Source organism: Hevea brasiliensis, chromosome 18 (genome assembly GCF_030052815.1).
Source record: "Hevea brasiliensis isolate MT/VB/25A 57/8 chromosome 18, ASM3005281v1, whole genome shotgun sequence".
Taxonomy (NCBI): Eukaryota; Viridiplantae; Streptophyta; class Magnoliopsida; order Malpighiales; family Euphorbiaceae; genus Hevea; species Hevea brasiliensis.
In genome coordinates, this window is record NC_079510.1 from 17,821,368 (window position 1) to 17,893,456 (window position 72,089).

At 32.5% G+C, this 72,089-nt stretch overlaps 1 protein-coding gene across 6 annotated transcripts; it reads right to left on the reverse strand.

The window, feature by feature from the left end:
- Window positions 1-38,085: 38,085 nt before the first annotated feature.
- Window positions 38,086-48,190, reverse strand: LOC110673105 (two-component response regulator-like APRR2). Of its 6 annotated transcripts, none has more exons than XM_021836126.2 (12): window positions 47,946-48,190; window positions 46,999-47,201; window positions 46,110-46,189; window positions 45,767-45,833; window positions 45,440-45,486; window positions 41,241-41,318; window positions 40,609-41,148; window positions 40,076-40,216; window positions 39,574-39,843; window positions 39,367-39,435; window positions 39,201-39,278; window positions 38,086-38,831 (listed from the first exon to the last, which is right to left on the reverse strand). In XM_021836126.2, exons 2-12 carry the CDS (start codon window positions 47,126-47,128, stop codon window positions 38,667-38,669), a joined length of 1,665 nt encoding a protein of 554 aa, XP_021691818.2. In that variant the 5' UTR covers window positions 47,129-47,201; window positions 47,946-48,190; the 3' UTR covers window positions 38,086-38,666. The 6 variants fall into 6 exon arrangements, with proteins under 6 accessions (XP_021691818.2, XP_021691820.2, XP_021691821.2 ...); XM_021836128.2 differs by having other exon boundaries at window positions 46,999-47,269; window positions 47,946-48,171; XM_021836129.2 differs by lacking the exon at window positions 47,946-48,190 and adding an exon at window positions 47,546-47,926.
- Window positions 48,191-72,089: the final 23,899 nt, after the last annotated feature.

Consider the following 72,089-nt stretch of genomic DNA (forward strand, 5'->3'; position numbering starts at 1 on the left):
GGCCTTAATTGCACTAATATGGATTTGGTCATTTTTCAAGCTACCTTGCAAGCAGAATTTTGGCAAGCTTCCTTCATGAAAGTTGGCACATTTTGTGCCTAGTTTCACCTCCAATTGGTCTCATGCCAATTGGAGCCACACTCTTAAGGTTCTAAGCCCAAAACACAAACTGCCTTATTATATTTTGTTCATACTCATCAAAGATCACCTTTAACACTTACCAAACTTCACCTTCATGCCAATTCTGGTTTGTACCATAACCTAAACATATTTCACAACATATTATTGCTCATTTTGGCAACTTACAATCACATTCAACATGCACCATAAAGTGCAAAATTTGTCAAACTCAATTACAACAATTTAATCACCTATTCATGCTCATTTACATGTCCAATCTCACACCATCACACATATACCCAAGCTGCCATAACAACTATCACAATTCAACATTAATATTCCATAATGCAAACATGAAATAACATCCTTATGGTTCACTAAACCAGGCTACCAATTCATGCATTACATTCCATTAATTCCCAAGCTTCAAATTTCAAATACACATTCACATATACTAAGTATACATCACCCAAATAATCTCCTATACACATAAACATTTAATCAACCCTTTAATCTACCATTTACAAGCAAAAATAAACTGTCTTCAAGGAGTTTCCATGGCTGCCAAAAGTACACATCCCCCTTTAAACATCAAACCTCAAAAATCTCTCCATAAATCAAACACCCATAACAACCTTGCAAACTTTAACAAAACAATAATCAAAAACACAAACTTACCTATTGATGAGGCTTGTTAAATCTTCACCAAACTCCCTTAAATTTAGTATCTACTTCTTCCTTGTGAGGTGGGGATCAAGATTAGTGAAGTGACTTTGGTGTTTGGAGGTAAAAATGGAGGAGGTTAGAAAGCTTCACTCAATTCAGCAATGGTGGATTTCTAAGGGTTCCATTTTGGCTTGGAAGAGAGGAATGAAGAAGATGAAGTTTTAGTGGAAGTATGATGTTTATTTAATCCCCAAAGTGCTCCACTCACCCATACTTAATTATATTATAAGTTAAATGTGTTAATTACTCAATTTGAATCCCATTTTTGCTATTTACATTATGTACCACTAATTTAACTTTTCATGACATTTTCCAAATATAATATCATGTATTTTCAATGGATATTTAGGTCAAAAGACAACTCGAGATGTCAAATGACCACAATGCCCCTGTTCGCGTTGCATTCCCGATTTTTCGATAACACCGGGTTTTGTCCGTTTTTCGATTTCTCACTTTTCTTTGTACTAATTATTTAATTTTTATTTAATATTTATAATGGTATTTATACTTCAATAGGGGTCTATTTAGGTCCTAAAAATAATTTTCAGGGTTCCCCGAGGTCCAGGGCTAGTCAACAGTCAACGCCGTGACTTCCCGGTGCGGTCACCCATCACTAGGGTTTTCGGCTCGCTTAACTTGGTTACATTTCTTTGCTATTATTTTTCCTTTGTTTTCCTTGCATTTTCTTTTCTTGTATTTCATTATTTTATGTCTCCTCACTCATATCGAAGTGTAGTTCTAGGCATCCTAGCTGTCCGGACAACACTGGTCACCGGAACAGTAGAACACACTACCGAACATAGGGGTGTTACAGTGACAATATAAAATAAAATAAAATAAAATAAAATAATTATGCAGAATGTATGATTTCATTTTTTTGGGTAGACTTAATTTCTGGTATTATTTATAATATTATTCACTTAAAATTTGATAAGGTTTATTATCATTGCCCGAGTAACCCATACTAGTTGACTGGACTGGATAAACGGGTAAACTGGCACTGGGTACTAAGTACCTCAGACCATCACACCATCGGTCACACTGTGTCTCCCGGTGTGCAACAGAACAACTAATAAGCTGTAATAATTATCAGGGTTAAAACCCAAGTATATCAACTCAAATAACTTAGCGAAAGGCTATTATGTCACAGAATGGCATGGAAGCCATGAAACACAGAATGGCATGAAGCCATATGCAGTACAGCTAACAGAACCCTATTGGCATGCCAAGCTATCCAAGCCAATCTTGTTAGGTATACTAGGGCATTTTACACTTTTGAGTTTTTTAATTTTTAAATTTCAAGTTTTGGTGTTACTATTCACCTCATTAGTCAATCAAAATGTTGACTTTTGCATAGACAATAGGTACATTGGTTTTAATACTCCCAACATACCACATTTTGCATTCAAAATTTGTTGGTATTGGTTGCCCATACCATTTCTAAGTTTAAAGTTAATTGAGCAGAATTTTCAGTTTTTATACCTTATCTTTACTGTTCCATTAGTCATTTTTGCAGTGGGAATTTGGCAAAATGATCAACATGAAAGTTGTTCCTATTTTGTCTAGTTGAATTTCCTTTTTTGAATCACTCCACTTGGAGTTTTGTAGCTCAAGTTATGGTTCAAAAACCACAACTGGCCAGATTGAAATTTTTCTGGGCTGACCATATCTATAGTGCAGTGAACAGTAACTGTAACTCACTTGTTGGATAGGTTCTGGTCATAATTTGGGGTAGGTTTCTTCATGAAAGTTGTTGGTCTATATCTCAGCTTGTTGCTGGTAAAATTTCAGGTCAATTGGACCATTCTACACTGAGTTATGGCTAAATGAACAAACACTGTTCATTTGGTCATTCTGCAGAAACAGACTGCAGGTCACCCGGATTAGAGCACGCTTTTGGTCCACTTGGTTTGGTTTTATGGGCATGGTTTCTTCACCAAAGTTGTGCCATTATGTGTCTAGTTTCATGTCCAATTGGCCTTGCACCAATTGAACCTCTGCAATTCATGTTATGGCTGCCCAAACCTACTGGACTCAAGTCCAATTCTGCAGGTCACTCCATTCTGCAGGTCACTTTCATGGCAGCCACACCAAACCCAATCCCATCACTCAACACACTTCATTTTTTATTTAAACAGAACTAAATGGTCACTAATTGACCATTAAAACCTATTTTCATCATTACATGGTCAAAATCTCATTTTTTTCCACCCCAAAGCCTAACTCACACATTACCCTTCATGCATTTTCATTGCATTTTTTCAATCCACTTAGTAAATACATATTATGGGCAGCCATGATAGTCTTTTAATTTCATTAAACTCAACACAATCAAACCCTAACCATGGCTACCAAAAATCTAGGGTTTACATACAAATGATATTCAACAATTTTTTTTCTTTGTAATTTACACATATTCAAAGTTCTTAACATGAATTTAAAGAAAAATTCATGGTTAGGTCACTAACCTCAAAGGAGTGAGATTTTCCCACTAGCTAAAACTCTTGTTTTCCTCTTCTTTTTGCTCCCAAAAGGATCACCAAGGTGTAGGAGCAAGTTTTTGTGTTGAGAAATTTAAGTTTTAATGGATGAAAACCCAAGAAATCAAGCTTGGGTAAAGCTTGGCTATGGAAGGCTATGGTGGGAGAGGTTTTACGTCAAGGAGAAGAAGAGAAGAAGGGAGTTCTAATTTTTTTTCTTTCTTTTTCCAGCCCATTTACGTCTTTTATATACCTTGGTGACATGTGTCAACACTTGATTGGGTTGGAGACTTTTAATGACATCCTTATGATGTCATAATTTCAATTTCTTTCATTTTTCCATCCTTTTCTTGTCCAATTAATTTCAATTAAATTTTTAACAACATTTAATCATTTTTTTATGTTATATAAATTATTTATTTAACTGGACAAGTTGGTCCAAAAATCATCTCTGAAGACGAAATGACCAAAATGCCCTCCGTTTGGCTTAATAGGCCAAAATTGTCTGTACCGATTGAAAAAATTTTCTAAATATTTTCTTGGCATTCTAATGCCATAAGAACCTCAATGACCCTTCTCTGGGGTCCCAAGAATTATTTTATAATTTTTCCTAAAATTTTTTCTTATTAATTATTTGAGTTAATTTTTGGTTCCTCACTTTAGTTTAAATATTTCTCCGAACGTTCTAGCTGTCCGGACTGACACTGGTCACCGGAACAGTAGACTGTACGGACTAACTAAAATGAGAATGTTACACCATAAAAGCAATAAGGCATAAAGCCAAGTATAACATCATAATCAGTATAGCCATAGGCTATCATATCACAGAATGGCATGAAGCCATATGCAGTACTGCTATCAGAAACCTATTGGCATGCCAACCTATCCAAACCAATCACACTAGGCCTACTAGGGCATTTAACACTTTTAATTATGCAATTTTTTTGAAATTGAAATTTAATTGTTACAGTTCATTCCATTAGTCAACTAGAATGTTGACTTTTTCATAGATAATAGGTATATTGGTTCTAATATCCTCAACATACCACATTTTTCATTCTAAAATTGTTGGCATTGGTTGCCAATACCATTATAAAGCTTAGTGTTGGTTATTTTAAAATTTTCAGATTTCAAGCACTAAGTTTATTGTTCCATTGGTCATTTGTGCAGTACGAATTTGATAAAATTCTCTTCATGAAAGTTGTTTCTTTATGTGTCTTCTTTAATTTTCTTCTTGAATCACTCCATTTGGAGTTTTCTAGCTCAAGTTATGGCCATTTTACCATAACTGGTCAGATGGACTTTTGCCCAGAATTTCTGGGCAATTCTGGTTCTGCCAGATATGGTAGCTCAACTTTGGTTAGCAATTTCATTTGGTTAAGTTCAGAATTGGAGTTTGTGTTCTACATGAAAGTTGTTCTAAATTGTCTAAGCTTTTCATTGATATAAATTTCAGGTCAATTGGACCTTTTTACACTGAGTTATGACCAAATGAATGAACACTATTCATTTGGTCATTTTGCCCAGGCAGAACGTGTGTTGCCCAGATTTTGTTAATTTTTAGGTCAGTCTATTGTGATTTTCTGGGGAGGATTCCTTCATCAAAGTTGTGTTATTATGTATCTAATTTCATGTCCAATTGACCTTGCACTAATTGAACCTACACAACTTCAGTTATAGCTGCCCAAACTTGCTAGACTCACATCCAGCCCTGCAGGTCACTCAAGGCGGCACATCTAACCTCAATTCCCATGTCACAATTCACTTCATTTCCTAATCAAACATAACCAAATGGTCACTAATTGACCATTAGAACTTCCTTTCACCAATACATGAGCAATATCCCAAATTTGGTGTCCCAAACCCTAACTCCAATAACTTTAATTACCCATATACATGCAATCAATGAATTTAAGATATTCATGTTCAATGGCAGCCATGTACAACTATATTTCAATCTAATCAATGAAACCCTAATGTACCCTAAGGCTGCCGAAATTTCATGGGATATAATCATGCATTTTTTGTTCAATAACTATCAATTTTTCAACTTAACTTAGCTTAAATTCAAGTTTAGAAGGAATTAAGAACAAGGACTATGGCACTAACCTCTTGGCTGATTTTCTAGCTTGTTCACCCCTCACTTTCTTTCACTTTCTCTTCTTGTAATTGCTGCCCAAGTCTTGCTCTAATGGTAAGGGAGATTTTTTGTGAAGAGAGGGTGAGGTTTTGAGGTGAATTGAAGTGGGATTCAAAGCTTATGGGAGCTTTAATGGTGGAGAGGGGTTTGGGGACTTGGTTCAACGGGATAGAGGTAAGGGAAGACAGAAAATTTTGGTTCATTTTCTACCCATTTGACTTCTTGAATTGGGTTTAGAATGAGGTGTCACAATGTGATTGGGTGGAGGCATACTAATGACATCATGTGATGTCATAATTTCCAATTTTCTTTCTTTTTCTTTTCTTTTCTTTTCTACTCATTTTCAATTAAATTTTTAGTAATATTTATTCAAATTTTATTTTACATAAATTATTTATTTAACTGGACAAGTTGGCCAAAAATCATCTCTGAAGACGAAATGACGAAAATGCCCTCCGTTTGGCTTTTTGAGCCAAAATCATCTGTACCGATCTAAAAATTTTTCTAAGCATTTTCATGGCATTATAATGCCATCGAAACCTCAATGACTCTTCTCTGGAGTCCCAAAAATTATTTCATGAATTTTCTCCCGAATTTAGGGCTTCTAGCTACGAAGACCGCAACTTCCCACTAGGTTACCCATCGCTAGGGCACTGGCTCATTTAACTTGGTTGTGTTTTATTTCTAAAATTTTTCCTAAATTTTTCTTATTAGTATTTGAGTTATTTATGACTCCTCTCTCTAGTCTAAATATTTTTTTCCAGACGTTCTAGCTGTCCGAACCGACACCGGTCACCGGAACAGTAGAATGTACAAAATTGCTACAGTGAGGGTGTTACATTCAATATGTAATTCAAAACCCTAATTCAATTGTCAATTACAATATACACATGAAATCAATGTGCTAGTACATATAACTTCAACTATCAACATATAATTCACTTTCACTTATCCATCAACACTATTAATCAAAATTTAAATATATAAAATTATCAATCTCCTAAGTTCCTCAAGGCTGGTGAATTGAACAATTACACAAATCTCCAATATGTAGTTCAAAACCCTAATTCACATGGTCAATCTTAAATATTCACATGCAATTATATTCTAGTACATGTAATTACCTTAATCAACATCACTAATCATCACTTACATGTAAGAATTAATCAAACTCTCATGGTTTCAAGGCTACTGAAATTCAACACTTCTCCTAACTTACCATTTCCTGAACACTTCTCCTAATTTACCATTTCCTTTGATTTCAAGCATAATTCACTTCACAGCAACCTCAATTTAAGACCTAACAAAGAAAGGAAGAAAGATTATGCACTAACCTTTAGATGACCACTTCTTGAATTTGCCAAACTTTAATTCTATCTCTTCTAATTACTATCAATAGCTTCCTTATGATGTGAGGATTAATTTTTGTGAAGGGACTTGTGAGGATCATGGTGAGAATGGAAGAGAATGAAGCTTGCATGTAAAACATCCATGGAGGAAAATATGAAGAGGAATTCGGCCATGGATGAAAAGATTGAAGAAGATGAGTTAGTGGATGAGTGTTTGTCTTCTTATGGCTTTATATAGTCCACTAACATTAAATTATTAATTATAATAATTAAACTTTTAATATTTCTAATAACGTCCCCTTATGTTTCTTTAATTACATTACACATATAGATTCATATTTTTATGAAATTTTTAAAATTTAATACCACTCATTTTTAGTGGACATTTAGGTCAAAAATCAACGCTAGGCGTCAAATGACCAAAATGCCCCTCTTCGGGTTATAGTCCAACTTTTTTTGGTAATACAGATTAAATCCCTGATCCGATGGTTCCTTTAATTTTCATTTCCATCTGTACCGATTAACTAATTTTTTTTTGACATTTTTAATGTCATTTGTATCTCAGTAAACCTTTAATTAAGTCCCGAAATTATTTCCTAGGGTTCCTCGCAGGTCTGAAATCGTCAACTGTCTACATAGTGACTTCTCGATACGGTCACCCATCGCTGGAACCACGGCTCATTTAACCTAGTTACATTTCATTTCTTTTATTTTTTCTTAAATTTTATTGTATTTTCTTATCATTTATTCCATCATTTTATATCTCCTCACTATCATTTAAGTGTAGTTCCAGATATTCTGACTATCCAGACAAACATTATTCATCGAAACAGTAAAACGTACGGACTACCTACGGTGAGGGTGTTACAATTCTTCCCCTCTAAAAAAAATTTTGTCCTCGAAATTTACCTAGTGTAAATAATTGAGGAACCGCTATCTCCTTGTCTTTCCATTTTTTCGTGTTATAATGCTTCATTTTCTCTTTAGTTTGTCTTATTAGACCGAGCTCTACAATCTTATCCTCATCTCGATTTACCATCGGAAATACGTAGCTCTACACAATAGTCCTAAGTCGGTACTGTAATCTGCAACTTATAGTACAAACATCGAGAATATTGCATAGTTACCACGGTATATTCCAATAGATCAGATTTTTTTCTATACTTATCCTTTTCGAATCTATGACTTTCTGTGGACCGAGATCCATACTTTAACTTAAAATAATCAGAGAAATTAGATGTGTATTAGTGTCACCTCGACTCCTATATAAAGGCCCATGCATGTGATGCAAACTATTTCTTTCTATCTATCTAGGTCAAGAATCGCCTAAACCATTGCTCTGATACCAATAAATGTAACACCCCTCACTCGTCTACAGTGTAACGGAGCAAGGTATGCCACATTCGGTGCCGGAGCACCCTATCTTATCTTGTCATGTACATTATTAATTTAATGTCCATTTATTTTTATTATCCCACGTATAATTTTTTTTTTTTATCTGAATTCATTCTTATGTAGACTTAGACAGAGTCTCCTCTATTTTATTAGTGCATGGCAGGTTCCACTATTTACTTGTTAAAATTTTCATATCATAAGCTCAATCCATATCAATTTACCTTTTGTCATATCCATCTCATTAGTTTCCATGTATCACATCATATCATCAATTCATATCATATGTCATATAATCAATTCATGTGAAACACATTTACTTTTACTAATAGAATTCATATACAATAATTTACAATTTATATTACAGTCTCAAAATGAATTACATCTTTGACTTATGTACAGAAATCAAAAATACAAAATCTAAATACACATGGACCCTACCAAAAATACTCTGCTGAGGTGACTCCCACACTAGTGCAGATCTGCTCAGAATCTCTGTTTGGACTCTACTGGTCAATCTCTCCAATACCTACGCAAGAAAATAATCCATCACGCTAAGCATATTGCTTAGTGGTGCATAATTTAAAATAAAAATAACCGAATAATCAAGGATAATTATTTCATGTATAATTTCATATAAAAATTCATATTTCATGGACTTTGAATCAATTACATATTTACTGAACTTTAGAAGCAATTAAACTTGTCGGGATCCTTTCTAATAATTTATTCCATTTTCAGTCTTCTTAATTTTATATCAGTGGTCTCTTCATATAATTATTTAATTTTTAAAGCTTATTACTTATGAGTCATTTCATAACTTTAGCTGCTCCATGTTTCGCTGGTTTTACAACCTCGCAAGTGCACGGATCGCTAACAAGTAATAAAGTGATGAGTAGAGTATCATTCCTATGAGGAATTTGATTAGTAAGTACCAATCTACACAGTAATTTTGACTGTCTAGGCTATCGAATACTTAGGGAATGAAGTTTGTTGACCTTAAACACTAGAATAGTAAACTTAAAATGAAATAATTTATTTGAAACAATTCTGGAATTAAAATTTCACACCTGAATCTTACTAGGGATGTTATCTCATTTATTTACTGGATTGAGGATCATTTTCCTTGATGGAAATCAGTCCTAAGTTATCCTAAATCCTCTCACAAGGCACCCAGGGTGTATTCTAATTAACTCAAACCCGACTTTCATGGTGATCAAATTAATTAAAATCCTTTAAGATCTTTGACCAATTTTGAAGTTCCACAAAGGTATCAGCCTATTTCTAGGTTAGAATTCCAAGGTTCAAGATCTTGATTTTCTAATATTAATCTTCACCTTTCAGTCCTTCAATTAATATCTACAATCAATACTAAGTGGGTACCAGCACATAGCATGCATTATGATCACAAGAAATTAAATCAAGGAACAAATCTCAAATCCAATAAACAAAACTTAGTGTTCATCCATAATAATAATTACAAGCATTACTCTCCCAATTCCAGAATAAGAAAACTACTCACTCATGGTGAGTTCAGCAAACATCATGATAAAAGGTAAAAACAGTAAAAAGAAAATCATGTAGAAGAAATAAAACAATAAAAATCTGTCAAAGGAGATGAAATTAAGGAACTGAAGAGAGTTTGCAGCTTTGATCTTGTGGAGCTTCAGCTGGAAAACTCCTTTTGGTACTGATGTTCCTCTTCTCGAGACGGCTGGAGAGAGTGCAGAGTGTGGGTTTCTCTCCTTCAAAACTCCTCAAAAGTGCTATCAAAAGATAAAAGAGAGCCCTCCCCTTTCTGATGTTTTCTCTTCTATTTATAATGGTTGCTCTAGGGTTAGGTCATTTTGAGTCCAAAAGGCTTTAGAAGTCTCATTTGAATTAGAAAACAAGAGCAGGAATTCGAGTTATAAAACTGGCTGCCGCATAGTACACGGCCAGTGTATCACTACATGGCCCAGGGCCATGTAACTTGCTGGAGCGGAACTGCAGAATCTTGCATTAGCATAGAGACTTACACTGGTCTATGCCAACTACACTGTAACGCCCTCACTTTACGTAGTCCGTACATTCTGCTGCTCCGATGACATAATATCTGCTCGGACAAGTCAGGATGTCTAGGACTACACTTCAGTGACAGTGAGAAGGCATAAAATGATGAAATAAATAATAAGAAAATACAAGAAAAATTAAGGAAAAATAAAAGAGAGAAAATGAAACTAGGTTAAACGAGCCGGCACCGTAGCGATAGGTGACCGCACCGGAAAGTTATGGCGAAGGCAATTGCCGTCCCCAGGACTGCGAGGAACCCTCGAAAATAAATTTTGAGACATAATTAAAGGTCTGATGAGGTGTAATTAACATTCGAAATGTCAAAGAAAAATTAATAAGTCTGTACAAATAAAAATGAAAATTTAAGAAAATCGGCGGGACAAAGATTAAATCGGCGTTATCGAAAAAGTCTGAATTTGACCCGAAGAGGGGCATTTTGGTCATTTGACATCTAAAGTCAACTTTTGACCTAAATGTCTATTAAAAATAAGTGGAATTAAATTTTGAAAATCCCATGAAAAATGAAATTATAAATGAAATGTAATTAAAGGAAATATGGGGCTATAATTAGAATTATGAAAGTTTAATTATTTTAACTATTATTTAAATGGTTAGTGGGCTATAAAACCATAAGTGGACAGCATTTTCCACTAAATCATTTCATCTTCTTTACTCCTTCATCACCATTGCCGAATTTGATTTTCTCTCAAAGCCTCCATGGACGTCCCATGTGCAAGCTTCAATCCTCCCCCATTTTCAACCTAAAACTCAAGACTCCCTTCATTAAAAGTGATTCTCACACCATGGGTAGTAGATAGACAGCAAAACGAAAGGGATTTGGTGAAGTTTTGTCAAGCTCAAAATAAGGTTAGTGCTAGTTTTTCTTCCCTTGCTTAATTAAAGTTTGTATTGAGGTTATAGTGAGTAGTTTGATTGAAAATTTTGAAGAAATGGTTGAGTTATGGGACTGTCCATTTTTGGCAGCCATGGGAGGTGAGTTTGCTTGAGTTTTTCCTACATGTAATTGATGGGAATTAGGATTGATTTGGTTAAATTGATGTATTAGCAACTTACTTCCCATGTATGAATATTAAGCACTTGAATTTAGGGGTTTGGAAAGTATATTTAAAAACCTTAGCAAACTGCCATTTTTGGCAGCCTTGAAGAGCATGGATTAGTGTTTTATCTCATGAAATTAATTGATGAATTCTATTAGTGATGGTTTGAGGGCAGTGTATATGAAGTGATAGTGGAGGTGTATGTAACAAATTAAGTGATTACATGTATATATATTGTGTTGAATGTAACTTTGAGAATTAAAGTTGTAATGTGTGTATTGAGAATTGTTATATTCTACCCAAAGTGACCAAAATGTGATGTGATGAATGGTCATGGTATGATACCAATTCAAAATTGGGTATGAGAAATGAACTTATAGCAAGGTGAATGTGCATTTGGTTGGTGTTTGAGCAATGTGTTTAAGGGCAGTATGTAATTGAGCTTATAACCCTAATTGTGTGACCCCAATTGGAATGAGGCCAATTGGAAGCAAAACTAGACATAAAATAGGCCAACTTTCATGCATAGGTCATGCCAAAATTCTGCCTAGAAGTGACCTAAAAGAATGACCAAATCTGGATTAGCATAACATAAGAACCCAGAATTTGACCATATGAATAGTTATCAGTATTTTGGCCATAACTCACTCGAAACTGGTCCAAATGACCTGAAATGTATACCGTTGGAAAGCTTAGACATAGGGCTACAACTTTGGTGAAGACCACCAAGCCCAGAAATGCCAATTACCAAGTCAAAATGATCGCCAAAATTAGGTTACAAAAATTGGCCGAATTGACTTTGACCTAAAAATGACCTAAACTTTGCAATATAAGTGCAACTTGACCAGCAATAGTAAAATGACCATAACTTGGTCCATAGAACTCCAAATGACATAAAATCAGTCCCAAAATTTCAATAAGATATAGATCTACAATATTGGTAATTTGACCAAAACCCAAAAATCAAGGGAACTAGGTCAATTAAGTTGATTAATTTGACACACTAAATATGGAATTGGTACGATTGACCATTAAGTCCAGAAAATTCAAATAGGCATATCTCCCACAAGAAATCTCCCAATGTAATGAGCCATACCAATCTGGAAAGCTAAGAAAGAGACCTAAAACATTGTTTTAGATAACTTCCTCAAATTATAAATGTATAAGGTCAAAATTCAAGGTCAAAGCCATTGACCTAATTGAGGACCATGACAATATAGGACCTTTGAGTCCAAGTTAACTATTTGTCTATAAAGAATTCTATAAGACTTGAAAAATGGTAAGCAAAATTTATGGTTGTCCCTAAGACATAGGGCAACAATACTTATGAAGAATGCTAGACCTCAATGTGATTACAAACAGTCCAAATAAATTAGTAAAATCAGAACCGAAAATGCCTAAAAAGGAAACTAAAATTTAGATTTGACCTAGTTATGGTTAATTGACCATAACTTTAGCTATACAACTCCAAATGGAGTGATTCAAAAAGGAAATTAAAGAAGACACAATGAGAAACAATTTAATGAAGAGAGATATATTAAATTTACATTGTAGCTTGGTCCAATAGACAGTAAACATTGGCTATGAAATCTGAATAATTACAATAAAATGCAATAAGCTTTGAAATGAAATTGGCAACATATATCAACATGTGAGGAATGAAAAATGGAACATATTAGGGACATTAAAACTAATTCACCTAGTGTGCATTAAAGGTCAACATTATAGGTTGACTAATGAAAGGAATAGTATTAATAAAATTTAATTATTGAACCTTATTATTAGAAACAATTTAAATGAGTACTGAAACACTTTAAATTGTGTGTTTCAGTTAGAAAAGACACTGGGAAGGGAAAAGACCCACGAGTCAAGGCCAAGAGGCAACTCATCAGAGGTTTGTGCACAACTAATTTTTAATTAATTTTATTCTGAATATTTCATATGATTAAATGACATTATTTTCTTTATGTATTATGTTTATCAAGTATTGGATTTAGCATTGTTATAGTATGTATGAATTTAACTTTGTGAAATGGTATTTCAACAAGTATTAAGCATTGTTGTGGATTGAATAAATTATAGTTTGGAAATTGTGATAGAATATATTTTGAATTGTGATGGGCAATTTGCATGGAAAAATACAAATTTATGTTTTGACTTGTGATGAGCATAAAAATTATTGGATATTAGAATTGACTTTGAATCGAATTGTGTTATGATTTATGCTCACAAAAAGGACAAAGAGATTTATGATATTATTTTGTATCTCACTATAGATGCTTGACTAGGTTATTACCCGTCTCTCTCATTTATTGAGGAGACAATGGAGTTAGCTTTGTTTTGATTACCATGGTACATGCATAGGCTTAGATTCTCCTCTTATTAGAGGTTAGATCTAAGTTTTTTTTTTTGTTATGGCCCTTTCAGAAGTTTCATTATTGTGATGTGTACTGTGCACGATGATTCGACCTCCCTGACTATAGGGAGTTAGAATCTTATAACACCCCTATGTTCGGTAGTGCGTTCTAATGTTGTCCAGACAGCTAGGATGCCTAGAACTACACTTCGATATGAGTGAGGAGACATAAAATAATGAAATGCAAGAAAAGAAAATACAAGAAAAACAAAGGAAAAATAATAGCAAAGAAATGTAACCAAGTTAAGCGAGCCGAGAACCCTAGCGATGGGTGACCGCACCGGGAAGTCACGGCGTGGACCGTTGACTAGCCCTGGACTGCGGAAAACCCTGGAAAATATTTTTAGGACTCAAATAAATATTTATTGAATTATAAATATCATTAGAAATATCAAAGAAAAATTAAATAATTAGTACAAAGAAAAGTGAGAAATCGAAAAATGGACAAAACCCGGTGTTACCGAAAAATCGGGAATGCAACCCGAACAGGGGCATTGTGGTCATTTGACACCCCGAGTTGTCTTTTGACCTAAATGTCCATTAAAAATAAATAATATTATACTTGGAAAATATAATGAAAAATTAATTTAGGGGTACCTAATATAAATAGCAAAAATGGAGTTCAAATTAGGTAATTAACATATTTAAACATATAATATAATTTATATTTGGTGAGTGGAGCACTATAGATTTAATTTAATCTTAAGTGGGCATATTGCTCCACTAAACACTTCATCTTCAACTTTAGAAATCACCATTGCCGTAGATGAAGAGCTCCCAAAACCTCCATTGCCGTAGATGTAATTCAAGCTTCATCATCTCCTCCATTTCACCTCCAAACACCAAAGCTTCTTCATTAAAGTTTAACCCCACATCACAAGGAAGAATTTGATAGCAATTTTAAGAAGTTTTGGTGAAGATTTAAGAAGTCTCATCCATAGGTAAGTTTGTGTTTTTGAATGTTGCTTTGTTAAAGTTTGTAAGCATGTTATGGGTGTTTGATTTATGAAGAAATTTTTTAGTTTTGATGTTGAATGGGAGTGTGTACTTTTGGCAGCCATGAAAGCACCTTGAAGGCAATTTATTTGTGCTTGTAAATGGTGAATTAAATGATTGATTAAATGTATATTGTGTAGGAAATTGTTTGGGTAATGTACACTTAGTATAGGTAAATGTAAAATAAAATTTAAAGCTTGGAAAGTAATGGAATGTAAGTGTACTATTGTGGCAGTTTGCTAACTCTTGAGGAATGCTGGAATTCATGCTTGGTTTATGAAATAATGATGTTAAAATTGTTAGTAGTATGCCCTAGAGCATATCATTTAGTATGTATCTTGTACATATTTTTATTAATAAAAGGCATTTCCACTTTTCCGTTTACATAATATATTTATGTGTAATAGAAAAGGTCCATTGATATTTTGTTAGAAATATTATTCTTAAGTTGTTAAGAATATGAGTGACAATATTTCTTGCATAAAGTATCATAAATAGGTTCACAATCGAGGATACTTCATAATATGGACATGACTTATCTAGAAAGATTGTATTCATGTTTGTTCCCAAGTTATTTATATGAGATATAAATAAGATGGAATGGTGAGTCTCATGTCATATAACAAACATGATAGGCACTTATAAATGATAAGTAGGCCGAACCAGTGACACTTATGACAAGCACATGGAGTTTACTCTTGTCAATGTTTTGTCATAAATCATATCATTGCATATAATCTTTAGACCTGAGATAGCACAGTTATCTTGTATATAGGTAGTTTGAGTTTGATACTGCTTTCATACTTGTACTATGTATGGGTATATGGGCATCTGTTGGCTTCTACTAGTTATATATGGAGGTAGGTGTTGATCAAGATGGAATCTGTTTCTCTAAGTAAATAGAGATAAAATCCTATGTTCATTTAATTGTTCTTGATGTTTCAAGTTCCTGGCCAGGACAGATAGATTTATTCAGAAAAGAGTTTCTGATGAGAAAATCTTTTTAATCAAGAACTAGAATTAAAAGAGAACATAATATTCATAGCAAATGGAGTTTGACATAAACCATGACTCCAGCTTGAGTTGGGATTTTGTAACAGAGAGATTTTAATGCATGGTAACATATGATTATAGGTTCATTTAAGGTAAACCTTATTACTAATTGGGTGGCCATGGCATGCTATGCTAGGTGTTAATCATGGTCTATGAGGTTCATAAAATGATTTAGAGAAATCATTTATGGTAAGAAAGAGTTATGATGATATTAAGAGTTGATATCATGTCTCATTGCCAATTAGTGATGAGCCTAGTAAGTCACACACATACACAAGTTATCACCTATTTAAATATGATTTAATTAATTAATTAAAGAGTTTAATTGATTAATTAAAGAGGTTTGGTTTGCAATTAAATTGCAAAGTCCCTAGCATGACTTGAAACCAAATCTAGATTATTGGATGTGTAGTATAAATTAAATTTATATTTAAAGTGTTTAAATATGAATTTAATTAATGAGAAATTAATTAATAGAGATTAATTAATTAATTTATATTTGATATAAATTAATTAGAAGAAGAAAAATAATTATTTTGAGTTGAGAACTCAAAATTAAGACACAGGGGCATTTTGGTCATTTTGCAGTGTGACACGTGGCACCATGAGATGGTGACACATGGCATAACACATAAGCTTTCCAAATGTTTTTTAATCATGTAAGATGATTAAAATCAAGATTAAATATAGGTTTGACACTTGGCACAATGTGATTAGGTCACTTAAACCTAGAGCTAATCAAAGGGTGACATGTGGCAAGGGTTTAATGTGTTAACCTAGCTATTTAAGTGTTATTATGAAAAGAAAAAACAACCAGCAGCCACACTTCTTTGTCACGCCACTTTGAGGGTTTTTATCTCTTCTTCTTCATCTCTCATCAATTCAAAGAGATTAGCCATCAATCTCTTGAATTAAGAACACTAGAAATTGTTTCTAGTGTCCTGTTTACATCTTTAATCTCTTAAAAGGCAGAACTTGATTTTCTAATTAATAGAAAAAGCTTTAGAAGCTATTCAAGGGCTGCCATAGGTGTTCTTGGTGTGGACAAGCTAGAGGGACAACATTTGGTGTCCTGAAGACGAATCTCAAAGGCGCAGACACGCTGCAGTGCATCAAGAGGTTAGTGTAATCGTTCTTGATTTAATCTAGGGTTCTAAAATTAATCTGATTAATTTTAAAATCTTAAATGGCAAATACAGATCCAAAAACATATTAAAAGAGTTTTAATATGTTGTTTATCATTGAAATCAAATAGATAAAAATAAATCTTGCATGGTGCATGTGACCCTAGGTGAAAATTTTTGAATTCAATGGTATAATCTTGTGTTTTTCACGCTTCCGTTCCTTCAATTGGTATCAGAGCCACTATATTTGCCATTTAGATTGTTGATTATATGATTTAATTGTGTGTTTGATCATGAGATCAAATGTTCATTGCTGGTTGCAAAGCAAGTTGGCGGCATACTTGAAAAAACACCATCAATGGTGCGCATGGTTTGGCTTCCATGGGTGGTTTAAGGTTTGGCTTTTAATTCTGCAATTGTTGTATGATCTAAGGCCTATTATTTGACTAATAAAAGTGTTTAATTAGTAGTTTTTATCACACAATTAAATTATGATTCAAATCAGAATTTTAAAAATTGTTTGAATGTGATTCAAATCTGAATTTTAAAAGTTGTTTGAATGTGATTCAAATCTGAATTTTTAAAGTTGTTTGAATCATATTTAAATCTGATTTTTTAAAATTGATTGAATAAAATTCAGATCTGATTTTTTAAAAAAAGTTTGAATGTGATTCAAATCTGATTTTTTAAAAAATGTTTGAATGTGATTCAAATTTGAATTTTTGAAGTTGTTTGAATGTGATTCAAATCTTAATTTTTAAATTTGTTTGAATGAGATTCAAATCTGAATTTTTAAATTTATTTGAATCATATTCAAATCTGGATTTTTAAGTTGAATATGAGATATTCAATTTAATTTAAGTATGTATGTTTTATTTAATTGTTAAATAGTGATATGCATGATGGATGATCATGGACTATAAAAGACCAATGTGATTGGATTTATTTCTTTTATGTTTCTTTGGGATTGTAAATTAATTTATTTATTTTAATTTATTTTGGGCATGTATTATTAAGTTTGTAATAATTTTTGGGTTGTAATTTCATTTATTTAAGTTCTTGTAAATTCGCCTTGGTATGCCAAGGATTACTATGTAATATTGGATTGCAAGAAGTTCAAGGAGGTCAAGAGCATTGGTGGGACCAGTGGGAGGAATTCAAGATCAAGTGTTGATTATGTACTCCTTTAGCAACTCTTGTAAAATGAATGAATGAAATGCACCTAGGAATGCCCCCTGATTCAATTCTTGGTGGCTCAAATTGAATCCCTTAGAAAGTCCATGATCATACCATATTTATCGCTTATCCATGAATGCATAAGATGTATGGGAATGTATGCAATTATATGATATATGCATGCTAAATGGATAATGTGCAAAGTGAGACCTTAATAGTAAATAGAATGACCATAAAATCTTCCAAACAAATGATTAAGTTGGAAATGCTATAATTAAAGTAATTATAACATAGGCCCTCCATTGGGGCAATTATTTTAAGAAATTTTAAATAGTTGCATAAGATGCAATTTATTTAAGAGATTTTCTTAAGAATAATTGTTAAGCATGAGATGTTGTAAATATGTAAATGGTTTAGTGGCCAATATTGGATGTACTGAGGACATTAAAATTATTTGCATAATTCTTGGCTCAATGGGATCAACTTAACTAATGCAAGATAAGTCAATAATGGATGTACTGAGATTTTGAGCATTAGGGGCTAGGTAAAGTTGAACCTCACATGAGATGTGATGGGCAAAGAGTTGCTCACTTATAGTTTATTGTAATTCCAATAATGGATGTACTGAGGATGATCAATAGAATTATAAGAATTCAATCACCCACTAGAAATCCATCCAACTAGGATTTAGTTTTCTACTTTGGAAGTGTAGGATTCGCTAAGTTAGTGGGAGGACCAATTTGATTAAAAGACCATAATCATTTTGGTTAATTACATGATACATTTACTAATTAATCTGGTTATTTTCTGCAGTTAATTTTACGATAAAAATGAGCACAAAACAACCACCACCATCCAATATCCTTGCAAGCATACTTGATCACAATAGGTTGACAGGACCTAATCATGCGATTGGCTAAGAAATTTGAAACTTGTCTGAACCTTGAACATATAGGATATGTTCTAGATTCAAATGTTCCTAGTCCCTTACCTCCAGAGGCCACACAAGAGGAACATGAAACTTTGGACAAGTGGAAGGAGCATGATATGAGAGCTAAGTGTTACATGCTTGCTTCCATGAGTAATGAGTTACAGAAGCAACATGAGAACATGCAGAGTGCGAGTGAGATCCTCCTTCACCTACAAGAGTTGTATGGTGAGCACAGCAGGAATGCTAGGTATGAGATATCTAGAAACTATTCCGTATGAGGATGTTTGAGGGCGAGAATGTTGGGGATCATGTCCACAAGATGATTGGTGATTGAGCGGTTGGAACATCTTGACTTCAACATGGATTTCCAACTACAGACGGATTTGATCCTTGATCCCTTCCTGAGTCTTTTGGGAATTTTGTGACAAATTTCCATATGACTAAACAGGAATGCACCTTAGCTGGTTTACTCAACATGCTGGTTATTGCCCAAAAGAATATGCTAGGCAATAAAGGAAAAGAGGTAGCTTTTATTGCATCTTCTTCTGCTGGAAAGTCCAACAAGAAGAAGGACAATAAGAAAAAGAAACCACAGATTCCTGGTCCTTCCAAGAAAATAGCTAAACAGAAAAGGAAGACTAAAGCTGATGGTGCCAAAGGAAAGTGTTTCCACTGCCAAAAGGATGGGCACTGGAAAAGGAACTGCCCAGAGTATCTTGCTTCTCTGAAGGACAAGAAGGATACACCTTCGGAAGGTATGTCCATATCTTATTATTTAGATTCTGATGATACTCATAGTTCATCTACAGCTTGGGTTTTAGATACTGGTGCCAGTTCTCACATTTCTAATGATATGCAGGAACTAGCAAATAGTAGCAGCTTGCGTTCTCAAGATGTTAGAGTCCGGATTGGCAATGGCTCAACTGTTGAAGCTTTAGCCATAGGATCTAAATCTTTTTACATGTTTGGACATGTTTTGTGTTTGGATAATATTTTATATGTATCTGATGCTTTTAAGAACATCATTTCTATATCTAGTTTGACTAGAAATGGCTATGAATTTCAGTTCACTGATGATGTTTGCAATATTTATTTTGGAAATAAATATGTTGGTTCGGGTTATATGAATGATGGTCTTTATTATTTGGATAATAATGACAAACACAAATTGAATGCAAGTGATCTAAAAGAATGCAATGCCATGGTGAAAACCAACTCAAGTTCAAAATATATTTGGCACTTAAGGTTATGTCATGTTGCAGAAGATAGGATTGCAAAACTGGAGAAAATGGGGATTCTATCCTCATTGGGCTCTGAGCCTACTCCAACTTGTGAATCTTGCCTTCAGGGCAAAATGACTAGATCACCCTTTGTTGGACAGGGGCTAAGAGCTGAAAATATTTTGGAGCTAATACATAGTGATGTATGTGGTCCATTTAAAGAAATGGCTAGAGGGGGTGTCACACCCTACCCTCTGTAAGGCATAACATGATCCCGTAGTTTACCTAATGAATTACCAACTCCGTCTACTGATAACCCATTAAATACACTACAAGGGATTTTAAAAACTTTTCTTACTTCCTTTACAGTGGTGAGCACTATTTACAGGTGTTAAAGGCTTTGGTGAACTGAAGTGAAATAACTAACTCATTTGGTTTATTTGGAATTTCTATAAAAATTTTGGCAGAGTGCCATCTGTATTTTGGACAAAACAGTTCTTCAGAAAACCTGTAAAAACCCACTTCAATAATTTTCCAAATCTCAACTCCAATACATTTCTCAACACAACAATTTATCAACACAATTCCATAGGAATTTTTCAAAGTCCGAGATAAGGAAATATAATACAACTTTTACAATCCAAAACACTCATAATTAATTTACAACTTCAAGGTACAATTTAATTTACAACTGCTCAAAACCAAAAACAATATGTACATACAGTGTCATACATTACAGTACAAAATGCAAAATACTGGTATACTCATAATACCGATGAAATCCCTCATTGGATGTATATGCGGCCTAGTCTGCTATACATGCTGTCTCTCTACCTGCGACAGCAATAAAAAGCTATCGCTGAGACAATGTCTCAGTGGTGCACAACATTAACCAAATACAATTTAAATCACAATTCATAAATCATGTAAATAGTGGATACTTAAAATCATAATTAAATTCAAGACAATAATTGTCAACAAGAATTTAAACTCCATTTCTCAATATCACAATAATTTTCCATAAGTCAGATCAGGTTTGAATTCAAAAGATAGTATATGTCAATGAGAGTTTAAATCCATTTCACAATCTCACAATACACATCAATAAATCACACACAGCTTAATCATGATCCATAATTCAATTCATCCCAAAAGCCGATGGCTAATGAGGTATTCAATTCATCCCAAAAGTCGATGACTAATGAGGAATAACATGGCTAGCTAGCAAAAATATGAGTACTCATTCTATTCGTCCTCAACAGGCACACACCTCAACACTTCAGCCAGAGAGGGAATTCAATTCATCCCACTAGACAAGCTAGAGAGGAATACAATCAATATACATGATAGCTGTGGTTTCAAACCATTTCTAATGCTTTTTAATCAATAAGTATCCATCAATGTCATTCAAACCATTTTTCACAGTTTCAAACTATTCACAATATTTTTCAATCAATAATTATTCCTCAAACACATTTCCACAATTTAAAATAATGATATACAAATAATCAATATTTATTTCCATTGAAAATAATTCAAAAGAAACAGTTGTTGTGCACAAACCTCTGATATTTGTCTCCTGGTCTTGACTCAGTATTTCTTTCCCTTTTGCTGAGTCCTTGTTAACTGAGAAACACAATTTGAAGTGTTTCAGTACCAAATTAAACTATCTCTATCGATGGGGTTTGGTAAATAATGCACTGAACTCAATTATTCGCTTAATCACCTAATATACCGACCCTCGATGCGTTTTAGGTAAATTAGGTTTTAGTGTCGTTAATATGTCACACTCGATAGGGTTTTAGGTTTGGTATGTTTTACCAAAGTCATTTCCTCGCTTAGTGCATTTTAATGCAAATTGCTGGATTTCCGGGACACTGGTTTGACCTAACCGGACGATCTAGTTCCCTCGGTTTTCGAGTCTCGGTCAAAACTACAAACTTGTAGATTTAGGTCTTATGGACCGCGGTGCAAAATTTCAGGTCAATCCGAGTTAAGTAGACCGAGTTATGGTCATTACACTCTTGCTGGTCAAATGGTACCATTTTAGGTCAATTTTAGGTCAAATTGGTCAATTCTGGTTCGGCCAGTTTTTGGACCCGAACTTGTGCAAGTTGTTTGACTTGCTTATGGTCATTTCTGGGCTTTGGTGTCTTCATAAGACTTGTAGGTATGGGTCTTAACTATTCTTGGTCAAAATTTCAGGTCAATTGGACCTGGTTTGAGTGAGTTATGGCCTAAACACTCACTGCTGCCCAATTGGTCATTTTTCAGGTCCCAATTGCATCTAATCCGAATTGGTCAAATTTTTAGGTCACCTTGCAAGCAGAATTTTGGCATGGTTTCTCAATGAAAGTTGGCACATTTTGTGCCTAGTTTCACCTCAAATTGGTCTCATACTAATTAAGGTTACACATTCAAGGTTATAGGCCAAAATATACACTGCCCTTAATATGCATTACACACCCCAACTTCAAACACACACTTACCTTTGCAAGGTTTACTTCCATACCCTACCAAACTGTTTTGGCACATTACCAACAACATTTTCTACATAACATTAGCATTATTTTGGGCAGATTCCAATCACCCTCAACACACCAAATATCATTCACAATTACAATTTCTAGGTACCATTACAAACACACCTAAACATTTCAAACTTTACATACACTTTACAATGTAAATTGACATACATATCATCAATCCTTCTAGGTCAATATGCTGCCCACACTCCCTTCAATATACACCATTATTCAAGTGTCCACAAGCTGCCACAATTCATTCATCAACATCACATTGCCGTACCATATGCCAATTCCCATCAAAGTGCATCATTCACCATATATACATGCATTAAATCACTAGGTTACTAAATCACCATGATTAACATTATTTCTCATCAATTATATACACAAATACCTCATCAAAAACGTGACCCATGGCTGTCCAAAATGGCAACAACAATAACCCTTCAAACTCAAAATTTTCCTTCACCAAACCAATACCCATAACATAAACATAAACTTTAACAAAGAACTTCTCAAAAATGCAAACTTACCTTTAATTGTAAATTGCTAAACCTTCACCAAACTTCCCAAAATTGGTATCAATATCTTCCTTGTGATGTGTAGACAAATTTTAGTGAAGAACACTAAGTGAATGGAGTTGAAATGGAAGGAGGGATCAAGCTTGCATGAAAATGTCCATGGAGTTTTCTCTCCCTTCATTCACGGCTTGGATGGTAAATGAAGAAGATGAAGTGGCTGCTGGACATAGTGGACTTACATCAGCCCCATAATGTGTTTATTTTATTCCCTTAGTGGTCCACTTACTCTAATTAATTCATATTATAAGTTACTTTCACTTAATCCCACATTAAACCCTTAATTCTCACTATTTACTTTAGGTACCACCAATTTAATTTTTCATTTCATTTTCTAAGTGTAATATTATTTATTTTTAATGGAAATTTAGGTCAAAAGACAATTCGGGATGTCAAATGACCATAATGCCCCTGTTCGGGTGGCTTTCCCGATTTTTCGGTAACACCGTATTTTGTCTGTTTTTTGATTTCTCACTTTTCTTTGTACTAATTATTTAATTTTTCTTTGATCTTTCTAATGATATTTATACTTCAATAAGGGTCTATTTATGTCCAAAAAATATTTTCCAGGGTTCCCCGCAGTCCAGGGTTAGTCAACGGTCCACGCCGTGACTTCCCGGTGCGGTCACCCATCGCTAGGTTTCATTTCGTTTAACTTGATCACATTTCTTTACTATGATTTTTCCTTTGTTTTCTTTTCTTGTATTTCATTATTTTATGTCTCCTCACTCATATTGAAATGCGGTTCTAGGCATCCTAATTTGTCCAGGACAACACCGTCACCGGAGCGATGAACGCACTCTAGAACTTAGGGGTGTTACAGGGGGTTTTCATTATTTTATTACCTTTACTGATGATAAATCAAGGTTTGGGTATTTGTATTTGATGAAATACAAACATGAATCTTTTGAAAAGTTCAAAGAATTTAAATCAAGTAGAAAATCAAACAGAAAGAATATTAAAGCTCTTGATCGGATCGTGGAGGTGAATATTTGAAATCTTGAATTTGATGAATACTTGAGAGAGCATGGCATTGTTTCTCAGCTGACTCCTCCAGGAATGCCACAGCTGAATGGTGTATCTGAAAGGAGAAATCGTACCCTATTGGATATGGTACGTAGTATGATAAGCTATACTGATATGCCAATCTCCTTTTGGGGATTTGCATTAGAATCAGCTTTGTATATTCTGAATAGGATTCCATCAAAATCAGTTTCTTCCACACCTTATGAGATATGGCATGGAAGAAAACCAAGTCTTAAGCATGTTAAGATTTGGGGTTGTCCAGCTTATATCAAAAAACTGAACACTGATAAATTGAAGACCAGATCAAAAAAAGGTCGATTTGTTGGATATCCAAAAGATAGTTTTGGATATTATTTTTATTTGCCTACTTCACAAAAGGTTGTGATAAGTAGAGATGCCACATTTCTTGAACAACAGTTTGTTCAAGAAGGAGGAGGCAAAGGAAGGCAAATAGAGTTAGAATTAGAGAATTACGACCAACCAATGCATCAGATGGATATAGATCCATCTAGTCAACCAATACCAGTTGATGAAACATCTACAATTTGTTCCTCGTAGAACAACCGGGTATCTCACCCACGGTGAGATATGGTTTTCTTCATGAAGAAGAACAAGAGTTGTCTACTCATGAAGAAGTAGATCATGGAGATGATCCACTTACCTATGAAGAAGCTATATCAGATATAGACTCTTCAAAATGGATTGATGCTATGAAATCCGAGATTGATTCCATGTATAAGAATCAAGTTTGGGATCTTGTTGACCCACCTGAGGGTATTATACCTATAGGGAACAAATGGGTTTTCAACAAGAAAATTGGTTCTGATGGAAAGGTAGAGACCTATAAGGCAAGGCTAGTAGCGAAAGGGTTTCGCCAAAGGCAAGGAATCGACTATGAGGAGACTTTTACTTTGTTGCCATGCTTAAATCAATTAGGATTTTATTAGCAATAGGCTGCGTACTATGATTATGAGATTTGGCGGATGGATGTCAAAGCGACTTTTCTCAATGGATACATTGAAGAAAACATTTTCATGGAACAACCTAAGGGATTTGAATCCCAAGATGGTTCCAAGGTATGCAAGCTAAAGCGATCCATTTATGGGTTGAAACAAGCTTCGAGGAGTTGAAACATTCGTTTTGATGAAGCCATTAAATCCTTTGATTTTATCAAAAATAAGGATGAGCCATGTGTATATAAGAAGGTTAGTGACAGTGCTATCACTTTCCTTGTCTTATATGTGGATGACATACTATTGATGGGTAATGACACAGGTATGTTGACGACTATAAAGGTATGGTTGTCAAATACATTCTCCATGAAAGACTTAGGGGAGGCAACCTATATTCTTGGGATTCGCATCTATAGAGATAGAGCGAAAAGAATAATTGGTTTATCCCAAAGTCTATACTTGGAAAAGGTGTTAAAGAGGTTTAACATGCTTGATTCCAAGAGAGGATTGTTACCAGTGAGACATGGTATCCATCTTTCTAAAGAGATGTCTCTAAAGACACCTGAAGAAAGAGATAAGATGGCCAGGATTCCATATGCTTCGGCTATTGGAAGTTTAATGTATGCAATGTTGTGTACTAGGCGGATATCGCATATCTTTATTAGTTTGACTAGCGGTATCAATCCAATCCAGTTTGGAACATGGATAGTGTCAAGAATATCCTTAAGTACTTGAGAAGAACTAAGGATTTATTCTTGATTTATGGAGGTGGAGACTTGCAATTGGATGGCTATACTGATTCCGATTTCCAATCTGATATCGATGATAGAAAGTCTACCTCTAGATATGTGTTCATTTGTAATGGAGGTGCAGTCAGTTGGAAGAGATCCAAACAGAGCAAGACTGCAGATTCCACTCTGAGTGAGTATATTCTTTGCATCGAATCTTTGCAAAGGAAGTCGTTTGGATAAAGAAGTTCGTGTGAGAACTTACAGTAGTTCCTTCCATTGAGTCAGCGGTTCCACTACCTTCGTGACAATAATGGAGCGATCATCTGAGCTAAGGAACCAAGGTCTCACGAGAAATCCAAACACATAGAAAGCGCTACCACATTATCAAAGAAATAGTTGGCGGCGATGTAGCCATGCAGAAAATAGCATCAGCTGAAAATCCAGCTGATCCATTCACTAAGCCTATGTCACAGACTCAGTTAGACCGACATCTTGAGAAGATAGGTCTAAGATATTGTAATGAATGGCTCTAGTGCTAGTGGGAGATTGTTAGTAGTATGCCCTAGAGCATATCATTTAGTATGTATCTTGTACATATTTTTATTAATAAAAGGCATTTCCACTTTTCCGTTTACATAATATATTTATGTGTCATAGAAAAGGTCCATTGATATTTTGTTAGAAATATTATTCTTAAGTTGTTAAGAATATGAGTGACAATATTTCTTGCACAAAGTATCATAAATAGGTTCACAATCGAGGATACTTCATAATATGGACATGACTTATCTAGAAAGATTGTATTCATGTTTGTTCCCAAGTTATTTATATGAGATATAAATAAGATGGAATGGTGAGTCTCATGCCATATAACAAACATGATAGGCACTTATAAATGATAAGTAGGCCGAACCAGTGACACTTATGGCAAGCACATGGAGTTTACTCTTGTCAATGTTTTGTCATAAATCATATCATTGCATATAATCTTTAGACCTGAGATAGCACAGTTATCTTGTATATAGGTAGTTTGAGTTTGATATCGCTTTCATACTTGTACTATATATGGGTATATGGGCATCTGTTGGCTCCTACTAGTTATATATGGAGGTAGGTGTTGATCAAGATGGAATCTGTTCCTCTAAGTAAATAGAGATAAAATCCTATGTTCATTTAATTGTTCTTGATGTTTCAAGTTCTGGCAGACAGATAGATTTATTCGAAAAGAGTTTACGATGAGAAAATCTTTTATTCAAGAACTAGAATTAAAAGAGAACATAATATTCATAGCAAATGGAGTTTGACATAAACCATGACTCGGCTTGAGTTGGGATTTTGTATGCAGAGAGATTCTAGTGCATGGTAACATATGATTATAGGTTCATTTAAGGTAAACCTTATTACTAATTGGGTGGCCATGGCATGCTATGCTAGGTGTTAACCATGGTCTATGAGGTTCATAAAATGATTTAGAGAAATCATTTATGGTAAGAAAGAGTTATGATGATATTAAGAGTTGATATCATGTCTCATTGCCAATTAGTGATGAGCCTAGTAAGTCACACACATACACAAGTTATCACCTATTTAAATATGATTTAATTAATTAATTAAAGAGTTTAATTGATTAATTAAAGAGGTTTGGTTTGCAATTAAATTGCAAAGTCCCTAGCATGACTTGAAACCAAATCTAGATTATTGGATGTGTAGTATAAATTAAATTTATATTTAAAGTGTTTAAATATGAATTTAATTAATGAGAAATTAATTAATAGAGATTAATTAATTAATTTATATTTGATATAAATTAATTAGAAGAAGAAAAATAATTATTTTGGGTTGAGAACTCAAAATTAAGACACAGGGGCATTTTGGTCATTTTACAGTGTGACACGTGGCACCATGAGATGGTGACACATGGCATAACACATAAGCTTTCCAAATGTTTTTTAATCATGTAAGATGATTAAAATTAAGATTAAATATAGGTTTGACACTTGGCACAATGTGATTGGGTCACTTAAACCTAGAGCTAATCAAAGGGTGACATGTGGCAAGGGTTTAATGTGTTAACCTAGCTATTTAAGTGTTGTTATGAAAAGAAAAAACAACCAGCAGCCACACTCCTTTGTCACGCCACTTTAAGGGTTTTTATCTCTTCTTCTTCATCTCTCATCAATTCAAAGAGATTAGCCATCAATCTCTTGAATTAAGAACACTAGAAATTGTTTCTAGTGTCCTGTTTACATCTTTAATCTCTTAAAAGGCAGAACTTGATTTTCTAATTAATAGAAAAAGCTTTAGAAGCTATTCAAGGGCTGCCATAGGTGTTCTTGGTGTGGACAAGCTAGAGGGACAACATTTGGTGTCTCAAGACGAATCTCAAAGCGCGAACATTGCGATTGCATCAAGAGGTTAGTGTAATCGTTCTTGATTTAATCTAGGGTTCTAAAATTAATCTGATTAATTTTAAAATCTTAAATGGCAAATACAGATCCAAAAACATATTAAAAGAGTTTTAATATGTTATTTATCATTGAAATCAAATAGATAAAAATAAATCTTGCATGGTGCATGTGACCCTAGGTGAAAATTTTTGAATTCAATGGTATAATCTTGTGTTTTTCATGCTTCCGTTCCTTCAAAAATGTTTTGGTTGTTATGGCAGTTTGAGTGTATGTATGATGGTGTGAAGTTGGACATGTAAATGGGCATGAATTGATGATTGAATTGTTGTAAATTGAGTTGGACAAATTCTGCACTTGTTGGTGCACATTGAATGTAATTGTAAGCTGCCAAAATGACCTATAAAATGTTATAAATTATGTTTACATTGTGGTACAACCAGAATTGGTTTGAATGTTAAGTTTGGTGAGTGTTAAAAGTGATGCTTGATGTGTATGCAAGAATTTTAATAAGGCAGTTTGTGTTTTAAGCCTATAACTTTAAGTGTGTGACTCCAATTGGTATGAGACTAATTGGAGGTGAAACTAGGCACAAAATGTGCCAACTTTCATGAAGGAAGCTTGCCAAAATTCTGCTTGCAAGGTAGCTCGAAAAATGACCAAATCCGGATTAAGTGCAAATAAGGCCTGAAAATTGACCAATTGGGTAGCAGTTAGTGTTTAGGCCATAAATCACTCAAAACAGGTCCAATTGACCTGAAATTTTGACCATGAATAGTTAAGACCCATATCTACAAGTCTTATGAAGACACCGAAACCCAGAAATGACCATAAGCAAGTCAAACAGCTTGTACAAGTTCAGGTCCAAAAACTGGCCGAACCTAAAATGACCTATAGTGACCAATTTTGATGCATTTTGACCAGCAATAGTAAAATGACCATAACTTGGTCTACATAACTCAGAAATACCTGAAATTTTGCCCCGCGTTCCATAAGGCATAGATCTACAAGTTTGTAGTTTTGACCGAAACCCGAAAACTAAGGAAACTAGGTCGTCCGGCTAGGTCAAACTAATATCCCGGAATCCAGCAAATTGCAAGAAAATGCAATATACACGGAAATGAACTTGGTAACATGTACCAACCCTAAAATACTATCGAATGTGACATATTAATAACATTAAAACCTAATTTACCTAGAATGCACCGAGGGTCGATATATTTGGTTGATTAAGCAAATAATAGCATTCAGTGAATTATTTATCAAACATTATCGTTAGAGACAATTTAATTAAGTACTGAAACACTTCAAATTGTGTTTCTCAGTTAGCAAGGACTCAGGGAAAGGGAAGGAAACACTGAGTCAAGACCAAGAGACAGTTATCAGAGGTTTGTGCACAACTAGTTTTTAACTAATTTTGTTTGAATATTTCATATGATTAAATGACATATTTTTCTTATGTATTATGTTTAACAAGCATTGGATTTAATTCAATGATTATTGAAAATTGTTATAGTATGTATGAATTTAGCTTTGTGAAATGGTATTTCCACAAGTATTAAGCATTGTTATGGATTGAATAAATTATGTTTTGAAAAATTGTGATAGAACATGTTTTGAATTGTGATGGTAATTTTCATGGAAAAATGCAAATTTATGTCTTGGAAAATTATGATGAGCATAAAAATTATTGGATATTGGAATTGAACTTGAATCGAATTATATTGTGATTTATGCTCACTAAAAGGATTGCGATATTGTTTTATATCTCACTATAGATGCTTGACTAGGTTATTACCCGTCTCTCTCATTTGTTGAGAAGACAATGGAGTTAGTTGTGTTTTGATTACCATGGTACGTGCACAGGCTTAGATTTTCCTCTGATTTGAGGTTAGATCTAAGTTTATTTTATCGTTATGGCCCTTGCGGAAGATTCATTATTGTGATGGTACTGTGCACGATGATTCGACCTCCCCGACCATAGGGAGTTAGAATCTGATTCGACCTCCCCGACCATAGGGAGTTAGAATCACATCGAATATGGCCCTTTCGGATTAGTCTTGCATAGTTAGTGAGATAAAGATTGATTTTTGAGATACATAATGATTTTTGAGATACATAATAGTTTTTGAATAGTAAAGAATTGTGATTTCAATTATGATTTATGTATAATTGATTTTGTTGGGATTACCTAAATGGTTAGTTATGATTTGATAAATTGAATTTCATGATCGAAGTCATTTTATACGAATGATTCACATTATTGGCAATGAATATTTTGAGTTTTGGAATTTGATGAGTATTCAGATTTCCAAATTATTTACTGTAAATTTTGTCAATGTATATTGTACTATGTTTTAAATTATAGTTGTGCACCACTGAGTTCACCACTCAGCGATAGCTTTGTATGCTGTCGCAGGTAAGAAGAGCATAGAGCAGTGAGTAAATTTCTTTGAAGACACATTCAGATCAGCTCCAAGTATATCATAGATATACTCATGTACATAGGTTTTGATGTATGTATGTAATAATATGTATGTAAATTATTTGAGCAATTGTATAAAAACTCTTGTAAAATATTTTGGTATGTAATTAAATGTAAATTATTGTAAATATAAATTTGAGATTTCATTTACTTGAATAGTTTTGTATTATAAATTTTGAGTCTTGCAATTAATGAAATGTTTCTTTATGATGAGATTAGTTTGAAAATGAATTGATTGTTTATTGAGAATTGAATTGTGAATTGAAATGAAGTTATTGAAGTTGTATTTGAGAAAACATATTGGGAGCATTTTCTTTTGCAGGATTGAAGAATTATTTTCTCAAAATACAGTCGGCACTTTGCCGAAATTTTGAAAAAAATTTTATAACACCAGATTTTAATCGATGATTTAAATTTCACAAAAATTGTTTTTAAAATCTCTTGTAGTATATCTAATGGGTTATCGGTAGGCGAAGTACGGTAATTCATTAGGTGTACTACAGGATCATGTTACATCTTATGGGGGAGTAGGGTGTGACAAATCTGATTCAACCTCCCCGACCATAAGGAGTTAGAATCACCCCGGAGATGGCCCTTGCAGATTAGTTTTGCATAGTTAGTGAGATAAAGAATGGTTTTTGAATAGTAAAGAATTTTGATTTCAAATGGGATTTATGCATAATTGATTTTGTTGGAATTAATCTTTATTTCCATGATTGCTGGAATTACTTTAAATATCCAGTTGTGATTTGATAAATTGAATTTCTTGCTCAAAGTCATTTTAACTAATGATTTATATTATTTGCAACGAAGATTTTGACTTTTGGAATTTTATTAAATTTCAAGACTTTCAAATTAATTGTTATAATTTTGTCAATGTATATTGTACTATGTTTTAAATTATAGTTGTGCACCACTGAGTTCACCACTCAGCGATAGCTTTGTATGCTGTCGCAGGTGAAAAGAGCATAGAGCAGTTGAGTAAGATTCTTTAAAGACACATTCAAATCAGCTCCAACTATATCATAGGTATACCCATGTACATAGGTTTTGATGTATGCATGTAATAATATGTATGTAAATTATTTGAGTAGCTGTATAAAACTCTAGTAAAATATTTTGGTATGTAATTAAATGCAAATTATTGTAATGTAAATTTGAGATTTCATTTACCTATATAGTTTTGTAATATTAATTTTTGAGTCTTGTAATCAATGAAATGTTTCTTTTATAATGAGGTTGGTTTGAAAATGAAATAATTTGATTATTGAGATAGAATTATGAGATGAAATGAAGTTTATTGGAGTTGTTTTTGAGAAAACATATTAGGAGTGTTTTCCTTTTCAGGTTTGAAGAACTGTTTTCTCAAAATACAGCCAGCACTCTGCTGAAATTTTAAAAAAAATTTATAACACCATATTTTAATCAATGATTTAAATTTCACCAAAATTGATTTAAAATCCCTTGTAGTATATTTAATAGGTTACCGGTAGGCGAAGTACGGTAATTCATTAGGTGTACTATGGGATCATGTTACATCTTACGGAGGAGTAGGGTGTGACATACACGGGCCTGGTTACATGGGCCGTGTACTTTTGTTCCCATAAGGTTCTTCAAGCTTGTGCCTAGCAGAGACTTACACGGGTCCCTGCAGATTACACGGGTCCAATTACACGACCCGTGTACTTTTGTTTCTCCATTAGCTCTCTGGCTTTCTTCTGGCAGAAGGTTACATGGGTCTGGGGCTTGGCTTACACAACCCGTGTACTTTGTGTCAGTAGTAATACTCAGTCTCTTGACCTCTCCAAGCTTCCTTTTGCACACCTATACTGTGGGGCTTCACCCAAACACCTGAAATAATGTAGAAAACGTGGAATTAAGGGCTTGACAATAGAAATTACAAAAACTAATGAAATCAACTACTATGCATGAAAATACTCGCCCAAATGCTATGAGATAGTATACAAATGTGCTTAAAAACATCTATACAATTCAAGTGTATCACTCCATAGGAGCATATTAATTTACTAGGATCTCTTCATATGATCAATTGATTTTTACAGGCTATTACTCATATATATGATCTTTTCGGTACTTAATTAAATTTAAGACTCAATACTCATATTTGTGCCCAAGTAACTTATGACAGACTATAAAGACCGGATCCACGGGAGTATACAAGTTAGACATCTGTGTGCCTATCATGTATACATCTGTCATGTATACATCTGTCATGTCAGGCACATGGCCAGCGAGCAGGCATAAAGCCAGAAATCATATCAGGCACAATGGTCAACAGGCAAGCAGAAAGCCAGTAGAACAATCATATCAGACATATATTGTATATCAATGATTATTCCTGTGGGCAGTACTGAAATCTGTAGTCCCTAATTGGTATACCAATCGATCAAAGCTATATACATAAGTCTAGGTATACTTTGGGCAAATTGGTATTATTAAGCACTTATAGTTTTATTATTTCATGCTATGTACTATTAAGGGTTCATAACTTATTGTTATTTCACTTTATGTACTATCTATGCTTTCTACCATTTTCATGTCATTATAATGGGAAAATAGGTCCCAAGTACATATTCATATAACTTATGTATTTATCACTCTCATTATTTTATGTCATGTACTATACATATTCATAGTATTATTATTTCATATATGATGGAAACATAGGTTCCAAGTGTATTTTCATATGACTTATGTGTTTAGCAAACTATTTAGGTAATTTACATTTTATGTATCAAAAGATTTCATGTCACTTTGTAGTGGAAAAGTGAGTCCCACATACCTATTTCATCTAATTCATTGTTTAGTAACACATTAGGGTCATTAGGGTTAAAACCCTACCATAAGATAAGTTATCTTATGAACCTTTCTTTAGGTTTAGTTTTAATGTCTTAACTTTACATATCAATTTGATCACTTTGTAGCCACTATTTGGCCATGCTTCCTTCATGGGAGTTGTTCTTCTATGTCTTGTCTTATTTTCCCTTTTTGAATCATGTCATTTAGATTTCTGGAACTCAAGTTATGGTCAAATAACCATAACTGGTTCATTTCCTAATTCTGGATCCTTAGCTAGGCAAATTTTGGAGTTATACTTTACCAATTTTATTGGACATGTTGAAGTGACTTTTAGGCTTAGTATTCTTCATATAATTTATTTCCCTATGTCATATGGTCACTCAAAAGTTTGGGTTGCAATTTTTCAAGTCTTGTAGAATTACTTATAGCCAAATCACTGGCCTGGACTCATGTACCCTATGCCAACAGGATTCCAGTTCAGGTTAGTGACTTTGACTCAACCTTTAAGGTTCTTACATTTATAATTTGAGGAAAGTGTCTAAAAAAAAGTTAGAGTCCTATTTCTTAGGTTTCCAAAACAATATGGCTCATTCCAATTGGAGTTTCCTGGTGGGAGATATGACTTGAAGACTGTTCTATAGTCAATGGTCACTTAGGCAAATTTCCAAAATTTGCATACTAACTTGATCTAGTCAATTGACCTAGTTTCCTTGATTTCTGAGTTTTGGTCAAAATACCAATATTGTAGATTGATGTCTTGTGAACATTTTGCCATGGTTTTGTTGCATTTGGATTTCTGTAGACTATGTTATGGCCTTTTTGCCAAAACTGGTCAAGTAGCCTTTGTCTAGCAATTCTGGACAGTTTTGGTACTGGACAGTTTTGGTAACCCAAATTAAGCAAACAATTTGGTTGGGTTAATGGCATTTCTGGGATTTGTGTTCTTCACAAAAGTTGTAGCCCTATGTCTAAACTTTCCAATGGTATAAATTTCAGGTCATTTGGATCTGTCTGGAGTGAGTTATGACCAAATGAATATACACTGTTCATTTGGTCGTTTTCTGGGTTTACTATTTGGTAATCCGGATTAGGGCAACATTTAGGTCACTTTTTGGATAGAATTTGAGTATAGTTTCTTCATGAAAAATGGTGCATTTTATGTCTAGTTTTATCTCCAATTGGCCTCATACCAATTGGAGCCACAAAATTTTGGTTATGGCTCAAAACACACACTGAATTTCAATAATTCTCAACCCACATAAAAGAACACTCCCAAATTTTCAATTCTCCAACTGCCAAACTTCAAATTGGCATTCATGGAACTTCTAAAATCATGAATTCATCTCAATACAATCATAATCCAGCAATTACATCAAGTCTCCAATATGTAATTCAAAAACCTAATTCAATTGTCAATTACAATATACACATAAAATCAATGTGCTAGTACATGTAACTTCAACTATCAACATATAATTCACTTCCACTTATCCATCAACACCATTAATCAACATTTAAATACATGAAATTATCAATCTCCTAAGTTCCTCAAGGCTACCGAATTGAACAATTACACAAATCTCCAACATATAGTTCAAAACCCTAATTCACATGGTCAATCTTAAACATTCACATGCAATTATATTCTAGTACATGTAATTACCTTAATCAACATCACTAATCATCACTTAAATGTAAGAATTAATCAAACACTCATGGTTTCAAGGCTGCCGAAAAGTCAATACTTCTCCTAACTTACCATTTCCTTTGATTTCAAGCATAATTCACTTCACATCAACCTCAATTCAAGACCTAACAAAGAAAGGAAGAAAGATTATGCACTAACCTTTAGATGACCACTTCTTGAATTTGCCAAACTTTAATTCTACCACTTCTAATTACTATCAATAGCTTCCTTATGATGTGAGGATTAATTTTTGTGAAGGGACTTGTGAGGATCATGGTGAGAATGGAAGAGAATGAAGCTTGCATGTAAAACATCCATGGAGGAAAATATGAAGAGGAATTCGGCCATGGATGAAAAGATTGAAGAAGATGAGTTAGTGGATGAGTGTTTGTCTTCTTATGGCTTTATATAGTCCACTAACATTAAATTATTAATTATAATAATTAAACTTTTAATATTTCTAATAACGTCCCCTTATGTTTCTTTAATTACATTAAACATATATATTCATATTTTCATGGGATTTTCAAAATTTAATACCACTCATTTTTAGTGGACATTTAGGTCAAAAATCAACTCTAGGTGTCAAATGATCAAAATACCCCTCTTAGGGTTATAGTCCAACTTTTTCGGTAATACCGATTAAATCACTGATCCGATGATTCCTTTAATTTTCATTTCCATCTGTACCGATTAACTAAATTTTCTTTGACATTTTTAATGTCATTTGTACCTCAGTAAACCTTTAATTAAGTCCCGAAATTATTTCCTAGGGTTCCTCGCAGGTCTGAGATCGTCAACTGTCTACACAGTGACTTTTTGGTATGGTCACCCATCGCTGGAACCACGGCTCATTTAACCTAGTTACATTTTTTTTTTCTTAATTTTTCTTGTATTTTCTTATCATTTATTCCATCATTTTATATCTCCTCACTATCATTTAAGTGTAGTTTCAGATATTCTGACTGTTCAGACAGACATTATTTATCGGAACAATAGAACTTACGGACTACCTACGGTGAGGGCAGTACATGTTCATTTTGATAGGGCCCATGGATACTATATATATATATATATATATATATATATATATATCTGGTATCCATGGGCCCTATCAAAATAGGAAATCTTGTAATTAATTTTGAGATTGTATAAGTTGTGTAACCTATGTACATGAACCTTATATATGAAATAAGATGAATTCCACATGAATGATTATGAGAAATTGATATGAGTGGATGAAGGCATGATGAGATATGAATTAAAATGACTCAATAAAAATATAATGATATTATAGCTAATGATGAATAAGACAAGATAAGATAAAATACTCCGGCACAGAATATGACATTCCTTGCTCGACTACACTGTAAACCGGGTAAGGGGTGTTACAAGTTGCCTTAGAATTTGAACAATCATAGATGTTGTCTATGTGTTAGCATGGATCAACAGAGTGTCCGTAGAAACTCTTGGCTGCAAAAGATTAATAGCATGATCCTGCAACCTATAGACGAACTAGTGATGGAGAGTTGCCACCATGGAAGATATTTGTTTTGCTCCTACTAACTGGACTTGAACCTTCAAACTAGTGAGAAGGTTAGGATCTTGAAAGCACATGTAGTTAGAAAAAAAAAAAAAAGGAAACACTACATTTCAATAAGGTAGTGATACATGCTCCTAATTAGTAATCTAGTGTCTAGAAAAGAGATTCTAGCAGGGATGGTGAGGTTACTTAATTAGGCTTCTTTTGAACAATCACCCGTCACAAAACAACGCTTTCTGCAAAACTTAGACCGAATGATGCAATTACGAATTAAATTAAAATTGAGACCAAATTCTTTTTAACAATTGGTTAATCTTATATTTTAAATTTAGCAAGGCAAAATTCTTTTAAATTAAAGATAGAGAGATAGAGAAATTGTCAAATCTCATAGTCATTGTAAAATGCCAAAAAAAAAATGTAATAATATGGACGTGTATGGTCTCAGTCGTGGACCACTGCAATTAAACTCACGCTGACCATGTCCATCCATCAAATCCAACATAAGTGCTTGGGCCCAAAACAGAGGAAAACATTGATTAGACCGAAAATGCTGATGCTACAAGTCTACAGCATCACTATTAAGGATAGAAAACATGTCAGCATCCATTAAGATTCTATGTCAACTTTATTCACAAAGTCCCCGTGCGGCCACCACCACCGCTACCCACCCAGACCACTTCCCCATTATCAGACACATACGCTCCACCCAATGGAACAATCCCCCTCTTCAATATTCCATCCATACACAAAAAGCTCAAAAAAAAAAAAACGCTCGACATAAACACCCGAAAAGGCCAATATTCAACAGCAATTTCCCTTTGATAGGTTCTATTTACAACCACAAATTTCACACAAGGTGAACATTGCATCTACTTGGCCTTTCTCTAGCCGTTCTTGTTGCCCCTACTTCACGTCATAATAGAGAGATAGAGAAATTGTCAAATCTCATAGTCATTGTAAAATGCCAAAAAAAAAATGTAATAATATGGACGTGTATGGTCTCAGTCGTGGACCACTGCAATTAAACTCACGCTGACCATGTCCATCCATCAAATCCAACATAAGTGCTTGGGCCCAAAACAGAGGAAAACATTGATTAGACCGAAAATGCTGATGCTACAAGTCTACAGCATCACTATTAAGGATAGAAAACATGTCAGCATCCATTAAGATTCTATGTCAACTTTATTCACAAAGTCCCCGTGCGGCCACCACCACCGCTACCCACCCAGACCACTTCCCCATTATCAGACACATACGCTCCACCCAATGGAACAATCCCCCTCTTCAATATTCCATCCATACACAAAAAGCTCAAAAAAAAAAAAACGCTCGACATAAACACCCGAAAAGGCCAATATTCAACAGCAATTTCCCTTTGATAGGTTCTATTTACAACCACAAATTTCACACAAGGTGAACATTGCATCTACTTGGCCTTTCTCTAGCCGTTCTTGTTGCCCCTACTTCACGTCATCCTCCACTACTGGGTTGTATTGTGTTGTCTTCATTAATTTTCTGTCAACATCCCAGCAACGTGGTCCCATCATCCCAGCAACGTGGTCCCATCCATTTGCTGGTAGATCATGGATGTTGATTGGTTGAAGCTGGTCCATTATTGATGATGGTCCAAGTGAAAATGTATCAGTATGATCTAGTGTAGTGAAGAGATGCTTCTCACATGGAATTTGAGCAGTTGACGTGGGGAGGAATTCTGGAAATGCCTTGCCTAGACAGTTCTGCTAGGACACTATCAGTAGAAGGTGGCTTCAGGCCTAAAGGCAAGGGTAACCAAGGCTTGTTAATTGCCTCTTTCACTACCTTGTCAACCACCTCCTCTGCCTGCACAAGGACAAGCACATAAAATTTTTCAACATTATAAGGCAGATGATCAAAACATGTCAAATTTAATTTAATATAATTAACATATTTGATGTAATTCTTTTCTGAATAGCGACTCAAACAATAATGTCAAAAGTGACCCTAGTTTAAGCATTTCAAGACTTCGTAGACACAATCTATGACAAAATTGTAGGGAAAATTATAATTAACATATTTGATGTAATTTTCTTGTTAAAATATGGGTCCTCTTTGTAATGTGAAGAGTAGAACCCACATGATTGTGAGAGAAGTAGCATACACACAAGGAGTACTTAATAATCTCTCCAATTTTAGAGCATATTGTTGATCAATTATAAGGCTTTCTGTTACCGGATGTAGATCAAATGAATTTTGTGGATCCAGGCACCCATTATCAACCGTTCCGACACTGTGAAACTCTGTAGCATTCTGCATAATAATAAGAATTTAGCAAACTCACAGCAATAAACTTCACAGTTCAGGTTAAACATAACAGATCTCTTGAGGTAATGCTTACTTGAGGTGAAGAAGAATATGGATTTTGAGGTGGTGGCATCACAGGGCAACCCCATGCCTCTGCATGCATCTGAAACATGAAAATGTGAAATGTATCAAAAACTTGTTTATGGAAATGCTTGTGCAATTGACCTCCATTAATTGTTTCCCTGAAAAGTATTACAAGTCATTGTCTATTGTAGTACTAAAGATAGCAAGTTTAATTTACCCCAGGATATGGTTTCCAATGCCAACTTTCTCTTAGTGGCCATGGGGAATAGCCAGGTGAGCCCCACGTATGGACACCAGCTGGGTGACTACCAGGTGCTCCCCAGACAGGATATACAGGACTGAGTGGGAAAGTATGATTAGAATGACATGGAAGATAGGCCATGATAGGTTTATGTTGATAATAACTCCTTTGTACTTGATCCCTTTGTTGTGACCATCTCCTATCATCTTCCTTGGGCAGAATATGTCTCCGATGCATTCTATATTTCTGCTTGAAAATAATCAAAGCTCTTCAGTTAGCTACAGCCATAAATTTACCTGGTTTAATGGGAAAACAAATGGATAAACAGAAGGACCTTAAGCAATAACAAGTAACAACCAATCTTTACTGTTATAAAGTGGGCTTAACGGCCAACAGCATATTATGATTCTTCAATCAATATAATGATTTTTGTTGAATAAAAGGTTAAAAAAATGTAAAGAACAAGTTTACTACTGACCTGGAGATGACTTGCTACATTATGTCTTGTCAAGCCTTCCACTTTCATCACCTCTAGTATTCTTGAAGGAATGGCTTGATCTACACCCAGTTGCTCCACTGCCTGCACAAATTTTTTGTGCAACTCAGGGGTCCAGTCTACCTGAAGCCCAGAGCAAAGAGCAAACAACAATCACCATTGTGGACTGAAATTGGGGAACCCACTCCCAGTTTTGGTGATACTTCAATTACAATTTAAGAAAAAACTATGAAAAAGTAGGGGAAACTACAGGACAAAACTAATCCCACTAAAAATTGAAGTGGGGAGGAAGTGATTCTCCAAAATAACCAAAAAATTTAGCAAATTTAATATAACAATATAAAACAAATTAAACAATCCCAAATAATCATCCACAGAATATCCAGAAGGAGCATGTGCTTCGTGGAAGAGAAATGTTTTAACTGTAGGAAAATTTGAAGCATTGATATAATTGTGATCCTCTGAGGATCAAATAAAATTTCAAAAGCATCTCATGCTCATGAAAACAGAATTACCTTCATTTTCTTTCGAATAACTCTCGTCCCATAAGAATTATGAAGACCAGAAGCTTTATCTGGGTTTTCAGCATTTCCATCAGGATCTTTGAGATCGTCTTTATTTTGTGGATGACTAGATACATTATTCTCACCCTTGATACCATCAGCCGAGTCATCCTCCTCTTTGATCACAGTCTCACTTAAGCTCTGAGGATGGCCTACCTGCAGAGTTACTTCAGTCATTGCACAAGTAGTTTCAACAGATTTAGATTCCTCCTCACTCTCTTTTTCTGTTGAGCAATTAGTATGATCTTGGCAATCCACATCATCCAATAACCGAGCTCCTTGTTTTAATTGTGGGGTTGAAGGGGCCGGGTACTTATCACTACCTGATGACTGCTCATGATCATTTTCATGAGCTGGAGATGTATTTTTCTTTCTCTCTAAGGTCTCATTTTTGGGCACTTCAGTTTCCCCTTTGAGTTGCAGCATTGAAACTACAGAATCTTTGACAGGCTTTAGTGATTCAGAGAGGACACTTTCCCCTGCATTAAATGCCTGCTCAAGACAAATGAAGTCAAAATAATTATTTCATAGCAAGGGTCATCAATGCTACACAATATAAACAGAACCTAAAACACTAAACTTACCTTATGAACCACATGCTGCCATATATTCCTCAGTTTGTCTTCAGAGAGAGGTTTCCGAAGGAACTCAACAGCACCAAGCTAAAATAAATTGCCAAAATACATTAGACTCGTGATGCGTAGCAAACTTTTTTCTGGGTCCCTAGTTAAAATTCAACTGAACTTTTCAATGAATTTTTTTCTTTCTTGTAATACTCTCTCGGTAGATAATCCGTACGTTTTACTGTTCCGACGACTAACGTCTGTTCAAACAGTCAAATGTCTGGAATTACACTTAAACTAGGGTGAGTAGACATAAATTGATGAAATAAAGACCAAGAAAAATTAAGGAAAAATAAAAGAAATGAAATATAACTAGATTAAAAAAGCCGGAACCACGGCGATAGGTGACCGTACTGAAAAGTTACTGCGTAGACAGTTGACAACCCCAAATCCGCGAGGAACCATAGAAAATAATTTCCGGGATGTAATTAAAAGTCTACTGAGGTATAAATGACATTGAAAATGTCAAAAAAAAAAATTAGTTAATTGGTACAGGTAAAAATAAAAATGAAATAGACAATATAAAATTAAAAGAACCGTCGGATTAGGGATTTAATCGGTATTACCGAAAAAATTTGACTGTAACCCGAAGAGGGGCATTTTGGTCATTTGGTACCTAGAGTCGACTTTTGACCTAAATGTCCATTAGAATGAGTGATATTAAAAATTTTAAAAATTCCATGAAAATATGAAACTATATGTAAAAATAATTAAAGGAATATAAAAGGGAATTATTTGAAATATTAAAAGTTTAATTATTATAATTAATAATTAAATTATTAGTGGGGTATAAATAGGCATAAGAAGACAAATCCATCCACTAATTTCATCTTCTTCATTTTATCTCACCCATGGCCGAGCCTTGTTCTTTCTTTTCTTTCATGATTTCTCTTCATGCAAGTTTCAATTCCTTCCATTCTCAACATGATCCTCACAAGTTCCTTCACAAAAATTAGTCCCCACATCCCAAGGAAACTAGTGATAGTAATTAGAAGAGGTAGAATTGAAGTTTGGCAAGACAAGAATTCTCACAAGTTGAGGTTAGTGCATGTTTTCTTTTCCTTCCTTAGTTACATCTTGAATTGAGGTTGAATTGAGTTGGTATGATGAGAAATTTGAAGAAAATGATGAGTAATTGTAAACCCTAGAATTCGGCAGCCTTTGAAAACATGAGAGTTTAATGTTTTCATACATGTAAATGGTGTTTAGTGTTGTTAATGGCTAAATAGATGAAGTTGTATATGTTAGAAATGTAATTGTATGTGTATATTGTAAATGACAAATTGGAGTTAGAATTTTGACCTAATTGTTGGAGACTTGTGTTGTTGCTGGAATTTGATTGTGTTGTGATGAATTGACGATGTTAGAAGTGCCATGAATGTTGATTTGTAGTTTGGGAGTTAGAGGAAATGAAATTGGAAGTGTAAATTTCTTTGCAGGTTGAGAATTGTTGAATCCAGTATATGTTTTGAGCCATAACCAAAATTGTGTTGCTCCAATTGGTATGAGGCTAATTGGAGATGAAACTAAACCTAAAATGCTTCATTTTTCATGAAGAGACCATGCCCAAATTTTGCCCATAAATTGACCAAATTGTTGTCCCAATCCAGATGACTAAATGATGAACCCAGAAAATTGACCAAATGAACAGTACACATTCATTTGGCCATAACTCTCTCTAGACAGGTCCAAATGACCTAAATTTTATACCATTGGAAAGTTTAAATATAGGACTATAACTTTCATGAAGACCACAGAGCCCAGAAATGCCTTAAACCAATCCAAATTGTTGGCCCAAATTAGATAACAAAACTGCCCAAAACCATATTGTCCATAAATTGCTAGAAATAGACTTACTTGACCAGTTTTTGCAAAGAGGCCATAACTTGATCTACAGAAATCCAAATGCAATGAAACCAGTAGAAAATTTTCCACAAGACATCAATCTACAATATTGGTATTTTGACCAAAACCCAAAAATCAAGGGAATTAGGTCAATTGGCTAAATCAAGTTAGTATACAAATTCTGAAAATTGCCTAAGTGACTATTTAACTCCAGGACAGTCTTTTAGTCATATCTCTCACTAGGAAACTCCAATTGGAATGAGCCATATTGTTCTGGAAACCTAAGAAATAGAGCTCCAACTTTGTTTTAGACACTTTCCTCAAATTATAAATTTAAGAATCCTAAAAGTTGGGTCAAAGCCACTGACCTGAACTGGGATCCTATTAGCACAGAGTACTTGAGTCCAGGCCAATGATTCGGCTATAAGTAATTATACAAAACTTGAAAAATTGCAATCCAAAATTCTAAGTGACCATAAGACATAGGGCAACAAACTCTATGAAGAACACTAAGCCTAAAAGTGACTATAATATGTCCAATTAAATTGGTAAAGTGTAATTCCAAAATTTGCCTAAAGAGCCAAAATTAGAAAATGAACTAGTTATGGTTAATTGACCATAATTTGAGTTCCAGAAATCCAAATGACATGATTCAAAAAAGGAAAATAAAGAGAAGACATTGAGGAACAACTTCCATGAAGGAAGTATGGTCAAACAGTAGCCACAAGGTGATCAAATTGATAGGTAAAGTTAAAAGACTAAAGCTAAACCTAAAGAAAGGTTCACAAAACAAGCTATTTTATAGTAGGGTTTTAACCCTAACATGTTACTAAAGACTGAATTACATGAAATAGGTATGTGGGACCCACTTTCCCACTACAAAGTGACATAAAATTTCTAATAAGTAATTGATAATGCTTAATTGCCCAAAGTAAATCTAGGCTTATGTATATAGTTTGAATCGATTGGTATACCAATTAGGGGCTACAGATAGCAGTACTGCCTACATGAATAATTATTAATTGACAAAATATGTCTGATATGATTATTCTACAGGCTATATGCTTGCCCGTTAGCCATTGTGCCTAATTTCATTTATGGCTTTTATAGTCTGCCCGCTGGTCTTGTGCCTGACATGACAGTTATATATAGGATAGACATATGGTTGTCTAACCAGTATACTCCCTTGTATTCAGTTTTTATAGTCTATTATAGGTTACTTGGGCACTGATATGATTTTAAAGAGACTAAAAATGAAATAAATGCATAGATAAGATCCTGATAAATAAATTAATCCCAAAGTCAAATAAATCTGTAAAGACTTAGAATTTATAAAATTAGCCTAGAATTATTATATGTAATTACTCAGTTATTTTTCTTTAAAGTTATGCACCACTGAGCAATTCGCTTGGCACGTTGGTTTTCCATCACGTAGATACTGGAGACCAGCCACAGCCACAGCCACAGCCACAACCGCAAAGCAATTCGCTTCGCACGTTGGTTTTCCATCACGTAGATACTGGAGACCAGGCACAGCCACAGCCACAGCCACAGCCACAGCCACAGCGGCAGCAGTAGTGCCCTAACAGAGATTTGATCAGATCTGACAGTGTCTACTAGTCACCTGAGCATAATATTTTTGGTAAGGCTCATGTATATTTAGTTTTGCATTTTTGTTTATTGCACATAAGTAAATGATGTAAATCTTTTTTGAGAATTGTAATTATATTTTAGATTGTAAATAAAGTTGTGATTTTTTGTATATATACTTCCATATGAATGAATGAATGAATGAAAAATATATTTTCTTGAAATTGTATAAGGAAAAATGATATGATATAACATGATGTATATGAAAATATGAGATACACATGAAATTGTTTTTAACAGGTAAATATTGAAACCCGCCAGATGCTAATAAAATAGAGGAAACTCTGTCCGGGTTTCCACAGAAATAATTTGATGAAAAAAAAAATTTTACCACATGTTTTCTATAAAGTATAAAATTAACAATGGACAGGACAAGAAAAGATAGGGTGCTCCGACACCGAATGTGGCACGCTTTACTCGGCTACACTGTAAAAGGGTAAGGAGCGTCACTTCTTTTCAATCACTGAACTAGCAGGAAGTACAAGACTAGTTTCTGATTTGAGGAACAAAAGAGAAAAGAAAAAGAATTGAGGAAAATTAACCAAATAATTCCAAACACAAAGTGACTGGTTTTGGAACAGAACAGGTAAAACTTTTGGCATTTAATCATTTGTAGTGCAGCATTATATGCCACGGACTAGTAACTTAGAGATTAAAATTCTTACCGCTATGCACTTCATCATTGTGCTCAGGCAATGAATGTTTGAAATCACTGAAAAAAGAACATATTTTGAACTGGATTAAAATAGAATATATTGCAGAAAATCTTTATGCGTGGTTCTTTATTACATTGTATAATTTCATTATTGTTCAACATTGACATGAATCTTTATCTAAAAAAGTTGAATAAAGAAAGTGGCAGCAGATTAAAGGACAAGGCACAGAATGCTGAAAGCTAAAGAAAGAATTAGCATTATATATATATATATATATATAGAGAGAGAGAGAGAGAGAGAGAGAGAGAGAGAGAGAGGTGTTGTATATGAGCTTACTGATGGTAGGCATGTCCTTGGCAGCTTCAAGAAACTTGAATCTCCCATTGCTGTTGCTTGTACTCACCTGTATCCACATCAAACAATACAGCGAATATGTATGTATATTCCATCAATCAAAATTATATCCAAACTAATGCAGGTGGGTGAAGTGAAACTGCAATGAAGTATTGATGGTAAGGTGTTATAAGACAAATCACAAATGCATATCATGAGATGGAAAAAAGCAACAGAGAGAATCATTTTGAGGTTCATAATATTCTCAAAACTACGCACCCACATCAAAATAACAAATTGAAAATGCAAGTTTATAATATCCACAAATATTGAATTAAATCATTACCTCAACAATAGCAACATGGAAACTTTCAGGTTTGTTTGAAATCTCTGACAACGCTTCATTCTCATTGTAGAATATAGATACTGGAAAGAGCACAGTAAATGTTAGAATAACTGCAGAAAAGGAGTCCAATAGAAAAGGATAAATCACTATAACATTACACAAACTGCAAGTCATAAACAATAAATTAGACCAAGAAACAAAGAGAATTAACACTTGTAGAACAAAACCATAATTATTGCATTGAGATCTTAAGTTCATATTGTTTGTCATACCAGCAATCCTCAAGTTCTAATTCACACAGACAATATCTAAGATCAATTTAGAAGGGGAAAGAAAAGAAAGAGTTGGCAAAAGATGTTGAAATGGCACCAAAAGTTAGGCAAATTGAAATTAAGAAACATCAAGAATGTCCAATGAGCTTTAACTCAGTGGTACCCCGGAGTTCTGAGATCTCGAGTACAGTCTCAATAAAAATAACGAACATAAAGAAAGGAGTATAACTTCTAGTCTTTTCACTGTTTGGACTAGAAATGGTTCTGAAACACAGATAACAGAAAATTTACCATTTCTGTTTACCACATGGAAACATCAGACACACACACACACACACACACACACACACACACACACACATATAGTTGTTATCTTTTTACTCCTCATCTTAGAAAATACCTTTTTGAGGTATATTTGAGCATTCCATGACATTTTACCTAAGTCACGATCATTTCTAAGTTCTAAATAACGAAAAATCCAAAACCAATTTAATATTGAATTGAGATCTATGGGGCTTCATAGCCAAGAAAGTTAGGTGAAATAAAAATTTCTATTTCAGAACAAAAAACTTGTATGCAAAAGGTGAAGAAAAATAGGGGAAATAAAGATATCTAACCAATGTAATCCATTGCTTCGAGTTTCGATTTTATCTCTGCAGCAGAATTGCTATCTTCCTCAAGAAGAAGGACCCTGAGGCCCTTTGGAAAATCCTTCCATGCTGATAAATCATTAGCAGTGCAAACCATAGCTGGTTTGGCATCGTTTCTCAGGCAACCAACAAGTTTTCAGGATCACAGCTTCTCAACATCCAACCCAACTCTGCTTGACCGACATGAACATGAATTTCACATCAACAATTACATCGTATTTGATCTAATGACCCATATCTTCAAGCCAAATAAAGACAAAGTAAAGGAAAAAAATATATAAATATATTTAAAAGCCCCTGATAAATGAAAAGACCGTCTTCCATTAAAGAACAGATTTGTTACTGAACAAAATCAAATTTTTTTGGTGCTTTTACACATAATAGACTGATCTGTCAATACTGAGCAGTATCAAGAAACTTATTCTGTATATTCTGCTGCATGAATTTTTATTTTTTTCCATTTCATTTTTTCCCATCAAGATTAAAAGAAAAAAAAAAGGATCGGATGATGTACTCGTAAACAATCTCATTCTCGAGTATTCACAATCATCCTCCGATCTTGGTTAAAAGTCTGAAGATCTTATTTGCTCTTCACAGTTTCGCAAGACATAATAGACAAAACCCATGTAAGATCTTTATAATTTGTACAGGAAGGACAAGAAAATCTCAACCATAGCTGGTGAAAATGAAGGAACCAGAAAGGAGAAAAACGAAAAAAAGAAAAAGAAAGATAAGGGAACAACCAAGTTGCAGGAAGCAAAACTGGAAATTTTTCAAAACAAAACAAGACAAGAATAGTGGAAAGACATAAATGTTAAAGCCCACCACACGCATGCACATATTATCACCAGAAAATAAAATAAATAACCCTCCAAATTCTCTTGAAAATAATCATCAAATTAACTGCAGAATACATTTTTGACAAGCACACTTCTTCTCCTCAAAGTCTTTAGTTTCTTTTAACTTGCAGCTTCAGCTATGGCTGTAGATAGACCCTCTCTGCAAGTTCTATGAAGAGAGAGAAAGTGAGAGTATTTGTTTGAGTGAGAGAGAGAGAGAGAGAGAGAGAGAGAGAGAGGGAGAGATGCGTCAGTACGATTTGTGCAAGAAGGTCTCTGTGACTTGTGCAGTGCAGATAGAGCTGCAACCGATTGTTTGCAGACCACATAATAAGAAAAAAAAAAAAAAAAAAAAAAAAAAAAAAAAAAAAAGAGCAGAAAAGAGGCTCCAAAAAGTTAAAAATCCTCTTTCTAACTACTTTTTTAACTGAATAATCCTAAACTAATTTTTAATTCTCATAATTTCCTTCTTGTAGTTGGACACAAGCTCTTTAGTTGTTGTAACTTTTATTTTAAAAAAAGAAAAAAAGGTAAGAAAGAAAAAAAAGTTGTTAAGTGTTAACCCAAATCGCAGTTAGAAATATAGAGTCAACTTTAGAGCATCGAGAGAGTTTTAAATAAAATAGTTTTTAATTTAGTTTATAAATTAAAAAATTATTTAAAATAAATTAAAAATCGTTTTTAATTACTATTTATTTTAAAATTATTTTTTTAATAAATAAAAATTTATATTATTTTACTCTTAACTATTTAAAAATACTAAATATCCTTTTTAACAATTTAACTAATTAATTACTTTTAAATATTATTAAATAAACCCTTAAATTATTAAAAAATAATTCTTAAATAATTTTATCAAACACTCAATTAATTAATTAATTAAAAATTAAAAATTAAATTACCAAATTAAATACTTTATGAATTAATGATTGTTTCACATGAATTAATTTGAAAAAAAAAATACTTTTTTAACAATATTATTTCAAATATAATTAAAAATATTTTTAAAAATTTTTATTATTTTAAATTATTATAATTAAAATATATTAAGTTTAGTTTTAAATCAATTTTTAAATTAAATTAATTTTTTAATAATATATTTTAAAATTTGATTTTTCGATAATACCTTGATAATTATGCCAAGAACTTCTGTTTACTTTATTGAGTATCTAAACCACGCTACGCGCGCGAATTAATAACCATTTAATTAAATAAATTATGCTTGGTTAAGTTTAAGATTTTTATAAATACACTTTGAGCTAGGGCTTTATAGAAAATGATTTTTTTTTTAACTTTGCATTTTATTTAATAAATTTAGAAAAAAAAAAAAAGGATTGGTCTCTTTCGTAATGAAATATAATGAAATTATGGGAAAGAAAACCCTACTTCGTCATATGGCTTTTTTTTTTCAATTCGTTATATATATCTTATTTCTAGAGCTTTTGAATAATAATAATAATAATAATAATAATAATAATAATAATTTACTATTTAATTTTTATATTTTAATAAAATTAACTATTTGATCTTTATATTTTAAAACATATACTATTTAGTCCATGTAATAATTTTTGTTAAATTATTTAGTCTCTTTGTCAAATTCTTCATTACTCATACTGTTCACACTACTATTTAGTCTCTCTATTTTGAAAAAACTAATTAGTTGATCTTATATTTTGAAAAATAATATAATTTAATCTTTCTATTTAAGTGAAACTAATTAGTTAGTTTATATATTTTGAAAAATATATTTTTAAATAAAAATAGAAATTTTACTATGTAGAGCTAATTCTTAATTTATATTTTTTAAAATTTTCAAATCTTTGGACATTATTTTTATATTTTATCCGCTTATAAATAACTTTTCTTAATTATTTAGAAATTTAAAAAAATTAATTAACTTTTTTATATAAATAATTACACTATTTTTATTGACAGATAAAAAATAAAGAGAGAATAAGGGGGAGAAATGTGTGAATATAAAAGAAAAAAAGATAGGGAGGGAGAAATAAGAAAAGATAAGAAAGAAATAAGGAAGAAAGAAATATGATAATTTACGTATAAAAAAATAATTATGAAACTAAATAATTAATAAAGTTAAATTTCATATACTAACTAATATGTTTTCTAAAATATATGGATTAACTAATTAGTTTCATTAAAATAGAGAGACTAAATAATAGGTTAACCAATATTATCTAATAAAAAATTGATGAAGGACTAAATAGCTTAACTAAAATTTTTACAGAAATTAAATAGTATATTTTTTAAAATATAGAGATTAAGTAATTAATTTTATAAAAATATAAGGTATTAAATAAAAATTTTCCCTAATATCTAAATCATTGTGGAAGATTATGACATAATGGGCTGTCATGATTTTATTCATAAAAGTTTTCTAAGTTTTTACATTAGTTTGTGGAGTGTTTTATAATTTTTTATATTATATACTAATGTCATAAATGTAATGAGAAATTTGTTATTGATATACGAAATAATTTAGTTAAAAATTCAAAATTACCATAATTAGAAGTAGTTCTACTAATTGCTTAGCCACTATGCATTGGGTTATTTTGAAAAAAAAAAATTACCCAACTCTTGTAAGAGCATGGTATTGTCCTTTTAGGTTATTAAACAATCAACTAATTTCTTTAAAAAAGAAAAATCTAATTTCATGGGAATAATTGATTACTATACCAATGTTTTCAACCTTTATTGAACCTTAGGTGTCAATCTATGATTTTGCTTTGCCTTCTTTCGTGCTATCTTTGCACTTTATTATCACCAACAATTGAGCCATCATGATGAAGCTATTGTCTAGACTAAAAGAAAGAAAAAAAAAATCTTTGCCTTAGTGAAATCTTTTTCTTTTATGTGGTTTCATGCATGCCAGTGATAATTATCATTCGTTGCCGGTATTTTATAAAAGTTAATTTTATTTTTATTCATAAAATTTATTAAATTTTAATTTAATTTTATAAAAATTAATGCAACAATAAATTAAAAATTTTTAGATTAATTTATTACTTATCAATTATTTTATAAATAAAATTACTTTACTATTAATTTTGTCACGACCCAACCTATGGGCCGGACCGGCACTAGGACCTGGGCCAGCCTAAAGCCCCCGAGGCCCGTAGTAAGCCTAACTGTTCATTAACCCAACTCTAAGGCCCATTGGGCCCAAATTCAAGAAAACAAACGGACAGAGTCCGGCCATAAAATGGACTTTCCAACGGGGAGTTTTCGACTCACCCGACCTGTAAACACAATATATAGTCAATTGGGGAGCTCAGCTCACCCTCCACATACTCATCAACATAATAATAAATGGGAGCTCAGCTCCCTCATCCAATCCATCAAACATGCATAGCATATTAAGTTTACAGGTCCCAAAATAATAATTTAGTTTACAGACCCAAATCAAATAACATTTCTAACACATGCGGAAATTCTAAGATTTAACAAGTTTATACAAACAGTAATAATTGACCTGCGAGGGAGAAAAGCAGGTTAACCAAAATAAAATCCTCCTGTAGCTTGAAAAAATATTGAACAGGAGTGAGTGTTCGACTCAGAGAGTAAAATATCAATTTTAACCATAATCTCTATAACTATCTAGAACTAATGCACCCTGTAGAGTGAAATGCAACATCAACAACATTTTCACATCATAACATCAAAAAGGTAATTTGGAGCACTCACACACCCTGTAGTATCAATCATAACATATGGGAGCTGATCCCTATACGACTCTCTTAAATCCAACCCGTGCCAATAATTACTCAAGCTCGGACTTCCACTTAATAACCAAATCGAGGGTCCCAAATAATTACTCAAGCCGTGACTACCCTCGAAGGAACGGTCCCGAATTACTCAAGCCGTGACTACCCCGGCCCTATCCATAGTCCACACCACATCACACGCACGCCAACGCACGCACACCGCTCCAAATTACCACAACAACATCCATGGTACATCAACGCTATGAATGCAACATAAATCGTGCCTAGAGTTTAACTACATAAATATATGCATATTAGTGATTCATGGGCATCCTGAACATATAATAATATCTATATTTAAATTAAAATTATTATTTTACTCACGGACTTGACGACAAATTATCGTGGGCGGAGGAAGAAGGTCGCTCACGACAATCATATTACATTTATTTAATACAATCTGACTCAATACAAATAAAGAAAAAGACCAATTACGTCCTAAGTCGTGCCGAAAATCCAGCAGAGTCTCCCCTATACCTAGGACCTACCCAACCTGCAAAAGGGCTAAAAACGCACTTCTATACTCACAATCCATACATCAACAGTTCAATCTTATCACACAGCCCCTCTCCCGGGCCCATCAAATCACTCATCCATCACCATACGCTAAATGTAAATTTAGTCCTTATTATTGATCATTTTTGCAAAAACTGCCCAAACAAGCTCTAAAAATTATAAAACTTTGCCCCGCGGGCCTTAGCAATATTACTAAGCTATTGCAAAAAGAATCGTAATTTTCTAAGCTACCACGAATATTTTATGGATTTTTAATCCTATTTAAGCACTAGAAAATTACGTAAAAACTAGGTTCGGGTTTACCTTTGCCGATTCCGACTTCGGGGACGCGCTCGGGACGCCTGACAATGGTGGGGTAGCCAAAACCTCGATCCAATTCGGAGACTTTTCCAGAGCTAGTCCATTCGCCGGAAATTCACAGATCCGACAACCGCCGAATTTCCGCCAATTGAGGATACCTACACGAAGCCCAATAATAATATATAAAAATCGTGGGTGTTACATTCTTCCCCTTACGTAAAAATTCGTCCTCGAATTTTACACAAGGCAGAATAAAGCACATGATTATACATTGAACAGATAAGGGTACTTGCTACGCATGTCCCGTTCTAACTCCCAGGTGCACTCTTCCACTAACTGACTCCTCCACAAAACCTTAATCATAGGGATCTGCTTTGATCTCACTGCCTCACTTGGTAGTCCACTATGGCTACAGTCGCTCCTCAAATGTCAAGTTCTCTTTAGCTCTATCACATCCTTTGCAGACATGAGAAGGATCGGAATGTATTTCTGAGCATGGAGATGTAAAACACGGATGAACGTGAGAGAGGTTGGGTGGTAGCTCCAACCGTAGGCAAATCGCTCCAACTCTATCAAGAACCTCAAAAGGTCCAATATACCGAGGTGCCAACTTGCCCTTCTTTCCAAATCTCATGACTCCTTCATTGGAGAAACCTTCAGAATACATAGTCGCCCATCGCAAACTCCACATCCTCCGTCTGGGTCTGCATAACTTTTTGCCATCAAAATCAAGCTGACTGCTCTCGATTAAAGGAACTATCTCTAAAGTGTATTGCACTAGGTTTACATCATGCACCTTCGCTTCCCCCATTTCTGTCCAACACAGAGGAGACCTACACTTTCTTCCATATAGTGCCTCATAGGGCGCCATTCCTATGGTGGAGTGATAACTGTTGTTGTAGGCAAACTCCACCAAAGCTAGCTGATCATCCCATTGACCTCCAAAATCCAAAACACTCATGCGAAGCATGTCTTTCAGTGTTTGGATTGTCCTTTCAGACTGTCCGTCTGTCTGAGGGTGGAAAGCAGTACTAAAGTTCAACTACGTGCCAAGTGCCTCCTGTAACTTCTTCCAAAACTGAGAAGTGAATCAGCCCTCTCGCCGATATTATGGAAGTTTAACTCCATGCAATCGACTATTTCTCGAATGTAGAGCCGGACATACTGCGTACGCAGTATGTAGTCTTTACAGTAAGAAGTGAGCCGATTTGGTCAAGCGGTCTACAATTACCCATATCGAATCATATCCTCGCGTGGTACGAGGCAACCTACCACAAAATCCATAGTGATCATTTCCCACTTCCATTCTCGGGATAGGAGCTCTTGCAACTTCCCCGACGGTCTCTAGTGTTCAAACTTCACCTTCCGACAAGTCAAGCACTTGGACACAAAGTCCGCTATGTCTCTCTTCATGCCATTCCACCAATAGTTATCTTTCACATCATGGTACATCTTGGTGGAACTCAGGTGGACACTTTACAAAGGTGTAGTGTGCCTCTCGCATGATTTCATTTCGAGGTTGTCCACATCGGGCACACATATCCTAGAACCTTGCACTAGGGCGCCATCATTGGCAAATCCGAACTCACCACCTTCACCTTGTCATTTCTTTCTATAATCTTCATCAATTGTTGGTCTCTCGTGGCCGGGAAACTCTAACTCTGTCCCTCAAGTCCGCCTCACCAAAAGTGAGCCAACAATACCCCTCATCCGAAAGATCTAGGATTAAACCTTGATCCATCAACTCATGTACCTCCCGAATCAGCCTTCTCTCTCACAAATGTGCGCCAAACCGCTGTAAGATTTTCTCGCTAAAGCATCTGCTACTACATTGGCCTTCCTGTGGTGGTACCGATGGGGCAATCATAGTCTTCCGTAAGCTCCATCCATCTCCTCTGTCTCAAGTTTAAATCCTCTGTTGGAAGATGTACTTCAAACTCTTATGGTCGGTGTATATCTCGCACACTTCACCATACAGTAGTGTCTCCGCATTTTTAGTGCAAAGACTACACCGCCATTTCCAAATCATGGGTGGGATAGTTCTGCTCATGCCTCTTCACCGCTTGAAGCATAAGCCACTACTTTTCCATTCCGCATCAAAACACACCCTAGGCCAACTCTAGAGGCATTACAAGACACGGTGTATCCTTCACCGCTCATAGGTAGTGTTAACACAAAGTGGTTAGACACTCCTTATCCTCATCATTATAACCGACTCTATCGAGCTCTCTTCCGTCCTTTGCATCTTATCCACTTCCCTTTTCCTATTTTTGGTATTGTTGGTATCATTTCAACTCATTGTACTTATTCCTTAATTTTAGTCCTATCTCATCCTTACACATTTTCCTTCAAAGATGTCTATCCCATCATCAACTTTAACTTTCTTTTTATTTCTTAGTCTTATCTTGAATACTAGTTTCATTACTTCAAGAATTCTAACTCTATGATTTACTCCTACCAAAGACATTCTTCACCTTATGTAACACTTATAATTACCCATAGAAAATTTTTTTTCTTGTATCCCCTTTTTCCAACTTAACTATCGTAACATTATCATTCCCTATCAGCCTTAGTAGGAAATTGCTTATCCTGGATGAATATGAGCCCCATAAACTATAAGTTCCATCTGAACTAACACGGCTGTAGGAAATATGTGTCATGCCTTAATTCCAAACAAGATACTTCACGTGTTCATTCTCCTTAATATAATCATATATACTGCCCATAGCTTTCTAAATTTCAACCTCAAATTACCCATCAAAGAACAATTTCATCTATTGAATCTCAACCATAAATAGTACTTCCTCCAACTCATAGTTTAAAACAGCTTGCAAGCCTTAGTAGCTAACTCAATTTAACTCCGTCATTACTGTTCGTCCTTTCATACTTAATACTAGGTATGCACTTACTGTCATTCTCATATCAGGAAATTATGTATGAATTTGTGCCTACTAAACTCTCAATAACTAGGTCTCCTTGACTCAGTTTTTGTTCCTTATATAACCTTCTAGAACCAAAAGCACAAGCTAAACTTGAAAAGAAAGAAAATATCCTCTTATATTCAACTACACCCGATTGTCATATAACGTTTCACCTAAGTTTCTTGGTCTTTATCTCCAAATTTCATCATCTCTTAGAACAATTATGCTCTACCTATAAGTTATCATCTGCATAAACCCTTTACCGTACCATTTTCCTTCTTGACATAATATTTTATAATTTATTAACTTTACTTATACTCGACCTATGATTCATATCTATCATCGTTTTTATTGTGCCCTTAACTTTTGTTGATTCCTGAAAGATTTCTCTCACTAATAAATTCTTCCAACACTAATTCCACCCTTATCTAGGGTCATTAATTTGATCCCTTAAACTGACTTTTGTTCAACTTACTGCTTACTAACTTCTCTTTCTCTACCTATTTAGGTAGTCCGCAATACCATCGCACACCTTCTAACATTTACTCATTATTATTGTATTCCATACCTCCATCACTTTTCTCACTAATGTGATCCCATTTTGGGTTTTCCATCCTTGTCATTCTCCTTGCCAAGAATAACACTTAGCCTATCCTATATCTTAACTTTGTTCCTTTTATTATGCGCTCTTTAGGTTGTCCTTTCATTTATTTCATTTGTCTTACTCAAAATAGAACTTGACTATTCTATCCCTGGTTCCATTCTTCTTCCTAACATAATAGTGCATTTGCTAACTATATCTTTTAGAGTCTCTATCGCGTTATCATATGTCCTGTATACTCGATTTGGTCCTTTGACCACTCTAGCTAGTACTTCCACTAGCATTTAGATTATATTGCATCTGCAATCAATTGCCCAAACTTTCATTCTGCACTTTCTTTATCCATTGGCCTTCTGTGATTTATCTTCGCTAATTTATTACTCTTAACACTATTATAATTAGATTATACTATTGTTTTGAATAATTTGAAATTAGAAAGGAACTCAGCAAATTACAGTCATACTTTTATTGTATGATCTCTATTCTTATCCTTTAACTTACATAATACCCTTACTACCTCGAGAACTGATTCTGCAGTAATTTTATTTATTATTATTTTTATTATTATTATTATTATTATTTTCCATGTTTACTCAATTCCAAAACTTAAGATTTCTAGCACCCAAACCCGTCATCCAATTCAAAGGATTTACATCCATCGTGATCCGATTATATATGATTCCTATAATGGAACTTGTATCCTCTCCGTGATACCCGAGCCAACTACTCTCTACCACACTCTACATCCCATCCGGGATACTATTCCATAAGTCATCATTATCGCAATAACCTTCGATCCATTCTGAAAAGATAGGACTATATCCTAACTTGCTGCAACAAAGGTACTACATGTACCTCCTTGCCTGAACCTTTTCATGTTAATGACTCTTTGATGATATGATAGCTCTTTAAATCATCAATTCATAGTTTCGTCCTTCTCTAGGTAGTAGAGTTGTACTTTATTCCATCGATACACACAAGGTATACTATTCTCACTCTATAAGTGTCACCTTTACTTTGCAACTAGTCCAAACCTCCAGTCCGATGGCAACTCTTGATGAAACTCTAGCTCATGTCAGTAATCGAGTCATCGACTCTAGTTATCACCCAACCGTGACCTTTCAATATTCTAACTCTAAACTCTTAGCCAGAGTTCCCAACTCCTCTGCAAATATAGAACTCTGCTCGCATAATCGTACCAAAATGTAAGCCATCTCAAACACCCTCATTATGGAGCACCACGGGGATGCACGCAGCTCTACACAATAATCTCATGTTTGCATCAGAATCTGCAGCTACAGAGCGGACATCGAGAATATTGTATAGTTACTACGATACGCCCCGACAAACTAGGTCTCCTAATTTCTTATCTCTCCGAATCTTCTATTATCACAAACATATACTGACTCGGTCATCTACTGATGACTGCCAGTAGTGGTATCCTCATCCTTATCTAGGGCAACTTACTTTTAAGACTCACTTTTATGTACTCGTGTCTTACACGAAATGGGCACACAATTTAAACCCATACTGACAAAAATATAACATTTCTTGGAGTACGTATCCTCATGATAGATCTCACATGTCTACTAACTCTAATTCACATGTCTGTGTACTCCACGAAAATCAAGACACTAACTGAGGTAATCTTATATTTCCCGAGGTATAACGTAGAATCTAGAAACAAAGAATTACAGGAAAAGACGAAACAGAATCCTATACTCCGCATGTGACTCCTAGTAGACTCTTCCCAACACTTAGATAATTTTTCCTATGAATCTGAGCCTAAGCTCGATACCACATTTGTCACGACCCAACCTATGGGCCGACCCAAGACTAGGACTCAGGCCACCTAAAGCCCCCGAGGCCCGTAGTAAGCCTAACTATTCATTAACCCAACTCTAAGGCCCATTGGGCCCAAATTCAAGAAAACAAACGGACAGAGTCCGGCCATAAAATGGACTTTCCAACGGGGAGTTTTCGACTCACCCGACCTGTAAACACAATATATAGTCAATTGGGGAGCTCACCACCCTCCACATACTCATCAACATAATAATAAATGGGAGCTCGGCTCCTCATCCAATCCATCAAACATGCATAGCATATTAAGTTTACTGTGTCCCAAAATAATAATTTAGTTTAGACCCAAATCAAATAACATTTCTAACACATGCGGAAATTCTAAGATTTAACAAGTTTATACAAACAAGAATAATTGACTGCGAGGGAGAAAAGCAGTTAACCAAAATAAAATCCTCCCGTAGCTTGAAAAATATTGAACAGAGTGAGCGTCGACTCGAGAGTAAAATATCAATTTTAACCATAATCTCTATAACTATCTAGAACTAATGCACTGTAGAGTGAAATGCAACATCAACAACATTTTCACATCATAACATCAAAAGGTAATTTGGAGCACTCACACACCTGTAGTATCAATCATAACATATGGGAGCCGATCCCTATACGCCTCTCTTAAATCCAACTCGTGCCGAATTACTCAAGCTCGGACTTCCACTTAATAACCAAATCGAGGGTCCCAGAATTACTCAAGCCGTGACTACCCTCGAAGGAACGGTCCCCGAATTACTCAAGCCGTGACTACCCCATCCTATCCATAGTCCACACCACATCACACGCACGCCAACGCACGCACACTGCTCCAAATTACCACAACAACATCCATGGTACATCAACAGTTATGAATGCAACATAAATCGTGCCTAGAGTTTAACTACATAAATATATGCATATAAGTGATGCATGGGCATGTGAACATATAATAATATCGAAATTATAATTAAAATTAATATTTTACTCAGACTTGACGACAAATTACCGTGGCGGCCGGGTGAGGAAGAAGGTCATTCCGGCTCACCGACAATCATATTACATTTATTTAATACAATCGACTCAATACAAATAAAGAAAAAGACTAATTACGCCCTAAGTCGTGTTAAAATCCGCAGAGTCTCCCCTATACCTAGAACCTACCCAACTCGCAAAAGGGCTAAAAACGCACTTCTATACTCACAATCCATACATCAGCTCAATCATATCACACAGCCTCCCGCCCATCAAATCACTCATCCATCACAATACGCAAAATTTCAATTTAGTCCTTATTATTGATCATTTTTGCAAAAACTGCCCAAACAAGCTCTAAAAATTATAAAACTTTGCCCCGCGGTCCTTAGCAATATTACTAAGCTATTGCAAAAAGAATCGTAATTTTCTAAGCTACCACGAATATTTTATGGATTTTTAATCCTATTTAAGCACTAGAAAATTACGTAAAAACTAGGTTCGGGTTTACCTTTGCCGATTCCGACTTCGGGGACGCGCTCGGGACGTCTGACAATGGTGGGGTAGCCAAAACCTCGATCCAATTCGGAGACTTTTCCGGTAGCTAGTCTGTCTGGCCGGAAATTCACAGATCCGGACAACTGTCGAATTTCCGCGAATTGAGGATACCTACACGAAGCCCAATAATAATATATAAAAAATCAGGGGTGTTACAAATTTAATACTGATGAAGAAGGGAGAGAAAAAAGAAAGATTTAAGAGTGAAAAAATAGCTAAATTTATGCATTATTTTTAAAAAAAATATAATAAAATAAGATAATTTTATTTATAAAATTATCGATCAATTAATAAATTAATTTAAAAATTTTTAATTTTTAATCACAATAATTTTTATAAAATTAAGTAAGTTTAGAAAAAATTAAAATTTAATATTTTTTATAAAAATACTCATAAAATTAAATAATAAAATATAAAATTTACCATGCTTTTAAGTCTTCAAAAGATTTTATTTCCCATAAGGTACCATTGATTAAAGTCCATGAAATGATTTACATTTCATTTACACTTCGAAGTAGTAAAAATGAATAGCCTATGGTGTGAAATTAATTTATGACAAATGTATATTTTGCCCTTAACCATTTTCACTAAATGTTTATAATTATTTTACTATGAAATTAGTAATTCAACAATTAAATGCGTATCTCATGACGTCAAAACGTTATGAATTCAATTCTTAACTATTCCTATTTTTATTAAAATTAAAATATAAATAAAAAAGTCACATCATTTTCTATAACCTCATGTATTCACTATACCTTTTTTTCAAAAAAAAAAAAAATTATGTATTCCTCACACCTTTAATACTTTGAAAGACTTAACTTAATTTAATTAATTTTTATTTATTTTCAAACTCTAAATCTCACAGTTTTATCTATAATTTAAGTATTATTAATATTTAATTTAATTATTTTATTAGATTAATAATTTTTTTATAAAGTATTGGATTAATAATTCAATGGTAAAATATTTGTCTCATAATATAAGAGAAAAAAATTAATTTTACTAATTTTAAAAATTTTTAATAAAAATTACTAATCAATTATATGAATTATAGGATATTAGCCTGGGCTTCATGCATATATATATATATATATATATATATATATATATATATATATATTAATCCAATCATATAAATATTTCATTTGTGATAAATTGTTCAATTTTTAGAGCACTTGGGTCACAATATGAATATTTCAAAGTTGATGAAATGGATAATTTAGATGATTGGAAATATAGATTCAGCAGTCAAGTTGTATAATTAAAAATTATAACATCGTATAAAAAAATATTTAAATTACATAAATTTTTTTTATTTAAACTAAATTTACTATAAGTCTAAGACATAATATATATAGTGGGATCTACTTATTAATTGCAAGAATTTCATATATTTATATATTGAATTTATAATAAATCAAACTTAGGTGAAAATTTCTCTAAATTACATAAGTACAAATAGATGATTTTAATGTTTTAATATCTTTCTTAATCATCTTATAAATGAAATAGTTATCAACTAAGGATTTCAGTTATTAATGGTATCATTAATTTTTATTTCTCTTTTAATAAAGATAGATAGTTTTCAATTTAGTGATATTAAAGTTATCTTTAAATTTGTATAATTTTAAGTTAAAATTTCAATCAAAATTAATTATATTAAAAAAGAATTATAACACAATAGAATTGAATTTAGATTGAAAATTGTTTTAATTTTCATTTATTTATATTATATATATTCCAACCCATATATTTTGATATATATATATATATATAACTTTTTTTTTATATAAGAAAAAGTCCAGTGAGGTTTATAACCAGAATATATCATCAACTTTATAAAAAGATTATAATGCAGCTTACAGATTAAATCTGGTTAGTTCAACTAACCATCGTGGGCAATATAACTCTTTTTTTTTTTCCTTATAATATTCATAATCAAATTGATTTTATATGTTCAAAAATTAAATTTTCAAAATAAACCAAAAATTGTATCTAATATGGTTTTAAAAATCTATAAATTTGTAATATAGTGTTTGTAAATATATTGTTTTTCAATCATATAATTTTGAAATTTTGAAAAGTTTACTATATTAGAAAAACTTAAAAATAAAGGATAAGATTAATTAAAGTCGGCCAAATTTGTCAAATTTAAAAAGTGCACGTTTGAAATTAAATAGCTCCCAGCATAAATCGGCACTGTAATGAATTTTCCTTCACAATAAAATTTGTAAAATCGTTGAATTTTCCAAGAAATTTCTCTAACATTGTTAGTTTTGAAAATAACAAGATTTGTGCCTTAAAAAAAAAACTTTGAAAAAAGCTCTCTTAACTCTCTTGAAAACAACATATGTAAGATTTTTTGCACTACAATTAATCTCGTCTCCATTTATTTTGCTTTTGGACCAATCTTACGGCAAACACCTAATATCTTCCCTGTTTTTCTTCATGGTACAACATCAACATTGACCCATTTATCAATCACTTATCTGTTGGTAAAATATTGACGTATAATGTACTAAATTAAGAGTTTAAATCTAATGATCTCATTAGTTTTTATTTTTAATTATACAATTTACTTAATAAACATTCAAAAATAATTATTGTTATAATTTAAAAAGATATAAATGACACTGTTTGTTGAGATACGAAAATGACGATAAAATGAGCTTTAACTTAATGGTATTAAAGTTGTTTTTAGGATTATAAAGTTTCGAGTTTAAATTTCAATCAAAGCTAATGGTAAAAAGAGTTCATTATTAATACACTGCAAAACAAATTTCTAGTTTATTATTTTTTTTTATCAAAGAAAGGAGAAGAGATCTAATAATATAGCTAATCAAAATTTAAATTACATTAATTATTAAGATATTTTTAGATTTAGTGATAATGAAGAATAAAGTTACGACAATGGGAAAGCGAAAGGAAAATATTACTTTTGGAATTGAAGATGTAGCAACTGGAGATAGGAAATTGGAGGAGAAATTGGAGACGAAGGATTTGAACATGAAGAAATTAGATATGAAGATGCATATCTTGGTGGTGTTGGAGATGTTGGTGTTGATGCAAGTGATAATAGAATTGAGGATTATTCTTTAGGTGCCGAGAGATAAATGTGGATTGATTTTTTTTTTCTCGATATGAAAATAAATTTAATTAAATTTTGAGCATAGTAAATGAGGACTTAGGAGAGACCCAAAATATAAAAATACACTAGAACAAAGCCTAACAAGTAATAAAGACCCGATCTACTCGGAAAAAGTCTCCTGGGCCCTTCCTTACTCGGAGGGGAGAGGAGGGCCCTTAGAGTGGCATAGCAACTTGGCAAGACCCGAAAAAGATAAGGAGAAAACTAATTGAAAAACAATCTAGAACTTAGAAAGAGAGAGTTAAATGGATAAGTTCAATATCAAATGATTTCAATGTTAAAGATTGTCCTAAATTTATGATGTATTTTCCTAGCCCAAATTCTTTGTCTAATTCATTTAGAGCTCATGCCAAATAGAAAGAATTTAGCATTGGTGAAAAAATTTAGTGTAAAAGGTAATTGTGAAAGTTTGAAAATATCAAACAATTTGTGATAAGTGTAGAAAAAAGGATCAATTGAGAAAAACATTTACTTAAATTTACTAATTGAATAATATTAAAAAAAAATTAAATATATTAAAAATCAATTTTAATATGTACTAATTATGATAGTAATTTATATGTGTGCGTGAATATTCGAGGTTCTAAAAATAAGCCACTTGGTTTCATAATGGATCACGACATGGCATATTAAAAGACTAAAATTAATATAATTTAAAAAATAATAAAAATAATCTCTTAATCAATTTATTTTAAAATCTAAAATTAAATGGTACATATATATATATATATATTTTATATCTTTTATTGAATACATAATTATGTCAACTGTTATTAAAAATTTACAAATACTTAGAAGTACAAGATATGTTATTAAACTAAAATTATGTCAGAAAAATTATTATTTTTGCTCTTAAAAAATTTAATTGATGGATTGGTGCATAAATTTTGATAATTTTAGTCATATCCACTAGAAAAATTTAGTAATGGAGAATTTTTTATAAATAAAATTTCACTACTCCATTATGCATTTAGGATGCCATTCTTTTCTAGGTGAATTTTTTTTTAACTGAAAAAATTTTCCCTAAATTTTGCTCTTAAAATTATATCAATTGCATTTTATTTTCAATATATGTTAAATACCTTGATAATTTAAATTTTTTAATATTTTTCTTATCCAACATTCCAAATTTAACTATTAAATTTTTAATTTTATGAAACACTGTCAACGTTTAACTATTAGAACACAATTAACAAAATTAAAATTAATAAAACTGAAAATAAAAAAAATAATTTTTATCATTAAATATATATATTGTTTGGTATTGAAAGAAAAATGCACCAAAACAATCTTAAGGTGCAAAGTTAGCAATTTTAAAATTTTACAATCTTAGGTTTCATGCATCATATAAACTCTTTATATTATTGCATAAATACATAGTTTTGGTCATAAAACATACTTGTCTATTTCTAACAAGCCTAATTTACCAAGAGGAAACAAAACTCCTAAATTTAAAAGTTAGGGTTTTATAGAGAATTTTTACCTATAAGGCACAAAATCACATTTTAACCACCTAATTCGGGTAGTGAAGCCATCAAGTGTTGGCTCTCTAGCTTGTCTATATAAGCTCCTTGATCAAAACTCCTTGATCAAACCAAAAACTCTCCTTGAACCTCTCTTTTGATTCGGCCAACTTTGAGAGGAAGTGAGGAGTTGATTTTCTTGGTTCTTTTTCTTTAGAAGTTGAGAGAAACACTTTCTTAAGGATTAATTTAAGTGTATTAACATTTAATACCCTTGAATCAAGCAAGGAAGAAGAAGAAATATTCTTAGTTATGGAGGAAGAGGAATTCGGCCAAGGTGAAGAAAAGAAAAATATTGTATTTGTCTTCTTTTCTTTTCCTTTTATTAACTTAATTTGTTTATTAAAATCAATTAACAAATGTCTATTTCTCATTCAACACTTAAATGAGTTTTCATCCTACAAATGGTACACTTGTCAAGTCCTTAATCTTAATTAAGAAAATTAAGCTTGATTAATTAGTATTCTAAATACGAATTAAACTAATTAATTAACTATTAATTAATTAGATTTTTCCTTCTATTTTTGACCAAGTTAACATGGTTAAATTATTAAAATTTGACAAGTCAAATTTGTAATTTTGACCAAGTCAAATTTCTTCCATTGCTTCCATAAGCTCAATTTCTCAAGTTTATATTTAATACTTTAAATATTAACTTGAACACTTCTATTAGTAAATTTAGTTTCAAGTCATGCTACAGATTTTATAATTTAATTGTAAACTAAATTTTTAATTTAATTAATTAATTAAATTAATTATGCTTTGATCAAATTACTCTTATGTGTGTGACTTACTAGGTTCATTACTAATTGGCAATGAGAATAATATTAACTCCTTAATATTATTGGAACCATTCCAAACTTAAATGAAATTTATTTTTCATTCAAGTTCTTAGAAGTCATAGTTGACATCTAACATAATGTGTTATGACTATCCAATTAGTTCTGAATTAATTCCCCAATCCATGAACCTTGATCATATGTACTATATACTAAAAGTCTTTCTGTTATAAAATCTCAATTCCAACTAGAGTCATGATTCATGTCAAACTCTTATACTTAGAATCATATGTACTCTTTTAATTCTAACTCTTGATTAATGAGACTTTCCTATAAGAAACTCTTTTCTAATTAAATTTATCTGCCCTGGTTAGGAACTTGAATTTATCAAGAACAATTAAATAGACGTAGGATTTTATCCCTATTTACTTAGGATAACGGATCCCATATTAACTAACACATATCTCCATATATAACTAGTCAGAGCCAACACATGTCCATATACCCATATATAATACAAGTATAAAAGCAGTATCAAACTCAAAATACATATATACAAGATAAATATGTTATCTCAGGTCAAGGGATTATATTACTGGTTCGGCCTGCTTATTTTACAAGTGCCCACTATATTTGTTTTATGGTATTAGACTCATTATTTCATCCTATTAGTATCTTATATTAATCGATGGACATAAACATAAGTGACAATCAATCCGAATAAATCATGTCCAATGAGGTATTCTTAATTGTGAACTAAATTTATAATGTATTGTACTAGAATGTTCTGTTACTCATATTCTTAACAACTTAAGAATTATCTAACAAAATATTAATGAATTTTTTCAATTAAATTCAAACCATATAAATTTAAGAGAAAATAATAATTGTCACTAAATGGAAATAAATGTTTACAATACACAACACAAAAAGTATTGCTCTAGGGCATACTACTAACAGGTATTTCAAAAATTTTTTTAAAGAAATGAAGAGATAAATACTTGATTACTAGTTATTCATATTGTAAAAGTAAGGCTTAATGATAAAAAAAATTTAAAATTTTTCAAATTTTTATAATTAGAGTAACTTTTTTTTTTTTAATTTTTACAACTTTAACTTAATTTTAAAGGTTAATTATTTTTATAACCCAGATCAAAATTAAGAAGGTTAAAACTGTGTCACCAAACTGAATTAAAATTAAATTTAATTTTGAAATGTAAAAATCATTAATATTTAAAATTAAATTAAAATTATCATAAAAATAAAAAAAATAAACTACAATTATAAAAAGTTGAAAAAGTAAGTGTCTAAAAATTATACAAAACTAAAATTCTTCCTTTACCTCCCTTACATGGTAAATTATTGAGGGTACTTATGTATTTCTACCTTTATTCCTAAAGATATAAATCATATTTCATAGATTTAAGATTTAATTTTTTTTAAGAAATCTCAATTTCAAAAAAAATATGTTTTTTAGGAATATTAAATACACAAATTTTTACTGCATTGAATTTATCCTATAGTTTGCCCCCTCACACTTCTCTTTGCTTGATTGAAGTGTGCTTACCTACTCTTTTTCGCATATTTATCTATTCTCATTATATGTCCCCTAATAAATACTATTTCTCGGAATGATAAAAGTTTTTCAACCCACCCTGATTCGTCTGGAACTAAATCAATTTTTAATTCCTATTTGATTTTAATATTAAGTGAGGTGAGTGAAGGAGCCGTTCTTGTTGCCTCGAATTTTCATAATTTATCGCATCCAATAAAATTTATTTTTATGCATTTACATATTAAAATTTTAAAAAATATAAATATATTATTAAATTATATTTAAAATTTATATTTTAACTTATATTTTATTTTTAATAAATAAATTTATATTATATAATAATAAATTAAAATGAAAATAAAAAAGATTATAAAAAAAAATTCATACTGCCTCACTTCTTATTGGAAAAGTTCTCATCCTAATCCACCAACTTTTGCAGGGCAAAAACGATGGGGGTGATGTTCGCCTCCGATCCATGCCCATGCTATTCCTAAGTAATTCTTTTTATTATATGGTCAAATTTTAATTTTTTTTTAAATTATCCTCATTAATTTTTAATATGATATTAATATGTTAAAAATAGGTCAATTAGATAAAAATGTCAAAAGTTTATGTCAATTCACATTTATATTCATAACTTTTTAATTTGACTGAAAAAATCATATTTTTTAGATTTGTAATAATTATATTCAATAGAGTGAAATTAAATTTAAAAAGTTAATGATAAATTATAATATAATACTTAAAGTTTTATTTAATTCACAAATAAAACTTTTGAATATAATTATAATTTAATATAAACATTTGATATTTTTAGTCCATTGATTAAATTTTATATTTAAAAATAAATTTTATTTTATATTTATTTTTAATTAAAACTTTATACTAAAAAAATACTTTTATTAATTTTAATTTATATAATTATTTTTTAAATCAAGACAAATAAATTTATGCATCTGAATATAAAATATAAAAAGAAATTTAAATATTTTTATAAAATAATTTTGAAAAGAATATATAATTAAAAATAATATATTTTACATGAATCTTAGCATCTATTAAGTAAAATATACATTTTATGTATACTCTAATTAATTTTATGTATAATTTACTCTAATTAATATGCATATTTTATTTAATCGTATTACACTTCATGATAAACCAGTTTAAACATAAATTTTTTTCATTATTTTTTATTAAACTTTTAAAAAACTCATTAATGAGATCAAATTTTAATTGAAAAGAAATTAAAAAAAAAAACTCTCTCTATATATATATAATTCTTCTCGTCACAAAAAAAAATAAAAAAAAAAAAATAATTATATGAAAAAATTATAAATAACTCATATTTTACTTTTTCATTTTCACAAAAATTGAAATGTGAATAACTTATATAAATTATATAATTTATATGTCTTAATATTGTATATCATATATTGAATATCATACATTTTGATCCAAGTGATAACTTATGTTTACATATAATTTTTTTTTCAATTATTACTCACTATTATTTAAAAAATTCACTAATGAGTTTAAACTTTTTGCAAAAATACTCATTGTTTTACACTTCTTTTCGCCGGGAAGAAGAAAGAATAAGGAAAAAAAATTAGTCTAAAAAATTTATATTTGAAAATAATTTATTATAAATTATAATATTAATTATATAAAATACACGTTTTATTTAATAAATTTTATAATTTATGTGAGTTATATTCTTTTTAATTATATATATTTTTTAAAATTATTTTATAAAAATATATAAATTTAGTTTTATATTTTATATTTAGATATATAAATTTATTTAATTTAATTTAAAAAATAATTATATTAGTTAAAATTCATAAAAAATATTTTTTTAAAAAGTTTCAATTAAAAATGAATATAAAACAAAATTTTACTTTTAAACATAAGTTTAACCAATGAAATAAAAATTTCAAATATTTATATTAAATTAATTTTTTATTAAATTATGATTACACCGGTAAATTTTATTTATTAATTATATGAAATTTTTAATAATATATTATAATTTATTATTAATTTTTTAAATATAATTTTACTTCATTAATAATTAAAATAAACTTAAAAAATATGATTATTTCAATCAAATTTAAAAATTATAAATATAAACATAAATTCATATAAATATTTGATATTTTTTTATTCAATTAACCTTCAAAATAAAATTTTTATTCAAAGTGTACGGAACCTGAAACGCCAGTCTTGTCACTTGTCAAAGTTTGGAATTGGGATGGAGTAAAGAGTTGCAGGGTTACCGTCACGTGTCATCCGTGGCAGCCTTTCCTTGTCACAAGATCACTTTATTCATTTCATTTTTAAATAAATACAAAAATAAATATTTTCTTTCAATAATTATTAACTTTTTAATTTCACTAAATTTTTGTTATTTTATTATAATATTTTATATTTATATTTTTAAATGTTTAATGAAACTATTTTATTTTAATTTTACAAATCCTTTTTCTAATCAAATATAATTTTATATTTTATTTTAACATTTATTCATAAAAATTTATTTATTTATTTAATTAATAAATTTAAAATTTTAGGTTTCATTTGTTTTATAAAAAATATATTTTTAAATTTTTTTAAAGTTTAAAGTATTTTAAAAAATCAATATCAAAAAAATATTTTCCTAATTAAAAAAAATTAAATTATTTTTTTAAAAAATTATTTTTTTAAAGAAAAAATTATTTTTTATTTTTTAAAATTTTAATAATTTTATTAAAATATAAACATACTTTTATATATATATATGAAATAAATATATATTATTAATTTAATATTATAATTAAATAATAAAAATATTTTAAAAATATTTTTTTTAAAAATATTTTTATAAAAAATATTTTTTATATATAAATTATTTTTTATGAAATAAATAAAATTTTATAATATATTTTTTATATAATTGACTTCAATAACTACTTGAAGCTGGATTCTCATGGTCTTAAAAATGTAAGCTCTCATATTTAAATTTCTATTATTTTATCTTAATAGATAATAAATTTCACCCTTATTTTTGTTAACATAATTACAGCAATTAACATGATTATAGAAAATTTGTGTACATGATTATAAGAGATTTATGTAGCATAATTACAGTAATTATTATTCTTGTCTAAATTAGCTCATATTCTCATGTAAATAGATGTAATATCTCTGTAAATCAGATACAGATAAATACACAATCATTTCCTTCATTATTTGTATTCTTTCTTCTAACATGGTATCAGAGCCGTAAAACTTTTATTTCTAGTTTCTGGGATCTCTCTTCTCTCTCTACAACCTGTTCTGGTTCATTCTTTCATTCCTGTTATTATACCATTTTTTTTTCTCCCCATCCTGTTATCAATGGAGAAATCTAATATTTCAAAACCTATTGCAACAGTTCTGACTGGTTCCAACTATAATATTTGGGTTCAAGGAATGAAAAGTTTTATGATAGTTCGCAAGCTTTGGCGTATTGTTACCGGAGATATCACTACGCTGACAAGAGAGAATGATGAAACTGATGCAAAATTTGCTGACCGTCTTGAGGATTGGGATAGTAAAAATCATCAGATCATTACCTGGTTTCGCAATACCTCTGTCTCATCCATCTACATCCAATTTGCTAATTATGACTCTGCAAAAGAAATCTGGGATTTTTTGGCTAATCGATATCAGACCACTGGACTTGCCCACTATTATCAGTTGTGGACTACTCTTCATAATCTGAAACAAAAAGCAGGTCAATCTGTGAATGATTTTCTTGCCCAGATCCAACCCATTTGGAATCAAATATCTCAGGCCAAAATCAGTGAAGATCATCTTCATCTCATTCAAGTTCTAATGGCTCTTCGATTAGAATATGAGGCTGTTCGAGCGTCCCTGCTACATCGAAATCCACTCCCATCATTGGATACTGCTATTCAAGAGATTATTTTTGAAGAGACTCGTCTCACTTTGGATAAAACTCCTTAATTTGAAACTGCTCTTGCAACTACTCAATCCTCACATCAGAAATCTGGCAATCAACTCTGTAAGAATTGTAATCAAATTGGTCATGCTTTTGCATATTTTCCTACTATAGAATGCAAATATTGTCATGGTTACGGTCATATTCTTGAACATTGTCCCACACGCCCTCCAAGACCAAAAGGAGGGCATTCTAAATTCAAAAATGTCTCAAAGCCTGGATCTTCCTCTGTCACTATTGTTGCTGCTACTGAGAGTTCTACTGCTATCACCATGAGTGATCTTGAGGCACTATTCAAACAGGTTATCTCTTCTAATTCTCCTGCTGCCATGTCTGCCACTCCGGGTAATTCTTATTGGCTTTTTAACTCTGCATGTTGTAATCATATGACCACTAATCTTAAATTTTTATCTTCTGCAAAACCTGTATCTTCCTTACCACCAATCCATACTACAAATGGTACTAAAATGAACATCACACATACTGGTCATGTGTCTACCTCAAATCTTCATCTCCCTGACACCTATTATATCCCTAATTTGGCACTCAATCTTATTTCTGTTGGTCAGTTGTGTGAAAAAGGACTAAATGTTATTTTTTCTCCCCATGGTGTCCAGGTATAGGATCCACAAACGGGACAGATTCTTGGGGAGGGTCGCAGAGTGGGTCGATTATTTAATCTTGCATCTTTAAATCTTCCTCATAGATTTGTGTTTGCAGCTACAATCCCTAATTCCTCCATTCACCAATGGCATCTTCGTCTTGGTCATGCTTCTGCCAGTAAAATTCAACCTTTAATTTCTTGTGGATTATTAGGATCTACTAAGTTTGAGTCATTTAATTATTTAAATTGTCAGCTTGCAAAACAACCTGCATTATCTTTTTCTCATAATAATACTACTTCAAACACTCCTTTTGGTTTAATTCATTCTGACATTTGGGGTCCTTCTCCTACTTTTTTAATAAATGGTTTTCGTTATTTTGTGATATTTATTGATGATTATTCTCGGTTTACTTGGATATATTTTTTGAAACATCGATATGAGTTATCACAAATTTACATCACATTTGCAAAAATGATTAAAACTCAGTTCTCTTGTGACATTAAAATTCTCCGAACAGACAATGCCATGGAATATTGGGATTCTTCTTTACTTCAGTTTCTTAGTCAACAAGGCACCGTTGTTCAACATTCTTGTCCTCACACCTCTCAATAGAATGGGCGAGTCGAATGCAAGCATCGCCATATTCTTGATTCTGTACGTACTCTTCTTCTTTCTGCCTCATGTCCAAAAAAATTTTGGGGAGAAGTAGCTCTTCATGCTGTTTATATTATTAACCGTCTTCCTACCTTGGTTCTTCATAATTTATATCCTTTTGAAAAGTTGTTTGGACAACCTCCTGACTATTCCATCCTTAAACCTTTTGGATGTGTTTCTTTTGTTCTTTTATAACCTCATGAACATACCAAATTAGAACCCCGTGCTCGTCTATGTTGTTTTCTTGGTTATGGCATTGAACACAAAGGGTATCGTTGTTGGGATCCTATTTCTAATAAGTTACGCATCTCTCGTCATGTTACCTTTTGGGACAATACTACGTTCTCTTCTCTTTCCAAATTTCATCACTCTGTCAATACTGACTCTCTATTTTTTATTGACTCCTCCAAAGAGCTGTTTCCAAGTGCTGATCTAAGTGATTGTGATGTGCTCAATATTAGCCCAACTACACATGCCC

What these genes read in the sequence shown, in the direction of transcription:
- LOC110673105 (XM_021836126.2), bottom strand. Translation starts at nt 47,128, where the DNA reads ATGGTTTGCACTGCTAATGATTTATCAGCATGGAAGGATTTTCCAAAG. An exon ending in CAAGGACATGCCTACCATCA is followed by an intron (nt 45,487 to 45,766) that starts GTAAGCTCATAT and finishes TTCTTTTTTCAG; the next exon opens with TGATTTCAAACATTCATTGC. An exon ending in CATATTCTTCTTCACCTCAA is followed by an intron (nt 39,279 to 39,366) that starts GTAAGCATTACC and finishes ATTATTATGCAG; the next exon opens with AATGCTACAGAGTTTCACAG.